At 44.7% G+C, this 57,629-nt stretch overlaps 1 protein-coding gene across 2 annotated transcripts; it reads left to right on the top strand.

The window, feature by feature from the left end:
• The first annotated feature begins 7,554 nt into the window (after positions 1-7,554).
• c1qtnf1 (C1q and TNF related 1) lies at positions 7,555-27,872 on the top strand. 2 transcript variants are annotated; one of them, XM_083634642.1, is made up of 4 exons: positions 7,555-7,709; positions 24,666-24,805; positions 26,668-26,789; positions 26,973-27,872. In XM_083634642.1, exons 2-4 carry the CDS (start codon positions 24,666-24,668, stop codon positions 27,521-27,523), a joined length of 813 nt encoding a protein of 270 aa, XP_083490768.1. In that variant the 5' UTR covers positions 7,555-7,709; the 3' UTR covers positions 27,524-27,872. The 2 variants fall into 2 exon arrangements, with proteins under 2 accessions (XP_083490768.1, XP_083490767.1); XM_083634641.1 differs by having other exon boundaries at positions 7,555-7,716; positions 26,973-27,869.
• Positions 27,873-57,629: the final 29,757 nt, after the last annotated feature.

Here is a 57,629-nt window from a genome sequence, read left to right on the forward strand (position 1 = left end):
AGCCAGAGAGAGAGAGAGGCCACATCCCACTCGTATCCATATTTGGTATCTTCCAGCGGTTAGCTCCTAGCCACTCCCCGCGAATCTGAAGAGTTTAGTGAGATTTCTTTCCTGATTGGCCGCATAGGGAGCAGCCACTGTGATTTTTCTGATTGGCTCCATACGGGCCAATCAGCGAAGCGCTGGGGCCTCACATGGCAGCCTGTTGTTGTTTAGATTGGGTAATCCTTGCTGCACGTGTTGGCCAATGCTCTGAACATCATGTTATGAACAGGAGTCTGCACGCCGCCTTCAAGGCCTGTAGGGAATATATCGCCTTCCTCCCGAAACGGGAATTCAAAACATGGTATCACAAAAAACATGGTATTGTATCACAAAAAACATGGTATCACAAAAACATGGTATCAAAACTTTTGCTTTTTTTTTACCCCCCTTCCCCTTTTTCTTTCTTTCTTTTTTTCCAAATTCATTTGCAGTTTATTTTCTGGCAGGTTTCATTTACTAGCTTTATTTTGGATGATCAATGACAACACACCGTTCCAAGTTCCAAGTTTCACACCTGAAAGCACTGTTGATGTGTCCTTGAATTTGAGCATCCAGCATCCAACTGGTCTAGAACCATTAGCTAGTCCGTCATAGAGCAGTTTTTTGACAGGTTTTGCATTGTCCATCCTGATTAGGCCTACATGACCGAGCCAGTAATGTTGGTTTGTGACAAGTCTTACTTCAATATTTTCAACGCCAGCGTTCACTAAGACGTCGTCATTGGTCACAAAATTATCCCATTTAATTTTCAATATCAGCCTTTCAATATCAGCTGCTGAATAACTCTAAGTTGGCACACAAAGTGTCCAAGTCTCACTTAAGATTGGTAGTAGTCATTGATTGTAGACTTTGAATTGGTCTCTACTGTGAGTTCTCTGCAATCGAACACTCTTTTCCTAAGCCTATACCAAAGGCAGATGATGTTGCCTGAATGCGGGTATTGATTTCTTCTTTGAGTGAGCAGTCTTTGGAGACGTGACTGCCAAGATATTTAAACTTATCAACATTTGCCAGTTTAACGGCATCAATGAACAAATCCGCTGGACTTCCAACACATCTCGTTTTTTCCTGTGTTGGAGGCCCATCTTCTTAGAGAGTTGATTGTATGCCGTAAGGAGGAGTTGTAGGTCTTCTGAGCTGTCACTAAAGATAGGCTGAGGAAAGCCGCAGGCTGAAACGCGTCTGTTGTACCGCTGCTGTGCAGATTAAAATCCTTTTTTAAACTTAACCTGTGAGCGCTGCCAGTTCCATTGGACTGAACTGAGGTTAACCCGTTTTTTCTACTAATAGACTATTTACCATCAGAGTTGAGTGGACGAGTAATTTCTATGTCTATTACTACCTGAAAACTGAGGTAAACCGTGTTTTCAAGTACAAATCTACAAATTTACTATCTTTCTGATATCACTTGAATGCAACATCAGAGGAAAAGTGGAACATGCAGCTACAGGTTGAGAAAGAGGATAACTAAGGGTCTTTATTGTTTCGTTCAAATATATTGTCAGTAACAGCATAATGCTTACTTTGCATTCCCTTCTGTGGGACTATTAATTAAAGGCAAATGCTTCTGCATTTTAGAAAGAAGTGTGTGTAGTCCTACTACAGCCAACTTCACGTGTACTTCACCTGTACTCACATCTGGTTACGTAGTTGCCAATGAGGAAGAAGCTTAATCCAATCATCAGAGGGATGTTCTCTATCCTTTTATCAAAACAATATCCTGGTCTGTGCCTGCCTACTAATATGCAACAAATGGAGTAGATGTGTTGTGCAACAGCTGAGTTTCCATTACAAACTGATAGGCTGAAGCTTAGCCAGCATGTTTTTCTTTTTGTTATGTTTTTACAAATGAAGAAAACAATGCTATTCTCTTATTGCATTGAGTTATTTTTTCTCACTTTATAGACCTTTTCACAGCAACCATTTTGAGGCATCATAGCAGGGTAAATTGGTGTAACTAATAACATTAATGATGGTTCCATTCCATTTAGGGGTTCCAGTGTCATTTCGAGCCAGCATAAACAGGGCCTTAATTGTCACTGGAACCCCTAAATGGAATGGACCCATCATTAATGTTATTAGTTACACCTGTGTTTACCCTGCTATGATGGCACATCAAAATGGCTGCGGTCATAAAAGGTGTACTGGCATGACTCTTTATCGTCATCTGTACGAGGGATCAGCCGAGCAGCATTTTGGTAAACAAACCGCGTCACTGGGTGGCAACGGCAATGGAACCCTATGGAGCCCAAGTGGCGTGAGGCGTGATGTCTGCTCTAGCCGGCTTGACTCTGTTTACATTTTTAAAAACTGCGACAGTTCACACAACTTTAACACAACATGCATATATTATACATAAAACTCTTGAGCTACTTCTGCTCTCACTCAGAATGTCAAAATATAAGCGATGTGATGTATAGTTTTTGAGATATTAACGTTTGTTTGACGCAACTCATACTATTAACTATTAACCAGACAGTAAGAGTGAGTAAGTAAGTGAACAAAATGCAAGCAAGCAAGAAACTGCACTTTACACACTTCATAATGTCTTCATAATGAGCACTGAGCAGCCACGAAACCTGTCAAACTATTCCTCCCTGACAAAACACTTTGAGCTGTTGTGTTTGAACTGGAGCAGGGGGACTATCTGTATGGACTGTACATTCTGTTCAGGTCTGTGTTTGAACTGGAGCAGGGGGACTATCTGTATGGACTGTACATTCTGTTCAGTTCTGTGTTTGAAGTGGAGCAGGGGGACTATCTGTATGGACTGTACATTCTGTTCAGATCTGTGTTTGAACTGGAGCAGGGGGACTATCTGTATGGACTGTACATTCTGTTCAGATCTGTGTTTGAACTGGAGCAGGGGGACTGTCTGTATGGACTGTACATTCTGTTCAGATCTGTGTTTGAACTGGAGCAGGGGGACTATCTGTATGGACTGTACATTCTGTTCAGATCTGTGTTTGAATTGGAGCAGGGGGACTATCTGTATGGACTGTACATTCTGTTCAGATCTGAGCTGTTGTGTTCTAACTGTTAGGGGGACTGTCTGTATGGACTGTACATTATGTTCAGGTCTGAGCTGTTATGTTTGAACTGGAGCAGGCGGACTGTCTGTATGTTCTGTTCAGGTCTGAGCAGTTGTGTTTGAATTGGAGCAGGGGGACTGTCTGTATGGACTACATTCTGTTCAGGTCTGAGCTGTTGTGTTTGAATTGGAGCAGGGGGACTGTCTGTATGGACTACATTCTGTTCAGGTCTGAGCTGTTGTGTTTGAACTGGAGCAGGGGGACTGTCTGTATGGACTATATATTCTGTTCAGGTCTGAGCAGTTGTGTTTGAATTGGAGCAGGGGGACTGTCTGTATGGACTACATTCTGTTCACGTCTGAGCTGTTGTGTTTGAACTGGAGCAGGGGGACTGTCTGTATGGACTGTACATTCTGTTCAGGTCTCCACAGATGCTTCGGCTCAGGCCAGACTCTGCTAAGCCCAGCCACAGGAGGCCTGGCTGTAAGCTCATTCATCTGACCTCACTTGGTCGGCAGTCCCGCCACAATTCAGCCAGAGAATTAGGAGCATTCAGAGGAATTCAATCCAAAACGAATAGTCAAAACTCTGGGCTCCTAAAAGCGAACGTATCCTCTGAAGTTCTCTCACAGATTTTAGTAAGGTGACCAGATTTCTGAAATGAAAATTTGGAACATCCATCCATCTTCACCCCAAACTTCCCTTTGCCTGCCCACATTAGACAGCTCTGACTGGGGGATCACAAGGCATTCCCAGGCCAGCCTGGACATAACTCTCCACCTAGCCCTTGGTCTGCCCTGTGGTCTCCTCCCAGCTGGACGTGCCTGCAACACCTCCCTAGTCAATATAGCCAATATAGTATACACTAAAGCAGTGGTTCCCAACCTTTTCCAACTCAGGGCCCACTTTTATGTCTCAAAAATGTTCGCGGCCCACCTCCGACCCCATAAATACAAAGGCCATATAATGCGTTCTCAGAGCACTTTTTTATTGAAAATTGAACATAAAGGACTGAACTGAATACAGGAGAAACATGTTGGAAGCTCCACAGTCACTAACACAGCACCTGTAACATGTTGCAACACCTTCAGTATTACAGTTTTCAAGGAGCTGTCCACACACACACACACATACACACACACACGCACACACACACACAGACACACACACACACACACACACACACACACACACACACACACACACACCAATCATTCAAGGAGCTGTCCATCAGCACCACACAGATGTCAGAAATGACAAGCAAGGGGCTGTCTGTAACAGGCTAATTAACAAATGATTAATAAATAACGGTATCCTTCAACAATGGAAAAATGCATTCTCATAACAATTTGACATCCAATATCAGATCCAAACAAAATCCAAATATCAGAAGAAAGCCCATTAAATCGATAGGGTTACAAATAAACACAAACCCAATATAAAGATGATGTAAAGATGAAACTTCAATTCAAGCAAAAGCAATAACATCAAAGAAACAAAAATCATACTTTTTCAAGTATGATTTTTCAAAATCTTTCAAAAAAAAAATTGATTTTTTTTTCTCCAAAAATCATACTTTTTTGGAAATGATTTGGCGGCCCACTTGCAATACCTTCGCGGCCCACCAGGGGGCCGCGGACCACAGGTTGGGAATCACTGCACTAAAGTATAGTATATATGGAGGAGAAAATCATTTTTGGGGACAGCTCCAGCCGGGGACAGGTCACTAAAAACGGGGACTGTCCCCAGATCGGGGGACGTCTGGTCACATATAGCCTACTTTCAGTTATGCAAATATTTCTGGAGTCTCCGGCGTCTAAACTTCAATGGGTGGGGCCAATTTTCTTTTTCTGGCTAGGTTTAGACTGAAGCCCAGCTAAGGCAAGAGGGGGACACTATATTATGTAGCCTAGAACTTCAGCTACAAACTGAAAGCATGCAATGTTAGAATGCATGATGCATGTTCTAATTTCCTTATTCTAACCATAATCAAGTTAACTTTCCAAGTTCAAACGAGCCATATAGCCTATAGCTATCTAAACAAGCTAGATAGCTAACCTGTTTAACTTCCATGAAGTGCCATGGACACAAATTCATGAAAAAATAAGAAGTCATTGCGATATTTCATTTTTATTTTTGACATTTAAGTTGGCCATGTTAGCTAACTGTTTTTTTTTTGCTCCATTTAACTCAACCAATGAGATTATTTCTGCCTCTGAGCAACATTATACATATATAATCATATCTGCAGTTCTTTCAAAGTTGGAAGACTGCTTCTTCTTGGTCAATCTGTTGCAATTACCAGGCAACAATTAATGGAAGTGTACAGACGGGATTTCATATTTTTGATCTGGTAGCAAATTGATTATAGAACTGTATCACTAACTGATACAGACCATAGACCATAGACATTGATGTGATGAGTCCAATATGTCAAAGTAGACTATAAATTTATCAAACTTGACCAAATGAATTACATGGAGCATTATGGTGCACAATAACAGCTTGAAGATAGTAAGTAAAAAAAAATGAATAAAAAATTTATATGAAAATACACCACAAAAATTATGCAGCATGAAATAAGAGATAAATGTCCAAATATCAAGCATGCAATACAAACAAATCAGATACAAAATCTTTGACAACTGCACAAAAAACTTTTGCTGATATTATGATAATTTGTTGACAAGTGGCAAACAAACATGATGGTGTCTGATTTCTGCTGTAGCTGTTGAGCCCGTCTGTGGTTACCACTCATCAACAGCTTGGCCCTGTAAGTCTTCAAACCAATGGTGACATCTAGTGGCTATGAGGAGATAGTGTCTTGAATTTGCGGGGCCCTCCATTAAGTGGTAAAATGACATGTTTTCCTCGGCTGTGAGAAGGTCAGAGCTTCGTCCGTTCTCTGAGAAACAGGCAGAGCAGTTGAGCGTAGCCCTCCTCGTCTTTGTTTCCTGCCTGGAGCTTGTTTACACTGGCTGGGAAATTCCTCCAAACGGAAGCCGTGACCTGCTATGCTCTTTGTGTTTGCAGCAGATGGACGTTTGGCTGTCTCTGTCTCTGTCTCTCTCTCTCTGTTTCTCTCTCTCTCTCTCTCTCTCTCTCTCTCTCTCTCTCTCTCTCTCTCTCTCTCTCTCTTTCTCTCTCTCTTTCCTCTCAGATGCTGTCCCTTGAAGAAAATATACACACAAACAGTGATGTAAAGGGATAAACACACCTAACCTGAGCCATGTTTTGCAGAATAGGGTTTACTCATCTTTTGGACATAAATCTTTTAAGTAAATTCATGGGAAACGATCTTAGTAAGAGGCATCAAACGGATGTAATTTGTATAAATAAATAATAGATAATAGTTTACACATTTTTGGTTACGCATCATTGCGTGTACATGCATATGTATGCACACACACATTGATACTTACAGTAGGCTCAGCCTGAAAGAATCAACCAACAACGCTTCTGAAAAATCCAGAGAAATATGAAGTGTTGAACCTAAACATAACCCTAACGCTGACCCAACAAAGTTGAACCCGCATAGGCAAATATAAAAAACATGACCCAAGCATGGTGACCCAACCCTAAAATGTATGACAATAAAACTAGGGCGTTTCCCCCTACACCAGTGTTTCTCAACCACTGGGCCACGGGTCACTGGTGGCCCTCAGTCAGAGCGCCATCTAGTGGGCCTCTCACATCAAGATATCAGAATGATACCAATATTATTTATTTGGGAAGGTGGTCCTTGAAAATGTTTTAACAATCAGAAGTGGGCCTTGAATGACAAAAGGTTGAGCTCCCCCTGCCCTACACCACAAACGTCTACCTCTAGACTCTTACATGGTCTGAAAATCCAGTGGAAGTACTATAACTGCAGTTCCCCGAATGTCCACTTGAGGATGGCTCCAAAAGGGAGTCAATCCTCATAGACCCCCATGTTAAATTGCCTGACTTTACATGTAGCAGAAATAAGCATGTTTACACCCTGGTATAAAAAAAATCACACCCAGGTGCTGAAGTAAGCGGTGCAGTTCATATGCTAGTCATAGCCGTTTTCTCAGGAGTGTGGTCTCAGCAGCTTTTCTGGTCCTTGAAACTTGCTTGTCACTCAACTGGAAGTGATGTCACACAATCATCTAAGATCATCTTCCTCGAGCAACTGTGATTAACCTTTTGATATAAAAGTGAGCAAGTACTGCTGCTCTACTCTCTCTCTCTTTCTCACGCCCTCACACACTCCACTCAGCTGGTCCTTCTGTTCTCCTCCTTTTGCTTAGTTCCCCCTCTTATCCGGTGGGCTTGCGTTGCCGGCTCCTCCTCCCTCCTTGCGGCCATTCAACCTTGCCTCTCTCTCTCTCTCTCTCTCTCTCTCTCTCTCTCCTTTCCTCCTCCCCCTCTCTACTCCTTCCACTTGTTTGGAAGGCAGCCCCCCCCCCCTCCCCGCCCCCACAGACACTGTTGTATGCTCTGGGCTCGGGGTGGAGAAGGAGGAGAATGACCTGAGGAGGCAGAGAGCAGGACGACAAAAACAAAACGGAGCGAAGAGTGGAGAATCTCTGTCAGAGAAAGTGAAGGAATCAGCCCAGCTGCCCGGACGTCTCCACTTGCCAGAGGGGACAGACTGGACCCACAACAGTAAGACGTAAGCCTCCCCTTGTTTGCAAAGTGTCTGTTGTAGGGCAAAGAGAGACACATCAGTGCTGCTTTGTGTATATGACTGTAGTGTAAATATATTGACGCTACTGAATGAGATGCGATCCAGTCATGTTGTGCTATCAGGTTGGCACATTCATAAGCATCTGACATTCACACACACACACACACACACACACACACACACACACACACACACACACACACACACACACACACACACACACACACACACACATAAATATTGAGATTCACATGCACTCATCTGCACTCAGCCACATGCACACACACAGCTTCTGCAGCTCTCTAGGACAGAAAGTGTTGCCAGATGTGAGACCCTGAATGCCCTCTGCTTCCCCTCCGTGGGACGTTTGCTTTGATAGTCAAAACACCTGAGCACTTTTGGACAGTTTGGGTACAGCAGCAAGGAGAACCAAATGTCACACTTCTAACAGCTGGCCACTGCCCATCATTCCATTCTGCCTAACAATTATAAATATGACCGTGAAAAGATCTATATGGCTAAAATGTATATATTTACTTTCCAGCCAAGTCCATGGCGTCCGCCATTTTCTGAAAATATCACAAGACACGTCACAAGTCGTGAACAGAAAACCTCCACTTAACACATCGTGAATACCACATGAGGAGGCCGTTCAATTGGACTTATGTCACATTCACGGTAAACACGACCTCACTTGAAGGCCCCATGAGTCCCTCCAAGAATTTAGGATTTTCACAACAATTCACGCAATCTCTCAAACCAGTCCCAGGTAGACTTGTGAGCAATTTTGGAAAAGTAGCGCCACATTTATGGCTGAAAAGGCCAGAAGGAGATGGGAATTTGGGATACATACAAGACAGTCGGATAATGATATTTTGATCATCTCTTTGGAGTGGCAGTATGGGAGGAGCCTCCCTGAGAAAGACAAGAGAAATCCAGCAGAGGAATTCTTTGGGCATGCCATCACAAAACCCAGCTGAGATCTGACTAACGTATCCTGTTTGGGCTCTGGCATGAGAGAGAGAGAGAGAGAGAGAGAGAGACACACAGAGAGCGAGAGAGAGAGAGGAGAGAGAGAGAGAGAGAGAGAGAGAGAGAGAGAGATTGGAGGTGCAACTGAAGGTTACATTACCGGTGGAACAAATTTGAACTTGACTAATAATTACATAATATGCTGTTATGTTTTGGTTTCCATGTCAGGGTCTTGGGTCTTTACTTGGACCTGGTCTGGCTTCTACATGTTGGGGTCTTGGGTCTTTACTTGGACCTGGTCTGGCTTCTACATGTTGGGGTCTTGGGTTTTTACTTGGACCTGGTCTGGCTTCTACATGTTGGGGTCTTGGGTCTTTACTTGGACCTGGTCTGGCTTCTACATGTTGGGGTCTTGGGTTTTTACTTGGACCTGGTCTGGCTTCTACATGTTGGGGTCTTGGGTTTTTACTTGGACCTGGTCTGGCTTCTACATGTTGGGGTCTTGGGTCTTTACTTGGACCTGGTCTGGCTTCTACATGTTGGGGTCTTGGGTTTTTACTTGGACCTGGTCTGGCTTCTACATGTTGGGGTCTTGGGTTTTTACTTGGACCTGGTCTGGCTTCTACATGTTGGGGTCTTGGGTTTTTACTTGGACCTGGTCTGGCTTTTACATGTTGGGGTCTTGGGTTTTTACTTGGACCTGGTCTGGCTTCTACATGTTGGGGTCTTGGGTTTTTACTTGGACCTGGTCTGGCTTCTACATGTTGGGGTCTTGGGTTTTTACTTGGACCTGGTCTGGCCTTCTACTGTAAGTTGTTTTTGCCTCTTGCCCTCATGCAGTATTCATGGGCATTCATGTAGGTACTAGGTAATTGGCTGCCCTCAGGCAACAGGTGCGAAACTCTGTGTGTGTGGGTGTGTGTGTGTGTGTGTGTGTGTGTGTGTGTGTGTGTGTGTGTGCGTGCGCGCGCGTGTGTGTGTGTGTGTGTGTGTGTGTGTGTGTGTGTGTGTGTGTGTGTGTGTGTGTGTGTGTGTGTGTGTGTGTGTGTGTGTGTGTGTGTGAGAGAGAGAGATTAATGTGGCTGCTGTGATGACAGGTGACGCCGTTTAGCAGCATCACAGACAAGTGGCGGCTGAGTTTGTTGGACCGGTGCCAGCTTAGAGACAGCTCCTCAGATAAACAGCAACGTCTTATACATGGAGGAGCAACATGTCCTTATACCAAAATGACAGAATAAGTCAATTTTAAATTACTCCCAAAAAGACATACATGTATGGGCGAAACGGTGTGTGCAGGTGATACACGGTTAATTTGAAACATGTCATGTGGGTTCATTTGAAAAACAGCTTGAGTAAGGATAAAACAACTTGGTTTAGGTTAGGGATACGGTTCAAAACGGAACACATGGGGACATCTCTTGCTTGAAAGATGAGGAAGATACCAGTTGGCCAATCTCACCCCCCTTCACCCTTAGGCTACTTGTCAGCAAACAAAGTCAATATCAGACTGTCGTTACGTTAAAGACCGATATAGGTCGCCGCTACTTCCTGGTTACAGCTCCCGACTCGTATGCACTGCATGCATGCCCTTACTCACATGACCACTAGTCTCGCTTGCCACACTATATCTCCATTTAGCGCTATACCAGCACAGGAGAGTCTAGCTAGCTCCTCTCAACTCTCACTCTGGTCTAGCGGGGAAAAAGGGATCTGTTATCTTTACAACCATCCACCGAAAGTACCAAGTAGACCTGCTTTATTGCACTATCCAAATCTTCATCAAAACTTGCCATTTTCAGTGTGTAGGTTGCTAGCTTGCTAGCTAGTAATAAAGTTTCCCTCTGATTGAGTCATACATGTACTTAAAGCTGTTATAACAAGAATTTGAAGACCTGTTGAAGTCAATGTTGAACTATGCATGGCTGATGACACTGTTGGATTAGTTGAATGTGTTTGAGCCTGTGGTGGCCACGCCTACAGATGGTGCTGATTAGCCACTTGGCCATTAAAGGATAAGTTCAACAGGTAAAGAGACAAAATGGGTGGGCCAAATTCTTCCGGGTCATGTTAACACTTCCGGCGGTCACGGCGCGAAATATGAAAGAACGTCATGAAGAAGAGAGTTGTTTTTGTAGCGGACAGTGCAGGGGGTAAAATAAAGAACGTAGCCTACTACTTTGAGCCGGTACACAGCAAGCATGCGAGTATCCACTGTTAGCCAGGTCAGATAACGTTATCGTCGACAATGACGAGCACTCTCTTGTAAAACATACCTGGACTCCAACAAAGAAAGCTTCAGATAGTTTTCTCTCCTCCGAGCGCAGCTCGAGCCATTTACGTCTATAAGACCCGCAGACGTTAACGTAATTCCCTGGAATGCGAGACTTAACGAGCCAGTTACATGGCCTTGCATTCTTATACATTGCCGTTTGCTTTTATTTGGTATGTTACATACAATTGGCTAAATTATTAGTTAATTCAGAGTTAGATGATATTGGAGCAGCCAGCCATTTTCTTTTTCTTTTTTTTTAGCCGGAAGTCGTCACACGACCACACAACCGGGTCAAATGGGCGTAGCTACATAAGGTGAATATAGGTCCAAAATCAGCTGCGTACTCCCGTTCAGTCGCCCAAAATACACATTCTAACAGCGCCAGAAACACTTGCATGTACATGTAGTGACTTGTGTACTCACCACATGATGAAATAATAATCCAAAGTTACGGGAAACGGTCATTTTGGAAACGGTCACGAGCGAGAACTAACAAAGAGGGTTCCAAGAGGGTTCCCCCTCTGACCAAAGTTACTTCCTCTTTTGCCTGACGCGCATGCGCTGTACTGATGACTGCACACACCACATGCGCGTCTTGCTGCGAAATGTGCATATCCTTTAGCTGATAGCAAGTCAGCATGTGTTTGAAGATGCCACTGCAGTTAGGCGTGCAGGTAGTCTAGTGGTAGATTCCCTGCCTACCAACACGAGGGTCGCAGGTTCACGCCCCCGTGTTACCTCCGGCTTGGTCGGGCGTCCATACAGCATGATTGGCTGTGTCTGTGGGTGGGAAGCCGGATTAGGGGTATGTGTCTAGGGGTACTAGTGCCTCCTGTGGTCGGTTGGGGCACCTGTTCAGGGTGGAAGGGAACTGGTGGGAATAGCGTGATCCTCCCACGTGCTATGTCCTGCCGGTGAAGCTCCCCGCTCTCAGGTGAAAAGAAGGGCTGGCAAATGCGCATGTGTCGGAGGAAGCATGGTGTTAGTCTACGCTCTCCCCAGATCGGCAGAGGGTGGGGCAGTTACCGGGGCAGCATGGGGAAATTGGCAGAGTACAATTGGGGAGAAAAATGTGGGGGAGAATCAGAAAAAATAAATAATAATAATAATAATAATAATAATAATAATAATAATAATAATAATAATAATAATAATAATAATAATAATAATACAAAAAAGATGCCACTGCAGTTAAGATGCAGTTAACAGTGTCAAAAATGGTGGTATTTTATCTTGTTTTATATTTTGTCATACTGTGAAAGAACTGTGCTTGATCGTGCTATTTTATTCATTGTTTGATTTAGTTAGTAGTAGTAGTTAGTATTAGTTGAACTTTTTGCTGCCACACTTTATTTCCTGGTCACTTTATTCTCAGATTAAGATTTGTTCCGACTTTAATAAATGAGACGGCTATATACGTGTCGACTGAAAGTTTCCCCGCGTAAGGTGGTACTCAAACGCTTTCTTCAAGGTTGGCAGGTCTGCACATAATGTCCATGTTCTCTGTTGTTGTTTTTTATGGTTGTGAAGTTCGTGTAATTTTGTAACTTGGATATGTACTGTTGTTTGCTTTTATGATTATGAAGTTTATGTAGATTTGTAAATTGTTTGTATTTGTATGCTTTATAACATCAATCTGCCAAGGGACTCCAGATGGACTAGCCTCCGGCTATACTAGCCTCTGGCTATAATCTGACATAATAATGAAAATTTTTATTAACATATGTCTCTATTTTAAAGAATTAAATTAAATTAAATCAACATTGTTTTACAGAGTGTCCTAAGTTCAGTAGCTCCTATGATCACACATACAGAAATATGTGTTTGATGTGTAAGCACGCATAGGCATGCAGGTACCCAAGTATACATGCATGACTGGCTGCACCCGTGCACGCGCACGTGCACGCATGCACACACACATGCGCACGCACACACACACACAGAGTTTCCATGCTTGTCAAGTCTCAGCATGTGCTCTTGGAGCAGCGGGAGAGCAGATCTTTGATTGGGCGGTGGGTCCACCGCTGTGCGATGCTATTGGTTTTCATTAGGTGGGCTGCACCACAGAGACTCTCAGGTTCAAACCGGGATGCTTCTGAGCTTTGCAGTGAATGTAGTCATCAGCCATTTCAGTCGATGGAATCCAACACTTATTTCTGTATCAGGATCTGTCGGCTCAGATTTCTATGTGGCTTTGATGCAGGACCAAAGAGAGCAGGACCAAACTATCGAGGGAGCCGGAGGAAAATGAAAAGGTGCCTAGGTCCCTAGGTGGATCTCAAAGCAAAAACAAAAATAATTTTGGGGGGATTTTCCCCCAGTTTTTATTTTTTGTTTTTGCGCCAACTGAAATGTTTTATGGTCACTCACGATTCAGTAGGTCACAGGTTGGCTTGATTCCAGCCTTAAAACTCGTTAACTCTCTTCCGGGGCTGGAAACGTCACAGAAAGTCACATGACTGTTGAGCTCTATTTAGAATGTTTATGTTGTCAAGTTAAAACCGTCTATATGTAGCAACCATTTTATAACAGCAATAAGCGGCAGCCCTTAGCTGTTGTAAAATCACTGTAAACCATGGCCTCTTGGGGCTTATTGCTTACTTTGAAATCTAGCTTATTTCCTGTCAGTGTTAGCAAACACTGCAACAGGAAGTAAGCTAGGGGCCATTTAGAATGTTATTGTTTATGTTAAGTTAAAAGCATCTATGGTCGTGGTTTGAGAGAACATGAGAACCGGTCCATCAAGGCCGATCGACTCCCAAGCTTTGTTGTCTCATGCAGGCCCTGACTCTGACCCGCTACTGTATCTGATGCCACCTCTTCACATGTTTTAGCACCAGAAGCCCTGACTCTGACCCGTTATCTGATGCCACCTCTTCACATGTTTTAGCACTGGAAGGCCTGACTCTGACCCGTTATCTGATGCCACCTCTTCACATGTTTTAGCACCAGAAGCCCTGACTCTGGCCCGTTATCTGATGCCACCTCTTCACATGTTTTAGCACTGGAAGGCCTGACTCTGACCCGCTATCTGATAACACCTCCTCACATGTTTTAGCACTGGAAGCCTTGACTCTGACCCGCTATCTGATGCCACCTCTTCACATGTTTTAGTACCGGAAGCCCTGACTCTGATAACACCTCCTCACATGTTTTAGCACTGGAAGCCCTGACTCTGACCCGTTATCTGATGCCACCTCTTCACATGTTTTAGCACTGGAAGGCCTGACTCTGACCCGTTATCTGATGCCACCTCTTCACATGTTTTAGCACTGGAAGGCCTGACTCTGACCCGTTATCTGATGCCACCTCTTCACATGTTTTAGCACTGGAAGGCCTGACTCTGACCCGCTATCTGATAACACCTCCTCACATGTTTTAGCACTGGAATCCCTGACTCTGATAACACCTCCTCACATGTTTTAGCACTGGAAGGCCTGACTCTGACCCGTTATCTGATGCCACCTCTTCACATGTTTTAGCACTGGAAGCCCTGACTCTGACCCGCTATCTGATAACACCTCCTCACATGTTTTAGCACTGGAAGGCCTGACTCTGACCCGTTATCTGATGCCACCTCTTCACATGTTTTAGCACTGGAAGCCCTGACTCTGACCCGCTATCTGATGCCACCTCCTCACATGTTTTAGCACTGGAAGCCTTGACTCTGACCCGCTATCTGATGCCACCTCTTCACATGTTTTAGCACTGGAAGCCCTGACTCTGACCCTGTTATCTGATGCCACCTCCTCACATGTTTTAGCACTGGAAGCCTTGACTCTGACCCGCTATCTGATGCCACCTCTTCAGATGTTTTAGTACCGGAAGCCCTGACTCTGATAACACCTCCTCACATGTTTTAGCACCAGAAGCCCTGACTCTGACCCGTTATCTGATGCCACCTCTTCACATGTTTTAGCACTGGAAGCCCTGACTCTGACCCCGTTATCTGATGCCACCTCTTCACATGTTTTAGTACCGGAAGCCTTGACTCTGACCCGTTATCTGATAACACCTCTTCCTCTTCACATATTTTAGCACCGGAAGCCCTGACTCTGACCCGCTATCTGATACCACCTCTTCACATATTTTAGCACCGGAAGCCGTTACTCTGACCCGTTATCTGATGCCACCTCCTCACATGTTTTAGCACCGGAAGCCCTGACTCTGACCCGCTATCTGATAACACCTCCTCACATGTTTTAGTAATGGAAGCCCTGACTCTGACCCGCTATCTGATAACACCTCCTCACATGTTTTAGCACCGGAAGCCCTGACTCTGACCCGCTATCTGACCCGCTATCTGATAATCACTGTGTTTGTGTTTGTCGGAGAGTACTGCTGGCGTCGTGTGTGGCTGCCGCTTCTTCGTCTGACTGTTTGTCTTTTCCCTGTTTTGTAACGTTACTTTATTCTTTTATCGACTTTTGTTTTGCTTTCTCTATACCGTTTTCGTCTCTGTCCGTCTTGTCTCACTGTCTCCTTACCCCCCCTACCTACGCTCCTCTGCTAACCGGCTGTTAGCTCCACCTGGCTAGCCGGCTAGCTAACGTCTGGTGAGCTGCCCTCGGCTCTGTCCCTAATTTCTCCGCTCGTATTTCTCACCCCGACTATTTCCCTCTGCTCATTCGGACTACCATTACCCTTACCTCACTCACTGGACCCTCCGGACACCACTCTCCCTGGCCTCATTCATCACAAACTCATCTGTACCGTGAGTAGCACCGTAACGCTTGCCCGTGCTAACGTTACTTTCACCCCACTTTCCCACCCCACTTTTCCACCCCTCTGCTGCCATTATGGGTCCCGCATTCAACTTTCTCATGTTCCTATTCACCCTACCCCCTGTTTTACTCCATGCTACTCCCTACCTGTTTTTCCCTCAGCCCAGCTTCCCCCCTCATATCCATTACTCTTCCCATGAACTCCTGCTTCTTAATAACAACTACAGGCTACACCATGATGCACTCATCCCCACTCGCTCTGCTGGCATCCTCCGCCGCCGCCGCTATCTCCACCGCAGCCCCAGACACCCCCGCCATCCTCATTCCTCCACTATCCCCAACATCCATCCGGTCTCCTACATCCATACAATTAGCTCCCACCGTCCCCCCTCCACTGTAACATCCCGCACTGTCAACCTCGACAACCTCCGACCTCTCCTGTTTGCCCCCATTACTCCACCCTCCCATCCAACCACTTTTGCCCTCCTCAACACCCGATCACTCAACAATAAAGCCCCCCTCCTGCATCAACTAGTACTGGACAACTCACTTGATTTTCTCCTCCTCACTGAAACCTGGCAACAACCTGATGACTTCTTCTCCCTCAACCAATCATCCCCCCCTGGCTTTAATTACATTTCTAAACCCTGTCCCTCCCGCCGTGGAGGTGGCCTTGCAGTAATATTCAACCAGAACTTTCGGACTTCAGAACTCATCCTCCCCACTGTCTCCTCATTTGAATCACTTGCCTTCAAAACCTGCTTTTCACTGACTGTCATTCTCATCTACCGGCCCCCCAAACCAAACCCATCTTTTTTATCTGATCTGTCTGAACTTCTCACAATTTCCTCATCCCTCTCCTCCCGTCTACTGCTCCTCGGCGACTTCAACATTCACATCGACTCACCAACCTCCAAGTTTACCTCTGAATTCACCACCTTACTGGACAACTTCAACCTCACCCAGCACGTCACTTTCCCCACCCATGTCAAAGGCCACATCCTCGACCTCGTCTGCTCCCTCAATCAACCAGTCCACAACATCCATCCGTCCCCATTCCCTCTGTCAGACCATAGCATCATCTAGTTCACTGTCCCATCCCCAACCCCACGTCCACAGATCCTCAGGCAAATCACCTTCCGGAAAATAAAATCCATCAACTACAAAATCCTGGTCATCACCTACAAAGCCCTTCATAAACTGGCCCCCCCTTACCTCACAGACCTCCTCTCCCCCTACCAACCCTCCCGGTCCCTCAGATCCTCCTCAGCCGACCTCCTTTCCACCCCCAAGTCCAAACTCCGCAGCTTTGGGGACAGAGCTTTCTCTCTGGCAGCTCCCAGACTCTGGAACGCCCTTCCCCAAGAAATCAGAACATCAGAGTCCCTCACAGTCTTCCACTCCCGCCTCAAAACCCATCTCTTTTCCACCGCCTTCTCTTAGTCCCTCTGCTCCTTCCCCCCATCCTTGCTTGTGTGCTGTCTCTGTCTACTGTCTTGTCCCACCACTATCGCCCCCCCCCCCACATAGTACTCAGTGTTTAGTGTAATCTCTGTCCTTATATGTTCACTAACGTCTTCCCCCACCCCCCCAGTGTTTAGTTTTGTGTAGCCTACTGTAAAGCGTCTTTGAGCTATGGAAAAGCGCTATATAAGTCCCATCTATTATTATTATTATTATTATAACACCTCCTCACATGTTTTAGCACCGGAAGCCCTGACTCTGACCCGCTATCTGATGCCACCTCTTCACATGTTTTAGTAATGGAAGCCGTGACTCTGACCCGCTATCTGATAACACCTCCTCACATATTTTAGCACCGGAAGCCGTGACTCTGACCCGCTATCTGATAACACCTCCTCACATGTTTTAGCACCGGAAGCCCTGACTCTGACCCGTTATCTGATAACACCTCTTCACATGTTTTAGCACCAGAAGCCCTGACTCTGACCCGCTATCTGATGCCACCTCTTCACATGTTTTAGCACCAGAAGCCCTGACTCTGACCCGTTATCTGATACCACCTCTTCACATGTTTTAGCACCAGAAGCCCTGACTCTGACCCGCTATCTGATGCCACCTCTTCACATGTTTTAGCACCGGAAGCCCTGACTCTGATCCGTTATCTGATAGCACCTCCTCACATGTTTTAGTATGGGAAGAAGCTCTGGATGTGTGGGCGACTGCTGCTGCGCCACATTCCCTGGAGGATAAGACAAACACACACACACACACACACACACACACACACACACACACACACACACACACACACACAGAGCAGGGCCATAGACCATTTCCTTCTGTTCGCTAAACATTTTCTTTAGCTTTTGCAAGAATAATGTGTCAGTGTGGATTTCTAGCTTTAGTTTAGATTTAGTACAAATGCTTATTTTATTTTTTATTTGTATATATAGTTTCAATTCAAGAGACCTGCATGTGGTATTCCTGGATCTGGCAAATGCTTTTGGGTCAGTACCACATAGTCTGTTATGGGAGGCTTTTGATTTAGAGTGCCGGCAGCAGGTATACATAGCTTAGTTAAAGCGTACTTCTTAGATATTCAACTCGGCTTTACCACAGCAGAGTACACTACAGCGTGGCAGCAGCTGGAGATAAGCATTATGGCAGGGTGTACAATTTCCCCATTAGCTTTTACCATGGCAATGGAGGTCATTATTAGGGCTTCAAAATGGGTAGTGGGTGGAGAAAGGGTGTAGGGAGGGCTGCGGCTCCCTCCAATTAGTGCCTACATGGATGATATGACGACTATGACGTCAACCGCTCCATGTACGAGCAGATTGTTGTATAAGTTAAATACTAATCCGCAGTGGGCCAGGATGAAAATGAAGCCAAGTAAGTCTCAGAGTATTTCAATCATTAAAGGGAAGGTAGTAGGTAAGAAGTTTTGTTATACAGTAAATGATGAGGCTCAGGTGGTGCCTACAGTGTTAGAGAAAGCAGTCAAAAGTTTACGAAGACAGTGCAAGTCTCAGTGATAAGGGACAATTTGAAGAGTTGAGACAGGAAATGATTAAAGGCATTTAAATTCAGGGCTCCCAGGAAAGTTAAAATGGTTTGATTGTTGCCTCGGTTGATGTGGCCGCTGACAGTGTTTGAGGTTCCCAGTGTTGTGTAAAAGAGCGCAGCCAATCTGCAGCTGATGAACATACAGTGAGTGAGCGTTTTCAAAATTGTGAACTATGAACATTAACTACGGTGGGTTCATTTTCATCTGTGTGAACTTTGAGCTAGCGCTTGTGAAGTGTGAACTTGCACAACACTGGAGGTTCCCCTTTCAAAGGTAGAAAAGCTAGACAGGATGATGAACTCATTTATTAGAAAATGGCTTGGAGTCCCACGCTGTCTAAGCAGTGCAGCCTTGTATGGGAAAGGCATATTGGAGTTGCTAGCCTGACTGAGGAGTACAAGTGTGCTAAGTTAAACTGGAAATTACTCACTCAGTCAAAGGATCCGGTGGTTAGAAGTGTAGTGCAGACAGTTAAAACAGGGAGGAATTGTGGAACCCAAAAGAGGCAGTGCAGCAGGCAGCCCATAGACACAGGGATATCATAGGCCAGGTGCAGCATGGGCGTGGAGGCTTAGGGTTGTGCATAGGGAAACCTGTGTGGAACAAGGAACAAGGCATCAGTAGTAGAAAAGAGGAAGATGGTAGTTGAAGGACATCGTCAATAGGAGGCAGTAAGATGTACTAAAGCAGTGTCGCAGGCAAAGCAAGGACAGTGGGTGAACTCCTGGGCGCTGCACACAAGAAAACTGCCCACTGCTCCTGGCCAGCCCCCCGGAGGAAGGACAAGCCTGGATGGGATAAATGCAGAGACTGTGTTTCACCGGCCACCATCAGCATGAGTGTGTGTGTGTGACTGGCCGCATGCGTGTGTGTGTGTGGCTGGCCGCATGTGTGTGTTGGGTGTGTTCGTGTGACAAATAAAGATGTTTGTCCGTCCAGTTCTTCTTCTTCTTCTTCCTCATGTAATACAGTCAATGAATCAAGAATCCCCCCCAACACATTTAATGACAGTGTTTTTTAACACCTAGTTTTCCTTTTAGTTTATAATAATCTTGTATGGAAAACCACAGGGGGTTTGGTGGGTGTAAAGGCATGTCTCTGTATGTGTGCATATGCTTTTGTGTATTTTGCATTGTGTATGCTTCAGTGGAAGCTGTGTGGAAATTCACAGAAACAAGGTCCTGTAGATAGTGAGAGGTACCAAATCTAGAGCAGCCCACGCCCACACCGTACCAGAATAACAGCACATTGAAGTAGACAGAGAAACCACCAAATCAAACTCATAGCAACAGTTTACTTTTGTTGCTAAAATAGAACCAGTGGATGGTGAATCCAGAGTCAGTTTAGTTTACGATAATTTTTGTCCCGCAAGGAGACCAAGGGGTGAGACTATAGTCGTCTGCTAGTCGTTCTTGGATGAATGAACTCGCTAGGCCACAAGCACAAACGCAATCTGGGAACCCATCTGCGACTGATGACGTTTCACAGGGACACAAGAACTCAAGAACAGACAAGAACCCATATTGAGAAAGGGCCATAGTATAGTATGCATCAGTCTCAGTCCATCCGTCTGTTCGTCCGTCACACTCCGTTTGGCAGGTGGGTTCCTACAGCTCTGGTGGACATTCCTATAGTCAACATGCCAATTGCACACTTCCACAACTGCACACATTGTGTTGTGTGATAGAACTGCACATTTTAGAGTGGCCTTTTATTGTGAGCAGCCCAAGGCACACCTGTGCAATAATCATGCCACACACATCATGCCACAATCATGATATGCCACAATCATGATATGCCACACACAAAGTTCTAATGGAGGTTCAGTCAGGAAAACTAGAATCTGCACTTTACGGTCTGGTCACGAGGGTTCAACTGGGCTCCAGTTTGGTCACGAGGGTTCAACTGGGCTCCAGTTTGGTCACGAGGGTTCAACTGGACTCCAGTGTGGTCACGAGGGTTCAGCTGGACTCCAGTGTGGTCACGAGGGTACAACTGGGCTCCAGTGTGGTCACGAGGGTTCAACTGGACTCCAGTGTGGTCACGAGGGTTCAGCTGGACTCCAGTGTGGTCACGAGGGTTCAACTGGGCTCCAGTGTGGTCACGAGGGTTCAGCTGGACTCCAGTTTGGTCACGAGGGTTCAACTGGGCTCCAGTGTGGTCACGAGGGTTCAACTGGACTCCAGTGTGGTCACGAGGGTTCAGTTGGACTCCAGTGTGGTCACGAGGGTTCAACTGGGCTCCAGTTTGGTCACGAGGGTTCAACTGGGCTCCAGTGTGGTCACGAGGGTTCAACTGGACTCCAGTGTGGTCACGAGGGTTCAACTGGACTCCAGTGTGGTCACGAGGGTTCAGCTGGACTCCAGTGTGGTCACGAGGGTTCAACTGGGCTCCAGTGTGGTCACGAGGGTTCAACTGGACTCCAGTGTGGTCACGAGGGTTCAGCTGGACTCCAGTGTGGTCACGAGGGTACAACTGGGCTCCAGTTTGTTCACAAAGGTTCAACTGGGCTCCAGTTTGGTATTCAACCAACCCAAATTCTCTCATGTCACTCCCCTCTTCTGGGACCTTCACTGGCTTCCCATCTCGGCACGCATTCAATTCAAAACACTGGTTCTGGCCTACAGGGCAGTACACCAGACAGCCCCCCTGTACTTACAATCTATGGTCAGGCTCCAAATCTCTCACCGTTCCCTCCGCTCCTCCACCAGTGCAGGACGCCTCGCCCCTCCTCCACTACGGGGGCTCAAAAGTCGCTCATCCCGTTCGCGACTCTTCTCGTCCCTGGCACCTCAATGGTGGAACGAGCTTCCACCTTCGGTCAGGACGGCCGAATCACTGCCGATCTTTCGGAAAAGACTAAAGACACACCTTTTCAGGCTCCATCTGGGCCCTTCTTGAACTACGGTAACTTCTTTCTCTTTAAAAAAAACAAACAACTAACCTGAACTAAACTTGTACCACTGTTCCTTCCGAAGTTGTAGTTGTCATAGACTGTGTTGCATAGTTGATTGCTCTATTGCTGACAAGAATGTGATATTGTAAGTCGCTTTGGATAAAAGCGTCTGCCAAATGACGTAATGTAATGTATAATGTAGTTTGGTCACGAGGGTTCAACTGGGCTCCACTTTGGTCACAAGGGTTCAGCTGGGCTCCAGTTTAGTCACGAGGGTTCAACTGAAGGATGAAGTGTGAAAGGCGGAATAAAGGCAGAGTCTTTGTTGGTTGAATACTGGACACGCTGTCTTCAAAGACAAACATGCTTGGCTTCCCATCTACAGATTAGAGATGCTGGGTGAGTGTGTGTGTGTGTGTGTGTGTGTGTGTGTGTGTGTGTGTGTGTGTGTGTGTGTGTGTGTGTGTGTGTGTGTGTGTGTGTGTGTGTGTGTGTGTGCGTGCGTGCGTGCGTGCGTGCGTGTGCGCGTGCGCATGTGTGTGTGTTTGCAGGGCTGTACCCATCTGGATATGACTCTCTTCATGTAGTAAGGGGCGAAGATCAAAGGCTTTAGGGTTGGCGGTGGAAACTTTAATCCCTGGTTAATCTTGCGTGTGCACTCCGATCCGACCTCTGATCCTAATCTCTGCTTTATAAACACAAGTGCACATACAAAATAACAGGAAAAGGGCACCTGAGCTTTGAAGTGACTAAATCGCAGCTGCAAAGGCAGCGACTCACATGCATGTTAAGCAGAACGTGTGTCAGCTTTAAAGCAGGCTTGACCATCACTGGGTCTTCAGTTGTCCGTAGTTTTCAAAAGGCTTCATGATCAGCCGAAGTTCGGATTTGCTCAGTCCAGAGGAGTTTGGAATCCTTCAAGTGAAGTTAAACCATGAAAATCAGTTAAAGGAGAGTTGCTTGTCTGTCTCCGTTCATTTCAATTCATTTTCAACAAGAGCTGACCGGACAGGACAGATGACGCTGCGTCATCAGATGTGTCAGATTTCCATCCGTTTTGACAGACAGGAACTTTTTCTAGATGGATGGATTTGTCACCGTCCGTTCAGCCAATCAGATGCATTTGTTTTGGAAAACTAGCGGCGAGCACAACACAGAGACGACGGACCAACCAAAAAAAAGATAAAACAGAAATGTTTTCTTGTGCTTTAAAAAAATGCATCATCCAAAAAAAACAGAAACCTTGCACACGAGTCCGATGCGTTTTATTAATACGTTTGTCATTCTATTCGTAATGTGAGACAAATATTCATCCCCTCCTGTATTCACATTACAACATGACAGGTGACAGGCAGCACTGGCTGATCTGCAGCAGCGGTGATGTGGACTGGGTATTGAGTATTGAGTATTGTAATTTAGCACATATTAAACAAAATAATAATAATAATAATCCGTGTCCAAGCACACCATGAAAGACAATTTAGATAAAAGAAAACATGTAGGCTAAGTGGATTCCAAAAAGCCCTCAAGGGGCTTGACAAGAGGAATACCCATAACCATAGAGTATGGAGGCATGTAGAAGAATACATAATTCAAGAACACACACACACACACACACACACACACACACACACACACACACACACACACACACACACACACACACACACTCACTCACTCACTCACTCACTCACTCCCCCCCCCCCCCCCCCCCACACACACACACTAACGGACAAAAGTTTTGGAGTCAGTCTAACAGTGTGTTTTAGAGGATAAGAGGGTGAATGGCAAGGGGAAACATGGGGAGAGAAAGTAAGAAAGAGGGAAAGAAAGAAAGAAGGAATGACAGAAAGACAGAAAGAAAGACAGAAAGAAACATAGAAAGAAAGAAAGAAAGAACGAAAGACAGATGGAAAGAAAGACAGAAAGAAAGAAAGAAAGAGAGAAAGAAAGAAAGAAAGAAAGAAAAAGAAAGAAAGAAAGAAAGAAAGAAAGAAAGAAAGAAAGAAAGAAAAAGAAAGACAGAAAGAAAGAAAGAACGAAAGAAAGACAGAAAGAAAGAGAGAAAGAAAGAAAGAAAGACAGAAAGAAAGAAAGAGAGAAAGAAAGAAAGAAAGAAAGAAAGGGAGGATTATCTATGGTCTCTGCTGCTTTAATGAGCAGCCTCAGATTAGAGCCATGTGCTCAAACAAAGGACCTCTCATTACAGTGTGCAGCTCCTTTGATAAACAGAGCTGACTTCCTGTCTGTCAAATTACACAGGAAGTCATTATGTTGAGTGTGCATATGCAACAGTTTTAATCCCCACTTTAGCTGGAGGTGAATGGATGAAGGTCTACTTGGAGGAATTGTACCCACAAGCCTCTGAAACAGCATTTTAGACCACGGCACACTCAAACTCTCCACTAAAAGCCAGGATCATCATCATTATAGTACTTGTGTGGACTCTGCAGCACGTCCTCATACCAAAATGGCAGAATAGGTCTATTTCCAATGACCTGCAATACGACATATGAGTGAGTGTCCCCGTGTCTTTTCGTCAGGAGGTTCAGCATGCAGTCCAGGCTGGACACAGCAGGCAATCACACCTAAAACAGTATTTTTTATCGTTTCTAAACCGATGAGTTATATAGCAAGACACAGAGTCTCAGTGTTGTTACTGCCTCTAGCCTCAGACTTACCCCTCGTGCACCACTCAGTTTGCTCCAGGGGATGGAAAGGTGACTATGATCCCTAAGCCGGCCTTTGTGCCTAAGGTTGTGGTAATCCAGTAATTCCACATTGGCCACAGTAAAACGATGCGATGTGTTATTTCAAAATGATTAGGTGTAGTTTTCTAAAATCTCAACACGGTACACCTACTGAGTATTTTTCTTTACAACACGCACGCACACACGCACACACACAGGCACACACACACACACGCGCACACACACACACACACACACACACACACACACACACACACACACACACACACACACACACATACCATTTGTCCCTTGTCTTGTGTTTTAGTTGCTTTCTGGATCATTTTAGATGACTATGCCCTGTGTGTGGGCCCTGCTGCTCCTATGGGCCTGTCCAGCTGAACCCTACCGGACCCCCTATGACCAGAGACAAGACCCTGAGCACGATCGGGACCGGATTGACCCGAGGGACTACCATCAAGATGCCAGGTAGCACTTTCCAACCAGTCAGCATCCTCCATGCATTTCATGTTCCATCTAAAGTGTTAGAGGTGCAGGGGACACAATTCAAAAAGTCCTTCTTACTCACTTATTTTTCGTATGCATTTTTTTTTGCCCACTAGATGATGCGCTAGACTAGAGCATCAGCATCAGACATAAGCAAATACAGTCTACAGACCTGGGCACTATGTGGCCCAGGGGCCAGATGCATCCTCATGATGGTTCTGTCTGGCCTGGGAGGTCTAAGACAAACCACACCATTTTACTTATTGAAGCTAAAAACATAGAATGAGATGACTGAAATTTGCTGTTTGGAGTGATTTTCACTATAATAAATGCTTGCAGCTGTGATATCATCAAACACACAATCCCACACACGATATCATCAGACATGATCCCACAGCTGTGATATAATCAGAAAAGAACTTTGTATCATGGCCACGGCTGCTTCCTTTTTCCATTCAGATTCACAGCTCACCATGCACGCCACATGCACGCCACATGCACGCCACATGCAAGCCACACACATGCCACATACACGCCACATGCACGCCACACACATGCCACATGCACGCCACATGCACGCCACACACATGCCACATGCACGCCACATGCACGCCACACACATGCCACATGCACGCCACATGCACGCCACACACATGCCACGTGCACGCCACATGCACAAAGCAGTGAGCGGCCGGAACGGCTTGGAAAACAGGCGTGGCTTCCTTCACTGCAGAACAGCATTCTCGCTATAGATAGATATATATCAGTGGTTTGCTAGCATCTAGTAGGGCTGAATATTGTATTTAGTGCCTTTAAAACTAGTGAACTAGCGTTTTTTGTGTGTGTGTCAATAACTTAAATCAAGGGAAGAACCAAAGGAGATCACTAAACCAGTATTAAAAATTATACTTGAAGAAATTTCTTCCAACAATTACATTCTCAGTTCAGTTAGTTCAGCCCGGACCCCGCTGGGATGCATATCTCGTTGATAGAGAGTCGATAGAGAGAGTCTGGACGTTGCTGTCATGCACTGTTGATATAGTCTCATGAGTCATCGCATGACAGCGTGTGACATGCTGATGTCATAACACCGTCAGCTCTGATGATGTCGTAGGTCACATTGTGAGGTCATTGGTGATGATTTTATTGTTTGCTGCTGCGGCCATCCCGCTGTGAATAAGCGAAGGAACCTTTCTAACAGTTGGGGAGCTATTTTCGATGATTTTTATGACATTTATGGGTCTCGGGGGAAAGATCACACCCAATGTCGACATCACTGTCTAGTGTATGAACGAGTGGAGCGGACGGAGCTGCCTGCCTTGCCAGGTAGTGCCTGGGCTGCTCCGCGTCCATATACGAGTTTGTGCATGCCTTGCTGCTACCTCGACTCTCATTGGTTATTGGCGAACATGCTGCAGACTGGCTGCAGCCAGCTTGCATCATACACCCCCACAGTCAGAAGAGGATGATAGCCTGTTGAATAGCATTGAGAGGATAGAGATCGCTGCTCCTAATTTCATATACGTACTTGGCGTCCTTGGCCACATTAAATTCAATTCACATTTGACTGGGTGGTTAATAACATATTTTCCTGTGTTGTGACAAACTCAAAACACATTTATGTTTGGTTTCCAGGGACTTTAAGATGGACATTTATGGCAGTATTGAAGTTATAATTCAACAACAATAAGCTAGACAGACGCCTGCAGTTTATTCAAGTGTATGCCTCTGGTAATAATATCGTTGTCAACATAATTTGTTTGTGTTGTGTTGTGTTGTGTTGTGTTGTGTTGTGTTGTGTTGTGTTGTGTTGTGTGTGCGTGCGTGTGCGCGCGTGTGTGCAGCCACAGGGAGGTGAAGGAGTGTCGGCGATGCTGCGACCCAGGAGAGGAGCCTCCCCCTCAGTATGCCAGCCAGCACCCCCAGTACCAGGTCATACCACAGATCAACATCACTATACTCAAAGGTAAGGTAAAATAAGATAGCCTTTATTAATCCCACAAGTGGGAAATACACTCGTTACAGCAGCTCAAACAAGTACCAGCTTGCTGTACATTATCCCTTATTACTTTTTTGAATTGTGAAAGTGGGTTAACTGTCCTCCTGCAAATGAAAAGGTTGGTAACATGACTCTTCCCGCCTCTCTCAGGTGATAAGGGTGACAGCGGAGATCGAGGACCCTACGGTAAGTTAGGCAAGGCTGGCCAGATGGGTCTCCAGGGTGCGATCGGCCTTAAGGGCACCAAGGGCAGCATGGGACCCCCCGGCGAGCCCTGCAAGTCCTACTTCGCGGCCTTCTCTGTGGGCCGCAAGAAGGCACTGCACTCGAACGACTACTACCAGACCCTGGTCTTCGACAGGGAGCTGGTCAACCTTTACGGCCACTTCAACATGTTCACCGGCAAGTTCTACTGCTATGTGCCGGGCATCTACTACTTCAGCCTGAACGTGCACACGTGGAACCAGAAAGAGACGTACTTGCATGTGATGCACAACGAGCGGGAGGTGGTGATCCTGTACGCCCAGCCGAGCGACCGCTCCATCATGCAGAGCCAGAGCCTGATGCTGGAGCTGGAGAGAGACGACCAGGTGTGGGTGCGGCTCTTCAAAGGCGAGAGGGAGAACGCCATCTTCAGTGATGATTTCGACACCTACATCACCTTCAACGGACACCTGCTCAAGCCCAAGAATGAGCTCTAGGTATGGAGGTGGTGGGACAATGTGTGAAGAAGGTGGATGTACGGACAGGACAGTGGCATAGAAGTGCCTCAATGTCATGTAAGATTTAAGTTTGGTGGACACAGCACCCATTTTTGTTAATAAAAAAATGATTTTGTTTATTTGTGGTAAATTGACCCACTCGACCTTGGTCCGGTCTTATGAACCAACACCTTTTTCATGAGAGTTTTTGTTTTACTTTGTTTCTTGGGTAACATATTTTATATACTCCAGATATTACACATATTCTTCTTCAAAACATACTGTAGGATAAGAAATATCTAAATGCTCCTCACAAAGTCGCTCCCATCATCCAACACTCCCCAATTTAGTCTCTCAGGTCTATCCAAATAGAAGTAATGTCTGAAAATGATCATCCTATACCACCTAACCTCTTGGATTAAAGGCTTTTGAACACCAAGTCCGTATTTTTCATCCGAAATTATCGCACTTCTAAAAATATTGTAAATACGACCTCATGTTGTGTCACTCATGTTTACACACGGACTCCAAAACTAACGTCTGTCATTGAAGTTTTCGGGTTCAGTTTTCTGCGTTTTTCGCATCAGTCAAAAGCCAAAATTGTTTGACCCCTCTCCCCGGGGCATGGTGCTGCAGCACCCGCCCACACCGCACCATCGCCGACTCGACGAGGTGAAGGTGAGTAAGGCGCTCCTGTCCAGTGCGATACAGCTACTATTCCCCGACCTGCCGCCATCTGCCTTCTCCAGTTCATATAATTTGCTGCATTGCTACGAATATTTGTCTCGCATTGCGAATAGAATGACAAACGTATTAATAAAATGCATCAGACGCAGGGTGCAAGGTTTCTGTGCATACGTTTTTTTTAGATTGCGGTTTAAAAAAAATGCATACAATACAAAAAAAGGGACTGTATGTGCAAGGACCTTAAGTCAAGAAACAGCAACCCTGTATGCAGAGGTTCCCAAACCTTTTCATCTTGGGACCCAAAAGATACATAGAGTAAGAAATTGGAAGTGTGGAGTGCAAAAGTTAGAAGAGGGTAATTTGAGTGAGTCTCACTCTCAATGAGTGAGTCTCACTCTCAATGAGTGAGAGTTGGCAGCTATAAATATACGTATCATGTGGTAGACAGAGGATGTCGCTGTTGCAACACATGCACCTGATCTAAATATACATAGCCTATTATGTGCTTGTGGTAGACAGAGGATGTCACTGTTGCAACACATGCACCAGATCGTGGTCAAACTGTATTTGTAATTCCAACTGTGTGCTTAAAGGAAAAATCTCCCTTCAGATACTTTTACAATGTTTGATATCAACACTTTCTGACGTTCAGTGCATTCCGAGTTATTTTGTTATGACATTCAGTACATTCCAGGAGGAGGAGGGCTCCTCTTGAGATGAGAGAAGAGGGGATCCGTGAAGTATAGGATAGAGAATCCCCCCATAGAGAATTCTTCAGGAGTCATGACATTGGTGGTGGTCAGGGGAGGAGGTGGGGCGAAACAACTGCTTCGGTGATGATGATCACCAACTGAGGATGACGGCACAAATGTGAGTAATGAATGACATAGTAAAAACATGGGCTCTATATACTACACCGCTTAGGTGATTGGCTCAGCAGACAAGGAGGGAAATAGATGTCTTGAGCTGATTGGATATTTGGGAAATGGAGGGAAAAGGAATAGCGTGAGCTCATTGGCTATTGCCAGAGAGGGAAAGCGTGGGTGACTGTGAATGGACGGGGAGAGCATGAATGAAAGGGGGCGTGCCTAGCAATGAATGGGTTATACTAGTGTCCTCTAGAGAGAGTGTGGCGTCAGCGGAGGAACAAAATGCGAGACTCATTAGCCAATGAACAGCCAGGAATGGGTCTCACGCTACTTTTGCATGCTAAAATAAAGCTGATAATGTACAATTTGATTCAAGAAAAAAAAAACTTTCAGAGTACAACACAAACTGTCCATTTTGCTGCAACTCGACGGTGCTGCTTAATCCAGGACCTTACTTCCTGGAACTCTTGAGAGTAAAAAACTGGTCCATTGGAGTGAATGGAGATGTTGCAACTCTTCTTACACGGCTCTGGGTTATACAACCTGAATGAAAGGGGCGATATAACCTGGAACTGGGCGTTGACTGTAGAAAGTCAGTCTTCATGATTGAAATTTAGTCCAAGACATCACAATGATGTGACAGGGTAGAAGAATGACCGAACAAGGACAACGAGAGGAATGATTGGACTTTAGAACTGAAGGAGCGCGTCAAGTGAAGGAGCGCGTCAAGTGATACGTTTGGAATTAGGCCACAGGAAATATCCAGAGAAGCCTTGAGAGGAAGCATCTTTTACTGCCTGCAGATGTAAATGTCATTATACTGTCAGTGACTGTTCTGCTTTATCACCATATCAACTGTTTGATTACATTGTTCAATAAGATGTACATGTTGCTATACTGTCAGTGGTCATATTCGTTAAAAACAAATAACAGAAATACCCCAAAAGTCACGTTCTGTGTGTGTGTGTGTGTGTGTGTGTGTGTGTGTGTGTGTGTGTGTGTGTGTGTGTGTGTGTGTGTGTGTGTGTGTGCCTGTGAGTGAGATGGGTGTGCCATTGTTTCTCCTGGCAGTGTGTGTGTGTTCCATGTTCACAGTGGACTATGTGGAATGTGCTACATAAAAGAGGATGACCAGGGATCAGCCCAAGTCTCTCTCTCTGCACACACACACACACACACACACACACACACACACACACACACACACACACACACACACACACACACACACACACACACACACACACACACACACACACACACACACACACACACACGGATAATGCCATATACTTTATTAAGGGCTTACACCACCCTCTAGTGGCTCTTTTCCATACCAGGGCTTGTAAACAAAAGTCAGGGAGTGACTCACATGCTGCAGACAATGCGTTGTTTGCGTTGAAAATCCAGACCTTAAGGGATTGCCTTTATGTTGACCACTTTATAAGTGGAGCTGATAACAGTGATGCGGCTGCAGAACTGTGCATGTAGGCCAGTGAAGAAATGGCTGGAAAGTGCTGGAATGGATCTTTGCAAGTGAAAAACAAATAGCTCTGAGCTACAACAAAAATGGACATACTAAGAACAAGAGGAAAGCAAGATTTCCATTCCTTTAAAGGTGTTCGGTCTGATTTGGAATAGTGAAACTGACAATTTTGTCTTTGAAGTGACGGATGTGACCAAACATATCAAACACAAGAAACTCACTGGTCACGGAATCGTCATAGAGACCCAACTATCGCTGATTCTATTTAATGCAGCTCACCTGTGAGCCTGCAGTTTCAGCCAGAGACAATCAGCCAGAGAGAGCCAAGCTGAACACCTGTGCTTCAAATTGTTCCAACTCTCCTTTCCCCTTACTTTTAAAATTGTAATTTCTATAGGAAATAAATTCATTTCATAACTGCAAGACCAGGTCCGCGTCCTGTGTTGTGCCCTAATGTTTGGTCTGAAAATCCGCTTTGCTACTCTATCACTGGTTGATTAAGCAATATCACACGAGAGGGAGTGCTGTTGTTGGCTAATAACGTCACTGCTGTGATTCGGTCGTCGAAGATAATCACAGCCATGACGATATTAGACAACAACTGCACGACCTCGAGTGTGATATTGCTTTTATACAACAGTTCTATTAAACAAAGCTGATTAAAAAAATGACAAAAAGGTGAGAAAATGCCAAAGATGTAGCCTAATCAGCCTAATTAACTGCAGGCTGTCTACGTTTTGTCATACAGATTGATTTGCACGTTTCCATTGTTTGCCTCACAGTGCTTGCTTCGTTTTTGTTTTTCTCCAAATCGTCAAGTTCTGCAGGTGAAATATGAGCAACCTGGAGGTTTCCGCAGAAGAATGTTGCTCCCCCTCGTCCTCTTCTGACGAGCATTCATAGTTTAAGTCAAAAGTTATGTTAGGAAATAAATCCATCTTTGCGCTCTTGGTATCCTAACTGTGTCACGCTTTGTGAATGACGTTCAATGTAACGTGGCTGGTGTTTGTTTTGTTGATTAGAGCAGCTGTGAAGCGTTTTGTTGATTAGAGCAGCTGTGAAGCGGAGTGATCTACACACAGTGAAGCGCCAGTGCGTTATCGTAAAATATCAGCACTGGTAAGATCCCTCTTGTCCAATCAAATTGCTCGGCCGGAACTAACTGTTGTATAATGGAAGACAACATCTCATGAAAGCTTTTATAAATATCCAGTGTCTAGTAGATCAGGACTTGGACTTGTGACTTGGACTTGAGTAGACAGAGACACACACACACACACACACACACACACACAGTGTACCGTACACACAGTGAGTTGAGACTTGACATGAGACTCGTCCACAAAAGACTTGAGACTTGACTCAGACTCGAGATTTGGGCCTTGTGGGACTTTTATTTTTTTGGCGCATTAACATTTTAGGAAATACTGCACTGTATGCTGTGTGTCTACTGAATGGCTACTGTGTGCTAATACTGTACATAAAGGAGTGAGGATCATACAGTAGGTCCAAAGAGGCCAAAGAGGAGCATAAAAAAGAACAAGAAAATAAACGAAAAAAGACGACAGGAGAACAGTAGCCTACATGTTTTGAATTCCTTAGTTTTAGCTAGTCAATATTCTAAGCAGACCAGATGGCATGCAGCAGATGATAGAACGCTGATCCATAAGAGACTTGAGACTTGACTTGTGATCAAAGACTTGAGACTTAACTTGGACTTGCAAAAAAAATGACTTGTGAGCATCTCTGGTGTCTAGTAGGTCTTTCTCAGGGACAATCCTCTGACACAGTTTTACATTTCTGGTTTGTTTAGAATAAAATAGAAGAAGATGTGGGTATGAACACTGATAGACAGACAAGAGAGACAAGGAAAAAAGCTGTAGCCACCTGCTGCAGAAACGTCAACAGAAAACCCAAGGAAAAAGACATGGCCCTGCTGGACACTGTCTGACTGACAGGTGCTCTGTGGGAACAGCAGTGCCAAAAACACTGTATAGCAATGAGTGCTGAGCAACAAAGATGGAGACAATAGGCAACGTGTGTAAATAGAATTCCATATAAACCTTTTCCATTTCTAAACAATGAGCTCGAGGTGAAAGAGTTCCCTTCTCTGCAGTAGCTCAGTCACTCCAGTAGCCTATTTATAACGCTAAAAAGCACACATACGTGCATTGCTAATGAAATACATGCCTTGATAAATGACAATTAGGCCTACTTGAGGATGGAAGATAATGTAGGGAAGAGATTTTGGACAGGACATTGGTATCTGATGACCTGATCAACACAGAGGTGATGGAGTTAGACTCGTTATTTACATATGTGGTGGCAGGTAGGTGTGCAGGTCTAACAGCCTGTCAACCATAATGACAACAGCTGTCTAGAGGTATCTGCCGGGGCAATGCTGCTGGGCTGGCAGGAAGTCAATCTGCTGTTCTTTCAAACTTCACTCTTGTCAAATGTAGGAATCTGTTTTAATGACTGCAGTGACACGGTTGGGCCCGATACAGATTTAGCCTGCGCTTATGGATAACAGTTATAATACTGTAATAAAAGTATCATATTGGATTATAGTCAGCAAAACTATAATGAATGGATGAATAGAATGTTATCGAGGAATAGAATGTGATCGCGGAGGTTATAGAACTATAGAATATTGAAGAATGTTATAGTGATACCATAAATGATGTAATGCAATTTAAGTACCATAAGGTCAGTAAACTCACTATTGAGTACCACAGACACACTTTCAGTTCAAATAGGAATATTATAGTGATGCCATAGCAGATAAAAATACATTTAATCACAATAACATCATTAAATCCATACATGCATTTTATAGGAATATTATAGATTTCACACATGGGGTGGATTGATAATGCATGCTTCCGACTTATATACTCATTGTTATATTATTGTACTTTGAATGCTTATTTATTGGTAGCCCACAGTTTTAGCTAGCTACTGTATGAGGCCATTTTGGGTTGAATTCCAGTACAATTTATGTAATTAGTAATGACCCCAATTAGAGAATGTATACAAATGACTAAAAATATCTAGAAGAGCCTGTTTAAGCTCATTGAGGTGGAGCACGTTTAATCGGTTTGGGCTTTTAAACCTATTTCAAGCTGATTCTTGTGCTCCATGTAAACGTGGCTAGTGTTGAGCTGCAGCAGGCAGCTGAATGAAGCTGAAGCCTGTGACACAGCTGAATGTAATCACCTGTAATCACTTGTGTCAACCAAATGACAGCTCCAGAGTGGGAATATTTTGGCTTTAAAGAGCATGGTGCACATAGAGAGCTCCAGGAACGAGTCCGGAAATCATCGATGCTAACAGCCCTGGTTCTTCACAGTTTTCGCCTATGGGAGTTTTGAATGGGTTTTTGGCGCGATGCTTCTAATAATCTCTCTGGGCAACGCTGGCTTAATCAAACGCGAACCAGTGTTTAGTAACATCATCTTCACACATGAAGACCACTTTTATGAGTTTTGAAGCTTTTATGTGCCGTTAAAAGGGTGGCTAGCTAGCAAACGGCTAAATGAGACTACACTGTCGACGCGGATATTATACATCATCACGAGTGAACGCGGAAATTCTTTCTCTCGCAATCAATGCGTGGACGCCTATGCGACACTATGTGTAGTTCTGGATTAGCTTAGCACGAGCTTTTTACCTCTAGGGCTCGCAGTTACGCTTCAAAACTCATGAAAGTGGTCCTCATGTGTGAAGATTATCCCGCTGAACCTTGGTTCGCGTTTGATTAAACTTGCATTGCCCACAGACATTATTTGAAGCATCGCGCCAAAAAACCATTCAAAAATCCCATAGACAGAAACAGTGAAGAACCAGGAAGTTCGGGACTTCCGCATTCAGCCTACAAAAATACGTCATCCCTGGAGCTCTCTATTGGTGCAGGTTGGAGACCACATTGCGTTAGTATGTGGGACTGCTATGTAGCAATATAGGATTCTCTTTTTCTCCCCCACACATAGCTAAGGGCACCTCAGTGATGGTAATGAGGGAGGGGCAAGCACTCCTCTGCACTTTATCCATGCAGATTTATGCTGCAGTTTACTTCCAAATCAAAAAATGTGAACTATGAACATGGACTAGTTCATTTTAAAGCAGCTACGAGCAAGATTTTCGATTGTTATTAAACAGTCTAAATTTAATATCGATGCCTCACATCTTACCTCTAATAGTAGACGAGACCAACGCCGAGTAGTCTCGCTTGAACCCCCGAGTGAATCGGCCAGTGTTGTCTTGATGATTAGTCTGTCTGCGGCCGGGGCAGATCAGGAAGTGAAATGAAACGGTTTGCGGCAGCCACTTCGGCCATAACCACAAAATAACAAAATTACTTCCAAACAAACTGTTATATAACGACAGATGTTCGCGAGAGTAGCAAGCCCCTGCATGGCGTTCTCCATGTTTATGGTCTGTTGCTAGGCAGAGCGAAACGGTTGAAGGCAGGCAGCTGCCGTAAACCGTTTCATTTCACTTCCTGGTCTATCCGGCCTGCCAGAAGACAGACACAGGCCCCGTTCCAATACCCATACTTCCATACTATTTAGTAGGCAAAAAAATAATTAGTATGTCCCAATACATAGTATGTCAGATGCAGTATGCCAAGAGTACCAGGATGTTGTACTACATCAGCACCTATTTCGGAGTATGCATCGATGCATGCTGCACCAGCCAAACTTCCCCACAATCCTTTGCGCAGCGGAAGTTCTTCTTCTTCTAATGTTTTATGGCGGTTGGCAAACAACTTTCTGTGCATTACCGCCACCTACTGGAGTTACGTCGCACTGACTGAGCTGCCTGTATAATCCACGCTCACCTCCATGACGCCGTGAACACGTCAATAACTATGATAAAAACACTGACAGAAATATGCACGTTATTATACTGTTAAGAATGAGACTGCATGTAAGTATCATCACATCAGTTTATTAGAAACAACAACATACATTACAATATAACAGCAATTTGTTTATTTGATTGTCTGTTCCAATTTTGTAAATGCTTAGTCTGAATTTTTTGTATAATGTACTGTTTGTTATTGCCAGACTTTGTTTATTGAATTAAAAAAAAAAAAAAAAAAATGTGGCGCTGCGGACGTCGGCGGAAGTGAGCAAGAGGTCGGAGTTCAGGAAGCTCATGTGACGACAGATGTAGTGTGTCCCAATAGTATGCATTTTGCATGCATGCTACACACTACAATCCATACTTTGTGAGGGCAGCGGCAGTACATACTACAAGAAAGAAGTAGGGGAGGTCCGGGACGAATTAAGCAGGGGGACGGAGTGAGCTTGTCCTCATATACTATCTTTGACGAAATTCAGGAAGACGATTTTTTTCCCCCATGTTACACTTCCTGGTAGCTCACTTCCTGTGAAATTTCAGCTCGGCCAGTCAGTGGATGGCGGAGATATCCGCAAAAACGTTGCCTTTTCATCTTATTTTCAAACGGGAGTAAAATATTGCAAACTGTGTATTTTTCTATTAGCGTGTTGGAATTTATTTATTTAATGCTGCTAACGCTATTCATCTGTTAGACCTATTGGTAGACTACAGCTCAATGATTGTTTTGTGTGTAATGTTAGCATATCCTTTGTGTTAGCTTAGCTTTCATCCAGGGAGACGCGCAGGGGACAAATAAAGCACTTTGCTCCAATTGCCTTGAATAGGCTATGCATGTATCTGTGCTTGCAGGACAATGCCTCGCATAAGGAAGAGGACCACGGACAGAGGGCAAAAAAATGCACACATTCAAATATTTCTTTGGATAAGCCATTTAAGGGAGGTAAAATATTGATCACATCACATCAGCAAAATATATAGATAGAAGTTATAATTATATTAATTTGCAACATATAACATACTAAAATGTATTTCATAATACTTAGTTTCTTAGATGACCAAAAGATGAAGGAATTAATGCCAGAAGAAAATTGTTACCTGGCTGTTTTTGTGCCTTTTTCACAACCGCTACATTAGTCCCCTGCCTGTGCTTTATTTGTCCCTTCACTGTGGGACAAATTAAGCATTGCGCAGCTTCTGGTTGCCATCTGATGACGTCTGATGTATTGACCCATGGAACGAAACTACGGTTGGTATTGCCAGAGGACATGTGTAGGTTGCTTACATAAAAATATTCTAACTCCAGCTGAAACAATCTTTACACAATGACAAAAAAACAAAAAGTGCTTCATTCGTCCCGGACCTCCCCTACAAGTATGGGTATTGGAACGCAGTGACAGACTCTAGAATCATCAAGAGAGCAATCTCCGATTCACACGGCTTTGGTCTCAGCTACTATTATAGGTAAGATGTGATGCATCAATATTACATTTAGACTGTTTAATAACAATCGAAAACCTTGCTCGTAGCTGCTTTAAACTGTGTGAACTGTGAGTGGCAGCAGTCTGGGTCTGGCTTAACGGCTTAACTCTGCCAGTGTTAATGTTGCACACAGACACCACATGATGGCAGACTTGACTGCATTTTGCCTGAGTGGGTGCTGCTGCTGCTGCTGCCTGGCAAGGCTGTGTTTAGATCACATGGATATTATTTGGAACATTAATAACTGACACCCTGGGGCTTAAATACTGTTGGAGAGAGTCTGTTAGAAATAAGGCTGTCAACTGAGCATGCAAGAAATGGAACAGCCTCGGTCGACCCTCTTTACAATGCCCATTAGCTAGACAACACCTAGTGCGCTGTCTGCTGTTCCAATACACAAGTTGTCTCCGATCTGCTCTCTGCTGGAGTCAACGGGAGACAAAGAACCGCCGCGCGTTTTGTCACCACACACAAAACACACTCATCCACCACCTCATTTGTTGCTGTCGTTTAGAAAAGGCCCAGTGGTGGTTTAACTTTCTTCACCAAGTACAGACGAAAAACCTTCATTTCTGCTTTAAAAGAGTGCAGCCATCCACCACTTTAATATGTATAATTATACTGTGTATGTTTTATATAATAGGTTTTCAAACTACTAACAGACTAACAGAGATCCAAAGAGGCCAAAGAGGAGCATAAAAAAGAACAAGAAAATAAACGAAAAAAGACGACAGGAGAACAGTCTGGTGGCAATATGCCAAATATCAGCACCTCTTTCCCTGTTCATCTACTTTTTTTAATTTGTCAAATAAATTCAATCAATCAATCAATCAATCAAAGGAAGGAAGGAAAGAAAGAAAGATGGAGTGAGCTGTGTGTGTGTGTGTGTGTGTGTGTGTGTGTGTGTGTGTGTGTGTGTGTGTGTGTGTGTGTGTGTGTGTGTGTGTGTGTGTGTGTGTGTGTGTGTGTGTGTGTGTGTGTGTGTGGAGAAAGGGTGTGAGAAAGGATGGGAGCAATGGTCAGTGACAGGGACAGACAGACAGAGTAATCAGATGTTCATCCAACAGTTAAAATACACCAGTCAACAATCCGCCTCAGCTTCACCGATGAGAATAACTGCACCTCCCCCCCCCCCCCCCCCCCACCCATCTATCCGGTAGACTAGCGGATAACGGCGTCGGCCGGCCGCCCTCCTCCCTCGGGGCCTGCGGGTGCTTCTGCAGTACGGCTATCAAGGTGGCCGGATACGCAATTCTATATGTGAGGGCCACAAGCAATATCAATTTTTAATTCAGAGAGCACTTTGAATGGGCTACACACACACAGAGCTGTCGTCTATTTATTAGCATATGCCGATAGGAGGCCTATACTAAATAATCAACCTCCGAAGGTCTCCCGGCGAGACATTAATATTTCATGGCAAATGCTGTACCTCGCTGTATATATATGCTGCATTTTTAAACATAGATTCTCCTGGTTGTAATTTTCATCATGGTTTATTAGGTATTAAAGATTGAACTCTGGTTCGCCTCGCGCCTTTTCAATGAGCGCGAGAGGAGAGGCAGAGGAGACTGTGACTGAATGACAGGCTGGCAGCAGGGGAGGAGGGAGGGAGGGAGGGAAGGGTGCATGACGGAAGACAAGATGGAACGTCGAACAAGGAAGAGCAGAGAGAAGGAAGGAAAGAAGCACGTGTGAAAGGAAGGAATGAGGAAAGGAAGAAAAGAGGGAAGAAAAGAGGGAAGGAAGGAAAGAAGGAAGGAGGTGAGGAAGGAAGGAAAGATGAAAAGAGGGAAGGAAGGAAATAATGAAGGAGGGAAGGAAGGAGGGAGGGAAGGAAGGAAGGAAGAAAAGAAGGAAGGAGGGAAGGAAGAAAAGAAGGAAGGAGGGAAGGAAGGAAAGAAGAAAAGAGGGAAGGAAGGAAAGAAGGAAGGAGGTAAGGAAGGAAGGAGGGAAGGAAGGAAGGAAGGAGGGAAGGAAGAAAAGAAGGAAGGAGGGAAGGAAGAAAAGAAGGAAGGAGGGAAGGAAGGAAAGAAGAAAAGAGGGAAGGAAGGAAAGATGGAAGGAGGTAAGGAAGGAAGGAGGTAAGGAAGGAAGGAGGGAAGGAAGGAAGGAAGGAAGAAAAGAAGGAAGGAGGGAAGGAAGAAAAGAAGGAAGGAGGGAAGGAAGGAAAGAAGAAAAGAGGGAAGGAAGGAAAGAAGGAAGGAGGGAAGGACGGAAGGAAAGATGAAAGGAGTGAAGGAAGGAAGGAAAGATGAAAGGAGTGAAGGAAGGAAGGAAAGATGAAAGGAGTGAAGGAAGGAAGGAAAGATGAAAGGAGGGAAGGAAGTAAGGAGGGAAGGAGGTCAGGAAGGAAGGAGGGAAGGAAGGAAGGTAGCAGGCCATCCTCACAGGGAAAACGACAACATTGGTCGATTTTCAAGGTGGTTAAAACGACCGATGTTTACGAATGCAACCTCTTGCAGTACGCCAAAGTTGGAAGCTGTAACCAGGAAGTAGCAGCAGTCTGATATTGAAATAGCTCACTGACAATGGCTGAGTTTCCCAACAAAGAAGCTTCTTAAGAGTTAAGAAGCTTCTTAAGGAGTTAAGAAGCTTCTTAAGGAGTTAAGAAGGCTCCAAAGAAGTGTTTCCCAAACGCCTTCTTAACAGTCGAGAAAAATAAAAAAAATAGAAGGCTCTTAAGAAGCATCTTAACTGGAGCGGCTCACTTGATGGCACTCTGAGCCCAGCAGTGGGCCACGACTCAGTGGTTGAGAAACACTGTTAACACCTAATCATGGTCATGTTAAACTTTATTAAACATTATTTATTTCAGACATGGACTGCAGTTCAAATTGCTTTATATACACAGCATACAACAAAACAGAGAAACACTACAGAATTTAAGCGACCTTGGGTTCTGTGAAAGGTGCTATATAAATCCACAACATTATAAAAGGAATCCATTCTGATTAGAGGAATATAGCCTACGGTAAAACATTTAAAACACAAGTAACCATACATACAGGGGAGATTTTCAAGTGTTCCCTAATTTTAAACACTAAAGGGTACATGAAAGAAAGGAAAAAGGGAAAAACACAAGAGGAACAGTGGACACAAGTATCTCCTTTTGCCTGACGCGGCTGGATCTGCCAGTGTTTTGTCATTAAGAAGGTGTTAAGAAGGCTCCAGACCCTTCTTACAAAACCTTCTTAACGAAAGATCATCTTAGCGCTAATAGGCCATATTGTGACTAGCATTTTCGTTTACTTCCGTTCCCACGGCAGGGGCACTACACACTTTTTTCTCCATAAAAGAGATCTATAGGTAGAAAGTACAAATAAAAAAGTTCTACTCGTGTTATCCTGCAGTATTTTTATAATCAGTGGTCAAAGACGGCACTATTTCTTACTAGGCGTACTAATCTGTGCAAGGGGAGTGGTGTGGTTTTGGTCACGTGGACCAATCGCGTAGCCGCTTTATTCCCTTGCCGTAATAACATTAGAGCCATGGCGACCACCAGTTCAAGCAGCGAAGAGGGGAAAAAGAAACCAAAACAGCTGAAAAAAGTGCGTAAAAGCCGGGAATCAAAGGACTCCAAACGATGCTATATGCACTTTTTGTCAGTACAGAATGAGGACGTGCAGGATTTTACCCAGACAAGGTGGGACACTTACAGGTCTGTCGTCAAACAGTGGCTTTGTCTGGACGGCGATAGTAAAGTTATCGCTGAAACTTTTAAACATTGCGTGGACGTGGATTTTGAACATGTTCCCGAGGACGCTGGATTTCACCGTTACCGTCGCTTTATTTGTAAAAGACGTTTGGGTTTGGCTGAGAAACGCTGCACACAGATGGTGCAGGGGGAAGAAGAAGAAGAACCAGATGCAGCCGCAGCCTCGGACAGCATCGGCCCCGACGGAGCCACGTCTGAAACCCCCCGAAAGAAACTTCGGTCTCGGACAGGTTTGCCCGTCCGTTCTGCTGGCCCTGTCCTTCCAGCCATCTGCATCATTTGTAAAAAGGTGGACAAATATATTACTGTTGGTGGAAAACGGAAGAAGGATCAACTTTCACAAGCAGAGACAGTGTCTGCAGGTAAGCGACCCCCCCCTCTCTCTCTCTATCTCACACACACACACACACACACACACACACACACACACACACACACACACACACACACACACACACACACACACACACACACACACACACACACACACACACACACACACACACACACACACCCACAGAGAGAGGGAGCATTTTCTTTTATTGCCTTGATCTCCTTGCCCCCCCCCCCCCCCCCCTCTGTTTTCTTGTAATAACAATACAATGGATAAAAGATACAAAAACAAATGTCACCCACTTTTTTTTAATTATAAAATGTGTGATTTGACAGTAAAGCTGATTATAACTTTTTTTTGTTTTCAGGCCAGTTGCGGAAGGCTGCTGAGAAGAAGGAAGACTCTAGCGTTCTTTTGCATATCAAAGACAAAGACTGTGTGTCTCTGGAAGTGCGTTACCACAGGTCCTGTTACAGAGAATACACAAGGTCCTTGTCAAAGTCTACGGCAACACATAGCTACTGCAACCACAGATGAAGTGTGAGTTATTACATTGCATTAACACTGCACATTTCAAAAGTAAGGCTTTGACCTACAACAAATACTATTTTGTCTGTCTTTAGATACAATGTTGACAGCAGACCTCTTTGCACATGTTAAGTATTTTTTTGTCTGCGTGTGTGTGTTTTCAGAAATGAACAACAACCCTTTGCTGCCAGCTACAAGATATTCTGCGAACGAGTCATCCGTCAAAGGATTATCGATAAACAAGAAATCCTGAAAATGAACCAACTAAGGAAGAAGTTCATAGACATCGTTAAGAAGAATGAGGATATTGATGCTTCAGACTACAGGTAACTGTGTCCTTGACAGTTCAGTAAACAAAAAAGAACCTCTTTCATACTGAAAAGTTTCCATTTTATTGATTTATTCGCTCACAAGAAAGGCTGACAGTATGTTTTAATGTATTTGTTTCTCATTGTGAAAAAAATCCCTTTATTTATACATTTGTGCTCGTCTTTTTCTATATTTTCATTTTGCAGGCAGGATAAACTGAAAAAGCGGTTGGCCCGTGATTTCCCCCAGCTGGTGTTTCACAGCCCTGCAACGCGCAACATCTCCGAACTGGTTTTTGTTGAAACATTATCAGCAGATACACTGTTAGACAGGCTACCGCATCCATCAGACACGACAACAACTGAGTCAACCGAGGTAAGCCAAGCTGAAAGTGACAATGAACACACATCTGGACAAACTACAGAGCACACAAGGACACTGTACAGTGCAGGACTGATATTGAAGAGACTTGTGAATGAAACTCCCGGGATGAAATGCCCCTGGCCTCCCACAGCAGAGGATTTGAATGTTTCTGACGCAAAATCTGTTGTGCCAGTTGAACTATTCAATGTGATTTCCTGGATTATAGGTGCAACAGAGGAACCAACACTAGACCATTATGTTGATATTCCTGAAGATGTGAACCTAAAAGTTTTATCTGTTTGTCAAGACATTGTGTATCTTGCTTCTAAAGGTCGGAAGCAGACGCCTAAGTCACTGTGTCTTGGTCTAACTGTTCGCCATTTAACAGGTTCATCCAATGTTCTGTCACTACTGAACAGATTAGGACACTGTGCTTCATGGAACACAGTTGTCAGTCTAGACACTAGCCTAGCGTCACTACAACTTCTAGAGGGCAGAGTCAAAATCCCTAAGGGGTTCTCAAAGAAGGCACCAACCATACTGGTGTGGGATAACATCGATTTTGGGGAGGAGACACTGTCAGGTCGTGGAACTACTCACCATACAAATGGCATTATGGTACAAAGTTCTGTTGTTGAAACAATGTCTAGACCAGACAGACAGCCACTGCCGAAGTCAGTTTACACATTCAAAGCACCTCCTAGCATCCCGCTACAACACTATCCACAGACTAAAAGACAAGGGCCACAGAACTTGCTTCAGGATGAAAGTGTTCCATTGCAGGTGGAAACGTACAGGTTGAACACTGTGTCTGCTGCCAAAACAGAACTGGCATATGTTTTAGTGAAGAACACAGATGCTGAAGCATGTACAGTACCAGGCTGGACAGGTTTCCACACAATGCTACAAAGTGATGCCACTCTACCTAAGTCAGCACTGTATTATCTTCCAGTCATTGAGGCTTCACCGACAGAGATGTCAACAGTTAACACTATTCTGAAGCGAAGTGTTGAACTTGCTGATCAGCTAGAACTGGACCATGTTAATTGTTAAATTGTTAAATTGTTAAAGAATTGCCACACTGCCTACATCCAGTTAAATGCAATGCATAAATGCAAACAGCACAGACTACTTACACAGCCAACAGAAGGTTTTATTGTGATGCATTTGTATGCTATTTTGTATTTTCATATATTTCCTTGGCGGGGGGGGGGGGGTGTACAAATGACAGATGCTGTGACACTTTGTGGTACTTGAATAAATGTTTCATACCATATGTTGTAATAATTCTGACCTCTAGTACTTTAATTTTTAGTCTTGTCCATTTTTTGCATTATTCCAATTTAGGGGGCGTGGTAACATTTTGATAGATTTTCTGCCATTTTGGTCCAAGGTGCCCTGATTTTCTTTTCTACCTTTCATTACACAGTAGGTTGAGACATTTTCTATGTATGAAACATAAGCTTTTGGCACAATTTACTGTGGAGGTTTCATTGTACTGTGTGGCAAACACTTAAGTTGAAGCATATTCTTTAACAAATATGCTACATTTCATGATCTAAATTCACATGAGTAAACTAAAGGCACCAATACTTGTTTCAGATGTTAAGTATATGCATTTTAGCATTTATGACATTTGAGAAAGATTTTGTGTTGCCAAAAACACATTTTACAAGCAAAAACAGCAGCACAAGATTTTCGTTTTTTGGTTATAAACTGTTTATACATTTCTGGCTGGTGACAAAATACTGCAGGATATTATGAGTAGAACTTTTAACCCAAAGTCCAGAAGGGCATTGTCTATGAAAAAATGCATTGAATGAGTAGTGCCCATGACATGGGAACGAAACTCATTTTCTAAGCACTTTTTCATGGGTCCCAACACGGCCTATAAGAAGCTTTTGGGAAACGCAGCCTTCTTAACGGAGGATAATTGGAAGATAATTTTAGGCTAAGAAGCAATCGGGAAACGCGTTGGCTTCGTTGGCTTCTTACGGGAGCCTTAAGAAGGGTCAAAGAAGCTTCTTAGCGCTAAGAAGCTTTTGGGAAACGCATGCCTTCGTAAAGAAGCAATTGGGAAACGCGTTTGCTTCTTAAGGGGGCCTTAAGAAGGGTTGAATTAGCTTCTTAGCGCAAAGAAGCTTTTGGGAAACCCAGCCAATAAGAGTGAAGGGGTGGTGTTGATGGACCGCTAACGTCCTCGTCTTTCAACTTCCTCATCGCGAGAGACCGGGTTCACCTCCCAACGTGTTCCGTTTTGAACCCAAACCCAAACCATAAACCAACCTTAACCAAGATGTAGTCCCCTGAACCAAGTTATCTTATGCTTAGACAACTTTGAAAATCGTAACAGATTATGAAAAGACTTTACACTACATGACTGGTTCCTTATGATTTTTTATCACGATTAAAAATGGACTGAAATACACTATACAACTGGGAACGACTGGAATCACAGATGAAAATACACTACCCGACTGTGTGCCCAGCAATTGCACGTGAAAACAATGAGCTCTCGTAGCTACAGTACTAACCATACGGAAGCTAGACGATTTTACTTTCAAAATAAAAGCGCTAATGTATTACTGCATGACTCACTACGGGGTAAAATTGACTTTTCGAAGGCACACTATGTTAATTTAAAACAGGTTTCTATGCAAATGTGTTCTTTATTTCCTCTTTGGTACTTGAGGTATTTCAGATCATACCAAAAAATTAATTGCAATTGTATACTTTTATTTTGAAACTTGTAATGGGAAGTTTCTGTTTTATTCTGGCTGACTTGACAACTGTGAGCAAACAGCTTTTAGCATGTTGTCTTTGATGTTGTAATTGAGTCTTCCACTCGTCCCTGTATTATTCACATGTGCCATGTGGTATCAGAAATATCTATTGTATGAAGGATGACTTAGCTATTTGACTGCTTTTGCCTCATTGCCTCATAGTTTTTCATTGGATATTGACGGGATCCACATGCACGTGAGTTGTTGATGAGTTGAGTTGAGTCGTTGACCAGTGTACACTATACAATTGTGTCCAGAATCGGCTTGGAAATTCAAACATGTTTGATATACTGTCAATGTTGTGGCTCTGACTGGCATCGGGAGGTACATACAGTACCTGACGATTAGAATCTGTACGCCAGTATACACTAACAGATTTTGGTGCCGACTGGCACAACAACTGCCCACAACAACTGCAGACTAGAGTAAAGAAAGACAGACTGAGCCCGACTGGAAATCCTGTGTAAAATCGGGTTAAATATCTTGTAATGTAAACTAGGCATTAGTTGCCTACAGCTTAACCAAGTTGTTTTACTTGCCTAAAAATAACCAGTTGTTTTTTGCCTAAACATAACCGATGTTTAAACATAACCGGCGTGACGTGTTTCAAATTAACCGAATCGTGTCCCTCCCATACCTGGACGCACTGTTTTGCTGTTGTTTTGGGAGTCATTGGAAATGGACTTATTCTATCGTTTTGGTGTGAGGACGAGTTGGAAGGAGAGATGAATGGCTGTGGGGAAGCAAATGAGGAATGTCTAATTCCCTCTTTCTTCTATGCTCACTCACTCAGACCACTGTGTGTGTGTGTGTGTGTGTGTGTGTGTGTGTGTGTGTGTGTGTGTGTGTGTGTGTGTGTGTGTGTGTGCGCACGGTGTGTGTGTGTGTGTGTGTGTGTGTGTGTGTGTGTGTGTGTGTGTGTGTGTGTGTGTGTGTGTGTGCGTGTGTGTGTATGTGTGTGGAAGCTCACCATGCCTCTTTTAGTCATATTAATGAGGAATCGATGCGGCGCACCCAGAGCTCTGAACCGCCGAAACTCCCGACACGCCCCCTGGTACAGCAGATTAAAACAGTGGGAGAGCTGCATCTCTCTCTCTCTCTCTCTCTCTCTCTCTCTCTCTCTATTCAGGCCAATCGATGATGGGACAGTGGTGGCTGTGTCAGCACCACGGAGAGCTCCCCTCTCCAGCTCGCCCATGATGCTTGTCAGCCTCCTTGTGTGTACTGTATGTGTTCTGAAGATCCGACAGGACCTGCTGCTTGTAAGGCAGAGATCAGTGTTCTGTAGGGGCTGTAAAGGAGTCTATCGGTTGATTCTCCATATAGCTGGCGCTCGCACCGTGTCGTCAGAACACAAGACGAAGAGGTCTCCAGGCCACTGTGGGTTGGTAGGCTGGTGCTTGTCATCGGGTCACTGTGGAAGGGTAGACTGGTGCTTTATGACATCAATGAGGATGTCATCAGTGCTCTATGACATAACTGATGACGTCAGACGGTCCATGCTGGGGAAGCTTGTCACTGACTCCAGGACCATCAGCCCCGAGCTGCCCAGGGCGGTGTCTTCTCTCCATACTTCTTCTCCCTGTACACCAACAGCTGCACCTCCAGCCATCAGTCCGTCAAGCTCCTGGAATTCGGAAATTACTCCACCCTCATAGGGCTAATCTGTAATGGTGCTGAGTCTGCGTACAGACAGGAGATGATCACCTGATGACTTGGTTCAGTCAAAACAATCTAGAGCTCAATGCTCAAAGGACAGTGGAGAGGGTTGTAGACTACAGGCAGAATGCAGCCCCATCTTCCGCCGTCACCCTGACGGACTCTACACTCAACACTATGGAGTCCTTTCACTTCCTGGGTTCAATCATCAGCCAGGACCTGATTTGAGCTGAACATCAGAGCTCTCATCAAGAAGGCACAACAGAGGATGCACTTCCTGAGGAAGCTCAAAGTACAAAAGGCAGCATTGTTACTTTTCTACACCTCCACCAACGAGTCCATCCTCACCGCCGCCATCACTGCTGCTGCCCGTAAGGACATGTCCAGACTGCAGCGCTGAAAAGGTGGTAGGATGCAGCCTGCCATTCCTTCAGGACCTGCACACTGCCAGGCATGCACACCAAACAATGTAAACAATAGTTCTGGAAGTTAAACGTTAGTTGCTTTGAGTAAACCTTGAACTACCATGACTGAAATTAAGTTATTTCTTCGTTGGGTGGTTTTTTTTTCTTTTTGATTGATCGATCTTTGTTGATCTCAAACAGTCATATGCATAAAAACACATAGTAGCAATGGCAACATAATATTGTTCGAGGGTTGACAGATATAGCGATGGTTCTAGCACAAAGACTGCTCAAAAAACCACCAAAATGCATACAAAGCCACCCAAGCAGGTCTATTGGAAACAATCTGGCAACACGGAGTCTGATGCGTGTGCTACCTAAAAGCACCCCCTAAAACACCACACACACACACACACACACACACACACACACACACACACACACACACACACACACACACACACACACACACACACACACACACACACTTCTCAGCTGGGGGTAGAGGAACTACACGGTGGGGAGGTGTAAAGCCAGGGGGCGTCGCCGCTTACGGCCCGTTTCAGCACCTATTTTATGGGTGTTAAAACAGTGAAATAGGCCTTTAATGCGGGCCGAGGCCAGATGTCACCGTCGTTTTGGGTCCCGCTCTCCCCTCCCTGTGTACTTCATTAATTGGGACGTTAAAAGATTCATCCATGTTTTCTGCTTCGCCGTTTTTCCACCTTCTCTACCTTCACATCCTCCCTGTTGTCCTCTTTTGTGATTAAACGGTTCAGAGAAAGAGAGGGAAAGAGAGAGAGGGAGAGAGAGAGAGGGAGTGAGAGAGAGAGGGGGAGAGAGATGGAGGGAGAGAGAGGGAGGGAGAGAGAGAGGGAGGGAGAGGGAGAGGAAGGGAGAGAGAGAGGGAGGGAGAGAGATGAGGGAGAGAGAGGGAGGGAGAGGGAGAGGGAGAGGGAGGGAGAGAACGAGACGGAGCGAGATAGAGAGGCGGATGATGTCCTGCACTCACGCTGCAGATCCTCTCCTTTCTGCAGCAGATGCTTCTGTTCTGCCTTAACGGCCAAGGATTCCAACTTAATTAACACTAAATAATTAACTAAATAAACACGCTAAGCACAGCAAACACACACACACACACACACACACACACACACACACCACACATATCTGCATTATCTTCAGGGAGCTGGTCATTGGAGGTGTGGGGGGGGGGGGTGAGGATAGAGGGGGGAGTGCTGTAAAGCTTGTGTTGAACGAAACAAGATGCTTTTCTAATCAGTGAGCTCATTAACGAGCTTAATGCCGTCATTCATCATGTTGTACAGTGCAGGTAGCACACTCTCTGAGGCCACCATGTCTGTGTGCCTTCTGTATGGCTTACACTCATATACTGTCTCTGTGTGCCTTCTGTATGGAGTACACTCATATACTGTCTCTGTGTGCCTTCTGTATGGAGTACACTCATATACTGTCTCTGTGTGCCTTCTGTATGGAGTACACTCATATACTGTCTCTGTGTGCCTTCTGTATGCCTTCCACTCATATACTGTCTCTGTGTGCCTTCTGTATGGAGTACACTCATATACTGTCTCTGTGTGCCTTCTGTATGGCTTACACTCATATACTGTCTCTGTGTGCCTTCTGTATGGCTTACACTCATATACTGTCTCTGTGTGCCTTCTGTATGCCTTCCACTCATATACTGTCTCTGTGTGCCTTCTGTATGGAGTACACTCATATACTGTCTCTGTGTGCCTTCTGTATGGAGTACACTCATATACTGTCTCTGTGTGCCTTCTGTATGGCTTACACTCATATACTGTCTCTGTGTGCCTTCTGTATGGAGTACACTCATATACTGTCTCTGTGTGCCTTCTGTATGGCTTACACTCATATACTGTCTCTGTGTGCCTTCTGTATGCCTTACACTCATATACTGTCTCTGTGTGCCTTCTGTATGCCTTCCACTCATATACTGTCTCTGTGTGCCTTCTGTATGGCTTCCACTCATATACTGTCTCTGTGTGCCTTCTGTATGGAGTACACTCATATACTGTCTCTGTGTGCCTTCTGTATGCCTTCCACTCATATACTGTCTCTGTGTGCCTTCTGTATGGCTTACACTCATATACTGTCTCTGTGTGCCTTCTGTATGGAGTACACTCATATACTGTCTCTGTGTGCCTTCTGTATGCCTTCCACTCATATACTGTCTCTGTGTGCCTTCTGTATGCCTTCCACTCATATACTGTCTCTGTGTGCCTTCTGTATGGCTTACACTCATATACTGTCTCTGTGTGCCTTCTGTATGGAGTACACTCATATACTGTCTCTGTGTGCCTTCTGTATGGCTTACACTCATATACTGTCTCTGTGTGCCTTCTGTATGGCTTACACTCATATACTGTCTCTGTGTGCCTTCTGTATGGCTTACACTCATATACTGTCTCTGTGTGCCTTCTGTATGGAGTACACTCATATACTGTCTCTGTGTGCCTTCTGTACGGAGTACACTCATATACTGTCTCTGTGTGCCTTCTGTATGGAGTACACTCATATACTGTCTCTGTGTGCCTTCTGTATGGAGTACACTCATATACTGTCTCTGTGTGCCTTCTGTATGCCTTCCACTCATATACTGTCTCTGTGTGCCTTCTGTACGGAGTACACTCATATACTGTCTCTGTGTGCCTTCTGTATGGAGTACACTCATATACTGTCTCTGTGTGCCTTCTGTATGCCTTCCACTCATATACTGTCTCTGTGTGCCTTCTGTATGGAGTACACTCATATACTGTCTCTGTGTGCCTTCTGTACGGAGTACACTCATATACTGTCTCTGTGTGCCTTCTGTACGGAGTACACTCATATACTGTCTCTGTGTGCCTTCTGTACGGAGTACACTCATATACTGTCTCTGTGTGCCTTCTGTACGGAGTACACTCATATACTGTCTCTGTGTGCCTTCTGTATGGAGTACACTCATATACTGTCTCTGTGTGCCTTCTGTACGGAGTACACTCATATACTGTCTCTGTGTGCCTTCTGTATGGCTTACACTCATATACTGTCTCTGTGTGCCTTCTGTATGGCTTACACTCATATACTGTCTCTGTGTGCCTTCTGTATGGCTTACACTCATATACTGTCTCTGTGTGCCTTCTGTATGGAGTACACTCATATACTGTCTCTGTGTGCCTTCTGTATGGCTTACACTCATATACTGTCTCTGTGTGCCTTCTGTATGGCTTACACTCATATACTGTCTCTGTGTGCCTTCTGTATGCCTTACACTCATATACTGTCTCTGTGTGCCTTCTGTATGGAGTACACTCATATACTGTCTCTGTGTGCCTTCTGTATGGCTTACACTCATATACTGTCTCTGTGTGCCTTCTGTATGGAGTACACTCATATACTGTCTCTGTGTGCCTTCTGTACGGAGTACACTCATATACTGTCTCTGTGTGCCTTCTGTATGGAGTACACTCATATACTGTCTCTGTGTGCCTTCTGTATGGAGTACACTCATATACTGTCTCTGTGTGCCTTCTGTATGCCTTCCACTCATATACTGTCTCTGTGTGCCTTCTGTACGGAGTACACTCATATACTGTCTCTGTGTGCCTTCTGTATGGAGTACACTCATATACTGTCTCTGTGTGCCTTCTGTATGCCTTCCACTCATATACTGTCTCTGTGTGCCTTCTGTATGGAGTACACTCATATACTGTCTCTGTGTGCCTTCTGTACGGAGTACACTCATATACTGTCTCTGTGTGCCTTCTGTACGGAGTACACTCATATACTGTCTCTGTGTGCCTTCTGTACGGAGTACACTCATATACTGTCTCTGTGTGCCTTCTGTACGGAGTACACTCATATACTGTCTCTGTGTGCCTTCTGTATGGAGTACACTCATATACTGTCTCTGTGTGCCTTCTGTACGGAGTACACTCATATACTGTCTCTGTGTGCCTTCTGTATGGCTTACACTCATATACTGTCTCTGTGTGCCTTCTGTATGGAGTACACTCATATACTGTCTCTGTGTGCCTTCTGTATGGCTTACACTCATATACTGTCTCTGTGTGCCTTCTGTATGGAGTACACTCATATACTGTCTCTGTGTGCCTTCTGTACGGAGTACACTCATATACTGTCTCTGTGTGCCTTCTGTATGGCTTCCACTCATATACTGTCTCTGTGTGCCTTCTGTATGGAGTACACTCATATACTGTCTCTGTGTGCCTTCTGTATGGCTTACACTCATATACTGTCTCTGTGTGCCTTCTGTATGGCTTACACTCATATACTGTCTCTGTGTGCCTTCTGTATGGCTTACACTCATATACTGTCTCTGTGTGCCTTCTGTATGGAGTACACTCATATACTGTCTCTGTGTGCCTTCTGTATGGAGTACACTCATATACTGTCTCTGTGTGCCTTCTGTATGGCTTACACTCATATACTGTCTCTGTGTGCCTTCTGTATGGCTTACACTCATATACTGTCTCTGTGTGCCTTCTGTATGGCTTACACTCATATACTGTCTCTGTGTGCCTTCTGTATGGAGTACACTCATATACTGTCTCTGTGTGCCTTCTGTATGGCTTACACTCATATACTGTCTCTGTGTGCCTTCTGTATGGCTTACACTCATATACTGTCTCTGTGTGCCTTCTGTACGGAGTACACTCATATACTGTCTCTGTGTGCCTTCTGTACGGAGTACACTCATATACTGTCTCTGTGTGCCTTCTGTACGGAGTACACTCATATACTGTCTCTGTGTGCCTTCTGTATGGAGTACACTCATATACTGTCTCTGTGTGCCTTCTGTACGGAGTACACTCATATACTGTCTCTGTGTGCCTTCTGTATGGCTTACACTCATATACTGTCTCTGTGTGCCTTCTGTATGGCTTACACTCATATACTGTCTCTGTGTGCCTTCTGTATGGCTTACACTCATATACTGTCTCTGTGTGCCTTCTGTATGGCTTACACTCATATACTGTCTCTGTGTGCCTTCTGTATGGAGTACACTCATATACTGTCTCTGTGTGCCTTCTGTATGGCTTACACTCATATACTGTCTCTGTGTGCCTTCTGTATGGCTTACACTCATATACTGTCTCTGTGTGCCTTCTGTATGGCTTACACTCATATACTGTCTCTGTGTGCCTTCTGTATGGAGTACACTCATATACTGTCTCTGTGTGCCTTCTGTACGGAGTACACTCATATACTGTCTCTGTGTGCCTTCTGTATGGAGTACACTCATATACTGTCTCTGTGTGCCTTCTGTATGGAGTACACTCATATACTGTCTCTGTGTGCCTTCTGTACGGAGTACACTCATATACTGTCTCTGTGTGCCTTCTGTATGGAGTACACTCATATACTGTCTCTGTGTGCCTTCTGTATGCCTTCCACTCATATACTGTCTCTGTGTGCCTTCTGTATGGAGTACACTCATATACTGTCTCTGTGTGCCTTCTGTACGGAGTACACTCATATACTGTCTCTGTGTGCCTTCTGTACGGAGTACACTCATATACTGTCTCTGTGTGCCTTCTGTACGGAGTACACTCATATACTGTCTCTGTGTGCCTTCTGTACGGAGTACACTCATATACTGTCTCTGTGTGCCTTCTGTATGGAGTACACTCATATACTGTCTCTGTGTGCCTTCTGTACGGAGTACACTCATATACTGTCTCTGTGTGCCTTCTGTATGGCTTACACTCATATACTGTCTCTGTGTGCCTTCTGTATGGCTTACACTCATATACTGTCTCTGTGTGCCTTCTGTATGGCTTACACTCATATACTGTCTCTGTGTGCCTTCTGTATGGAGTACACTCATATACTGTCTCTGTGTGCCTTCTGTATGGCTTACACTCATATACTGTCTCTGTGTGCCTTCTGTATGGCTTACACTCATATACTGTCTCTGTGTGCCTTCTGTATGGCTTACACTCATATACTGTCTCTGTGTGCCTTCTGTATGGAGTACACTCATATACTGTCTCTGTGTGCCTTCTGTATGGAGTACACTCATATACTGTCTCTGTGTGCCTTCTGTATGGAGTACACTCATATACTGTCTCTGTGTGCCTTCTGTATGCCTTACACTCATATACTGTCTCTGTGTGCCTTCTGTATGGAGTACACTCATATACTGTCTCTGTGTGCCTTCTGTACGGAGTACACTCATATACTGTCTCTGTGTGCCTTCTGTATGCCTTACACTCATATACTGTCTCTGTGTGCCTTCTGTATGGCTTACACTCATATACTGTCTCTGTGTGCCTTCTGTATGGCTTACACTCATATACTGTCTCTGTGTGCCTTCTGTATGGCTTACACTCATATACTGTCTCTGTGTGCCTTCTGTATGGAGTACACTCATATACTGTCTCTGTGTGCCTTCTGTATGCCTTACACTCATATACTGTCTCTGTGTGCCTTCTGTATGGAGTACACTCATATACTGTCTCTGTGTGCCTTCTGTACGGAGTACACTCATATACTTCTGTGTGCCTTCTGTACGGAGTACACTCATATACTGTCTCTGTGTGCCTTCTGTATGGCTTACACTCATATACTGTCTCTGTGTGCCTTCTGTATGGCTTACACTCATATACTGTCTCTGTGTGCCTTCTGTATGGCTTACACTCATATACTGTCTCTGTGTGCCTTCTGTATGCCTTACACTCGTATACTGTCTCTGTGTGCCTTCTGTACGGAGTACACTCATATACTGTCTCTGTGTGCCTTCTGTATGGCTTACACTCATATACTGTCTCTGTGTGCCTTCTGTATGGCTTACACTCATATACTGTCTCTGTGTGCCTTCTGTATGGCTTACACTCATATACTGTCTCTGTGTGCCTTCTGTATGGAGTACACTCATATACTGTCTCTGTGTGCCTTCTGTATGGCTTACACTCATATACTGTCTCTGTGTGCCTTCTGTATGGCTTACACTCATATACTGTCTCTGTGTGCCTTCTGTATGGCTTACACTCATATACTGTCTCTGTGTGCCTTCTGTATGGAGTACACTCATATACTGTCTCTGTGTGCCTTCTGTATGGAGTACACTCATATACTGTCTCTGTGTGCCTTCTGTATGGAGTACACTCATATACTGTCTCTGTGTGCCTTCTGTATGGAGTACACTCATATACTGTCTCTGTGTGCCTTCTGTATGGAGTACACTCATATACTGTCTCTGTGTGCCTTCTGTATGGAGTACACTCATATACTGTCTCTGTGTGCCTTCTGTATGGAGTACACTCATATACTGTCTCTGTGTGCCTTCTGTATGGAGTACACTCATATACTGTCTCTGTGTGCCTTCTGTATGCCTTCCACTCATATACTGTCTCTGTGTGCCTTCTGTATGGCTTACACTCATATACTGTCTCTGTGTGCCTTCTGTATGGAGTACACTCATATACTGTCTCTGTGTGCCTTCTGTATGGAGTACACTCATATACTGTCTCTGTGTGCCTTCTGTATGCCTTCCACTCATATACTGTCTCTGTGTGCCTTCTGTATGGCTTACACTCATATACTGTCTCTGTGTGCCTTCTGTATGGAGTACACTCATATACTGTCTCTGTGTGCCTTCTGTATGGCTTACACTCATATACTGTCTCTGTGTGCCTTCTGTATGGAGTACACTCATATACTGTCTCTGTGTGCCTTCTATATGCCTTACACTCATATACTGTCTCTGTGTGCCTTCTGTATGGAGTACACTCATATACTGTCTCTGTGTGCCTTCTGTATGGAGTACACTCATATACTGTCTCTGTGTGCCTTCTGTATGGCTTACACTCATATACTGTCTCTGTGTGCCTTCTGTATGGAGTACACTCATATACTGTCTCTGTGTGCCTTCTATATGCCTTACACTCATATACTGTCTCTGTGTGCCTTCTGTATGGAGTACACTCATATACTGTCTCTGTGTGCCTTCTGTATGGAGTACACTCATATACTGTCTCTGTGTGCCTTCTGTATGCCTTCCACTCATATACTGTCTCTGTGTGCCTTCTGTATGGAGTACACTCATATACTGTCTCTGTGTGCCTTCTGTATGGAGTACACTCATATACTGTCTCTGTGTGCCTTCTGTATGCCTTACACTCATATACTGTCTCTGTGTGCCTTCTGTATGGAGTACACTCATATACTGTCTCTGTGTGCCTTCTGTATGGCTTACACTCATATACTGTCTCTGTGTGCCTTCTGTATGGAGTACACTCATATACTGTCTCTGTGTGCCTTCTGTATGGAGTACACTCATATACTGTCTCTGTGTGCCTTCTGTATGGAGTACACTCATATACTGTCTCTGTGTGCCTTCTGTATGGAGTACACTCATATACTGTCTCTGTGTGCCTTCTGTATGCCTTACACTCATATACTGTCTCTGTGTGCCTTCTGTATGGAGTACACTCATATACTGTCTCTGTGTGCCTTCTGTATGGCTTACACTCATATACTGTCTCTGTGTGCCTTCTGTATGGAGTACACTCATATACTGTCTCTGTGTGCCTTCTGTATGGAGTACACTCATATACTGTCTCTGTGTGCCTTCTGTATGGAGTACACTCATATACTGTCTCTGTGTGCCTTCTGTATGCCTTCCACTCATATACTGTCTCTGTGTGCCTTCTGTATGGAGTACACTCATATACTGTCTCTGTGTGCCTTCTGTATGGAGTACACTCATATACTGTCTCTGTGTGCCTTCTGTATGGCTTACAATGGATACCACACATGTATCCTCCAACCCACCACCATGCGATACCACACATGTATCCTCCAACCCACCACCATGCAATACCACACATGTATCCTCCAACCCACCACCATGTGATACCACACATGTATCCTCCAACCCGCAACCATGTGATACCACACATGTATCCTCCAACCCGCAACCATGTGATACCACACATGTATCCTCCAACCCGCAACCATGTGATACCACATGTGATTGGGCAGTGGTGGCCCAACAGTTAGAGAAGCGAGCTTGTGACCGGAAGGTCGTCGGTTCAATCCCCGGGACCGGCAGGATAAATCTGGGTGGGGAAAGTGAAATGGCAGCGCTTGCCCCTCCCTCATTACCACCACTGAGGTGCCCTTGAGCAAGGCCCTTAACCCCAACTGCTCCAGTGGAGCTGCTCAGTGGCCAGCAGATCAGACTGTGGTTGTACTGGGCAGCTTCCAGGTATGAATGTGTGTGTGAATGTGAACAGGGCACTCCTGAAAAAGAGAGCATTGCTCTCAGTGAGACTCCCCCTGTATAAATAAAGGTAAAAAAAAAAAAAAAAAAAAGATACCACACATGTATCCTCCAACCCGCCACCATGCGATACCACACATGTATCCTCCAACCCACCACCATGCGATACCACACATGTATCCTCCAACCTGCCACCATGTGATACCACACATGTATCCTCCAACCCGCCACCATGTGATACCACACATGTATCCTCCCAGGCCAATTTCATACACAACAACAATGGTTCCAAACTGATCCACAACCAGATTCAGGAGACTTTCCAAAGACTTCTAATTAAAGCTAGCCTACTTAATGCTGCACTGTGCAGAATGTAATGTATGGATGGCAGGATAAACCAACTGGAGATTGGAGAAGTTTAATACATTAATTCAATTTAAAAATTTAAATTTCATTGGAATTTATTATATATATACTGTATATATACGGTATATATATATATATATATATATATATATATATATATATATATATACACACACACGTGTGTGTGTGTTTGTGTGAACATGTGTGTTATCCAGGCGTGTGCGCTCCAGGGACCTGCTTCATCAGAGCTCAGCCGAGTGTGTCAAGCGGTGATGTGATCTGGTCCACGGTGACATGCCCTATTCAACGCACACGCACACACACGCACACACACACACACACACACACACACACACACACACACACACACACACACACACACACACACAGTGTGGTGCAGCTCTGCGTCCACACGGCCCAGAACAATAAGGGCTCATTTGGTGAAATGAATCTGTCTGCCACTGAGGCTCTTCCTCTGAGGAGCCTAATCGCTCTGAAATAAATGACTAAACTCTGTGTGTGTGTGTGTGTGTGTGTGTGTGTGTGTGTGTGTGTATGTGTGTGTGTGTGTGTGTGTGTGTGTGTGTGTGTGTGTGTTCGTGTGTGTGTCAGAGAATGAAAGAGAGGCGAGAAAGAAAGAAAGAAAGAAAGAAAGCAGTGTGCTCGCTTGTAACGCAGTGTTTTGAAGCCCCTCGTTTGGGGAGCAGAGGGGCCACCGGCTGCCCAGATGCTATCCTCTCCATCCGTTACACCTAGGGCTGGGTATCCTCTCCGTCCATTACACCTATAGGCTGGGTATCCTCTCCGTCCGTTACACCTATAGGCTGGGTATCCTCTCCGTCCGTTACACCTATAGGCTGGGTATCCTCTCTGTCCGTTACACGTAGGGCTGGGTATCCTCTCCGTCCGTTACACCTATGGGCTGGGTATCCTCTCCGTCCGTTACACCTAGGGCTGGGTATCCTCTCTGTCCGTTAC

Source organism: Poromitra crassiceps (assembly GCF_964638095.1).
Source record: "Poromitra crassiceps genome assembly, chromosome: 4".
Taxonomy (NCBI): domain Eukaryota; kingdom Metazoa; phylum Chordata; class Actinopteri; order Beryciformes; family Melamphaidae; genus Poromitra; species Poromitra crassiceps.

Coding starts and splice junctions, on each gene's coding strand:
- c1qtnf1 (XM_083634642.1), top strand. CDS start 24,666: ATGACTATGCCCTGTGTGTGGGCCCTGCTGCTCCTATGGGCCTGTCCA. Junction 24,806..26,667: donor GACTACCATCAAGATGCCAG/GTAGCACTTTCC, acceptor GCGTGTGTGCAG/CCACAGGGAGGTGAAGGAGT. Junction 26,790..26,972: donor CAACATCACTATACTCAAAG/GTAAGGTAAAAT, acceptor CGCCTCTCTCAG/GTGATAAGGGTGACAGCGGA.